The following is a 72089-nucleotide window of genomic DNA, read 5'->3' on the forward strand; positions in this document are numbered from 1 at the left end:
TGAAAGCAAAGGTTCACATACTTTTGCCACTCACAGATATGTAATATTGGCTCATTTTCCTCAATAAATAAATGACCAAATATAATATTTTTGTCTCATTTGTTTAACTGGGTTCTCTTTATCTACTTTTAGGACTTGTCTGAAAATCTGATGATGTTTTAGGTCATATTTATTCAGAAATATAGAAAATTCTAAAGGGTTCACAAACTTTCAAGCACCACTGTATAAGAATAATTCATAGTGCTGGTTACCGAGATCATACTAATTCACTATTCTTAAATTCAAAATGTTTAAAATTCAGGGATATTATAGAATATAAAACTGCCTTAATAATGTACAAAGTAAGGAATTATAAAGTACCAAGGAATATCCAAACAATGTTCTCGGATAGAGAGGGGCAGTGGCGTGCACAGACTTTTTGAAGGGCAGGGGCAGAAAGAAAAAAAAGGGCACATATAGCGCGTCCTCACCACTGTAGAGGGCACTTTAGACACGTTTTATATGTTATACAAATGGCACATTATATAGCCTTAAAACAGACTAACTAGACAGACTACTCCGGTTAGTTTGCTTTTAGGATCAGCATCCATGAGAACCGTGTGGATTTCAACATTGGACTGTGAAGAACACACAGCGACATGGATATATGAAGGAAATAAATCCCTAGGGCAGGGGTGGGCAATTATTTTTTTCCATGGGGCCACATGAGAAACAGAAAATTTTATGGAGGGCCGGACCAAAAGGCTGAACTAAATTCTGCATAATATTAATTGTATTTCTTTATATAAAGCAATAAATAACATTGTTTTTACAAGCTGCTAAGACTGGTAAGAGTATGGAAGAAACAAGGTTGCCTTACAAAAAATGTCATTTATTCAATCAAATTTCCCAAAACAATGGTTAACAAAATGTGAACGTTTGTACCTTTTTTTTCAGTCACATTCACTCCAAAACACAATAAAGACATCACAATATTGTCTTTCTACTCCAAATATCAAGCAAGATACATCATATTATAATAATGATGCCCACATTTGTAGTCTAATCACCTCATTTGGTGTTTTTCAGTTTTTTATTTGTTCAGTGAGAGAAATCTAGTCTCTGTTGGTCTTTAACGAGTGCATCAGAGTCAGGTTGAATGTCTGAGGTGGAGATGCGAAGCACAGCTGACAGATGATCATCAGTCGATTCGGTGTAGGTATCAGATCTACAGATCGGCTCGGGCTCCGGCGCCTGCTGGTGACGTCACACTGTGTGATTGGCTGGACCGTTTGAAGGATGACGTACAAGTTTGTGGTTGGTCTGGACAAATTACGGAAGTAGTTATCACGGGATTAGGTTTCGTGGGATTTCATGTCATGTTCATGTCGCGCGCATTGCGTTTTTGTTGAACACAACTTCAAAATAAAAGCAATGCACATTCAGTCCATGCATGAGGTAAAATTAGAAAATACGTTTATTTTGTAATTTCTAATTAACCTTACGCGGGCCGGTCAGAATGAACCAAAGGGCCGGATGCGGCCCGCGGGCCGTAAAATGCCCAGGTCTGCCCTAGGGGGTCTGGGGGTCTTCCCCCAGAACATTTTCAATTAAGTAGATGACATTTCCTGTATTCTAGTGCATTTTAACACTATATTAGCACCAGATAATCCAAACTGGTTCTGTGAGATATAGTTCTGGCTCAATATAGATCAACAAAGGGCCCAACATAAAAGTCATTGCAACAGTAATGTGTCATAGTATTTCTTGGTCCTAATAGTCTTCTGGAGTTTAATGTATTTTCTTCACCCAAGAGAGCTCTGTGACAAAATCACACAGGGAACAATACACATTTAAACTATTTATTTGACAACTCAAAAGAAACAAACTATGATGAATGACGATGACTAGGCTCAAGTCTTTGTGCCCATATGTGGCAAGTGGAACTACAGTAAAATTCTTCATTTGGCCATCTGTTTGTATATGTCAATGACCTTGTTCTGGTCAATTGGGATGTCTCTTTCAGTGGAGAGTAGCATTAGGTCAGACTTAGCTGATCATCAAATCAAATCAAGTTTATTTGTATAGCGCTTTTAACAATAAACATTGTCGCAAAGCAGCTTTACAGAATTTGAACGACTTAAAACATGAGCTAATTTTATCCCTAATCTATCCCCAATGAGCAAGCCTGTGGCGACGGTGGCAAGGAAAAACTCCCTCAGATGACATGAGGAAGAAACCTCGAGAGGAACCAGACTCAAAAGGGAACCCATCCTCATTTGGGCAACAACAGACAGCATGACTATAATATTAACAGTTTTAACAGGTCATCACACTGGTCTCTCTCTCCCTCTCAAGGCTCCCAAGGGGGCACTTTAGCACGTGTTTTGGCTCCTGAGAGGGCACTTGAGGGCAGTTTAGTACGCGTTTTGGCTCCCAAGGGGGCACTTGAGGGCACTCTAGCACACGTTTTGGCTCCCAAGGGGGAACTTTAGCATGTGTTTTGGCTCCCAAGAGGACACTTGAGAGCAGTTTAGTACGCGTTTTGGCTCCCAAGGGGGCACTTTAGCACGTGTTTTGGCTCCCGAGAGGACACTTGAGGGCAGTTTAGCACACGTTTCGGCTCCCAAGAGGGCACTCTAGCACGCATTTTGGCTCCCAAGGGGGCACTTTAGTGCGTGTTTTGGCTCCCGAGAGGACACTTGAGGGCAGTTTAGCACGCGTTTTGGCTCCTGAGAGGGCACTTTTGCATTTGTTTTTCAACAATTGGGCCACAAGTAGATGCCATTTCCTGTATTCTAGTGCATTTTAGTATGCGTTTTGGCTCCCAAGGGAGACACTTGAGGGCAGTTTAGCACACGTTTTGGCTCCCAAGGGGGCACTTTAGCACATGTTCTGGCTCCCAAGAGGACACTTGAGGGCAGTTTAGCACACGTTTTGGCTCCCAAGAGGGCAACCCCCCCCCCCCCCCCCCCCCAAAAAAAAAAAAAAAAAAAAACGTTAAAAATGTTCAGTATCTCTATTTGTGGAGTAAAGCTGTGGAACAGTTTGAATATGGAGCTCATGAAATGTACAACTATAAACCAGTTCAAAAAAAGTTATAAGGAACAGATCTTTATGAGGTATAGGGAGGAGGAATTACAATAATATTCTATTGATAATATAAGTGTATATATGTGGGTATGGGTACATACGGATATATATATTATATAATGAGTATTTTTGTGTAACATATATATATGCATAATTGTATATAATATATAAGCATAATATGCATAATTATGATATGGGTGTCTGTGTACGTATGGATGTGTATAGTTATAGGTATGTGTATATGTATGTACTGTATATATGTATTGTATGTGTATATATGCATAACAAGTATCTGTATATATGATTTGATTTGGTCAATATTATACCATGTTGGTATGTCTTGGCATGTTGGTATGTTTTCTTTTTTTGTTGATTTTGATTTCTTTTGTATATATAGTTTATTATGGTGGAAAGTGACGTTTGATTAGCGGTGGTATAGAGGGTTAGGATTTGATAAGTTATTTACTTCTTCCTAATCCTTTCCGAACATTATGTTACTGCCTTGTGGCTACGCTATTCTGTTTGTTTATGACGATGTTTTGATGATTGCATTTTTTATTTTAATTTTATTTTTTTGTTTGTTTTTTATATCTTCTTTACTGTTCGGAATAAAGCAACCAATCAATCAATCAAAACCGTTCCTTCACACAACACTTTAAAGATGTTTAGGGACTGAAGACACCAAGTGATGAAGTGTTTCAGGTGTTATTTTGTTCCATTCTTCCTGCAAACAGGTCTTCATGTATGTAACAGTACGGGATCGTCACTGTCATATTTTTTATTTCTAAATCCTCCACACATTCTCTGTTGGGGACAGAGAGGACACACCCTCTTCTTCCATAGCCACACCTTTGTAATGTGTGCAGAATGTGGTTTTGTGTTGTCTTGTTGAACTCTCCCTAGAAATGATGTCATCTTGAAGGCAGCATATGTTGCTCCAAAATCTCAATGTACTTTGCATTAATGCTCCATCACAGAAGTGTAAGTTACCTTTGCCAAGGGCACTGACACAACCGCATACCATGACACACCCTGGCTTTTGGACTTGTGAACACATTGTGTCCATTCCTTCCAAAAAAGACCTGGATACTGATTCATCTGACCACAATACACATTTCCACTGTGTGATGGTCCATCCCAGATGCCTCCGAGACCAGAAAAGTCAACGGTGCTTCTGGACACAGTTAACATAAGGCTTCCTTTTTGCACAGTAAAGTTTTAACTGGTATTTGTGGATGTAACTGTGTATTGTAGCTTGATAAAGGTTTGCCAAAGTAATCCCGAGCCCATGTGGTTCTATCAGCTATTGATGAATGATGGTTCTTGATGCAGTGCCATCTGAGGGATCGGAGATCACAAGTGTTCAGCTTAGGCTTGAGCCCTTGACCTTTACACACTGAAATTCCTCTGGATTCCTTGAATCATTGAATGATATTATACACCATAGAGGGTGAAATATCCAAATCCCTTCCTATCTTCCTTTGAGGAACATTGTTTTTCAACTTTTCAATCATTTTCTCATGCATTTGTTGACAAACTGGAGATCCTTGGACCAACTTTGCTCCTCGAGACTAGGTCTTTCCCGGATACTAATTTTGTCCCAAATCATGATTGCAGTCACCTGTTGACATCACCTGTTTCAAATCACATCATCAATTAATTGTTTAACCTCATTACTAGCCCTAACAAGTGTTGCCAGGCAAAACAAACTTCACCCGGCAGCACTTATTTAATACCTATATATTGATAATGGTAATATTTCTCAGTCATCAGCTGTCAGGTTAGAGTCCTATGAAAATCCATGACCTTGAGTTTGACATTTCAAAGTCATTCAAGGTCAAAGGTCATGGCGGCAACTGAAAGCCCATATGGGACTTCTTATATGTTGATAATGGTAAACATCTGGCTATCATGAACCATTTTAAAGTTATAGCCCTTTGAAAACCCATAATCTTCAGTTTGACCTTTCAGGGTCACTCAAGGTCAAAGATCATGGTGCCAAATGAAAGCCCATATGGCACTTCCTATAAGTTGATAATGGTAAATATCTGTCTACCATCGACCGTTTTCAAGTTACAGCCCTCTGAAAATTCTTGACCTTGAGTTTGACCTTTCAGGGTCACTCAAGGTCAAAGATCATGGTGCCAAATGAAAGGCCATATGGGAGTTCCTGGAGGCTCATAATAGTAAACATCTGTATATCGGCAACCATTTTTGAGTTATAATGGAAAATATGTTCTTTTGACAGAAAGGTTGACCTTTCCAGTGACCTTGACCTTCACCTTGACCCGATTAGCCCCAAAATTTAATCAGGTAATCTACAGACCATTGCCCACCTACGGTACGCTGAAAATTCGAAGTCAATTGGTGCAACCGTCTAGACGCTAGATTGTTAACAGACAAACAAACGAACAGCACTGATCACAATACCTCACCCCGCTTACTCCGTCGCGGGCGAGGTAAATATAAAAAAATTCAAAGTAAATTTAGAAATTGCTGTTTTCTTTTTGTATTTGGATTTTTCCATACCATTCAAACCTTTTCTGATTTGGCGTTGTATCAGGGGAATAAAACACTTCTGTACATGTTGTTGTAAGAAAATGAACGCCAATGGTGTTGTATTCCTAAGGCATAGAAAATCATACTCCTTTTACATGTTCTTTTATCTCTCAGGATGATCCAGGTGTGTTTACGGTCCGTCCTCTGTGCATTGTGGAAAGAGGAAACAGTAGTGTGACCGGAACATACGGATGCTGACATGCGGAACAAGAAAAATCTCTCTACATGTGTTTCTCATTGGTCTCTCTCTCTCTCACACACACAAAGCTAATGAGTTTCAAGTGAAAGTACCAGTTCGCCTCATAAAATGTGCTGTATGAAAAGGACGTGGATTTTTTCCTGAAAGCTTCCTGGGAGTTAAGCCATTAAGCTATAAATATTGATGGCAGTCTGACAGAACTGCTTTAATAGTCCGGTCACAGCTACATTCTCAGCTGAGTTTGCGGTGTCTGATGTTGCAGTCTGCCATGATCGAGCCACTGGTTTACAGAAGTCAGCAATAACTGCGTTAATGTGGAGGGTCTGTGCTTTCGGCCATTTTTATTCGTCTCAGTAATAGAACTAAACGGCGACATGGCAGCGTAGTGGTTAGCACTGTCGCCTCACAGCAAGAAGGTTCTGGGTTTGAGCCCAATGGCCAATGGGGGGGCCCTTCTGTGTGGAGTTTGCATGTTCTCCCCATGTCTGTGTGCGTTTACTCTGGTTTCCCCCACAGTCCAAAGACATGCAGTTAGGTTAACTGGCTACTCTAAATTGTCCATAGGTGTGAATGGTTGTTTCTCAAGCCCAGAAATGGGAGGGTTGTGGCAGGAAGGGCATCCGGTGTAAAACTATGCTCCAATTAATATGACATGTGAATCAAGAGGGCCCACAGGGACCCTGACCTCCATCCATCCATCCATTATCTGTAGCCACTTATCCTGTTCTACAGGGTCACAGGCAAGCTAGAGCCTATCCCAGCTGACTACGGGCGAAAGGCGGGGTACACCCTGGACAAGTCGCCAGGTCATCACAGGGCTGACACATAGACACAGACAACCATTCACACTCACATTCACACCTACGGTCAATTTAGAGTCACCAGTTAACCTAACCTGCATGTCTTTGGACTGTGGGGGAAACCGGAGCACCCGGAGGAAACCCACGCGGACACGGGGAGAACATGCAAACTCCACACAGAAAGGCCCTCGCCGGCCACGGGGCTCGAACCCGGACCTTCTTGCTGTGAGGCGACAGCGCTAACCACTACACCACCGTGCCGCCCTTGGGCCCTGACCTGATGATCGGTAATCGAACTAAAAACAAACAAACAAACAAACACAAATGTTTAGCTGATTTCAGTTGATTCAAAATCTGATTTTTTTGTCCAAAGGCTCCATTTTCTGAAATTTGTGATTGTCGATAAATAATTTGGTCGAGATCAGCCAATACACATACGACTCGTGCTTTTAGCTCGCTTTCGGTGTGGCTTTGAACCGTACTCTGAAATGATTACAGACAGGGCAAGATGATGATTATTGTTCACAAAAATGTCACCGATTACTCTGAAGCTGTTATACTTTTTTGAGTGACTTATTTTTGAGTAAAAGTACCACAAAACCTTTTCTTTTGAGTAATTAGTTTTTAAGCATACTGCATCTTTATAATTCTTTGTGCTTGTTATCACATGGGGAAGCCATGTCCTAATGATCTGAGAAGCAGCTTTGGGACCAAAAGGTTGCTGGTTTGATTCCCTGGGCCAGCAGGAATGGCTGAAGTGCCCTTGAGCAAGGCACCTAACCCCCAACTGCTCCCCAGGCTGCTCTGGGTATGTTGTATGTCACTCTGGATAAGACCGTCTGCTAAACACCTGTAATGTAATTGTTAAAGTGCATATCCTGGACCAAATTCATTTTGTTTTTTTTTATATGAAAGTATGTCCCTTTACACACTCATCCAGAAGGGTAATTTTGCACAAGGCCATCTGTCTACAGCAGAAAAAAATAAAATAACAAAACGCGTCTGGAAAAATCCCAACGGAATCTGGAGCCAGATTCGTGACGTCACCCGCAGAAGCGCCAGCAGGCTGCGCGAGCTTGCACGGTTTCAGTGCACAGCCTGTGTAGACCAAGTTTAGCAGCTAACGATTTTACATTGAAATATGGAATTGTCACCTGAGCGCAATGTTACTTCACCTTTGGATGAAGAATGTAATGTTGCTACACCCTCCTATGATACATCTGTTAACCATTTTAATAATTACGTGATAACGTTTAAGAAATTTGCAGAAAACCACCAGGTCGTTTTCTCATAAACAAACCAGCGCTGACGTAGGATTCAGAAGGAGGCGTCCCGCAGATGACGTCACGAAAATCAATGTTTCCCGGGAAATCCAAATGCCAAGTTTTTTCAGAGGCGGACCAATTCGCCTCAAATGGCTTGATTTCAACTGAATTTTTCTGGTATTGCACAAGGTAAAAAAAATTGCACAAAATGCTAAATGTGACAGATATTTGACCAAAGTTTAATATAAAATAGGAGAATTACATTGATCTTGCTCCTGAATTTACCCGTGATATGCACTTTAAGCAACTTAAACTTATTATTATCTTAAACATTGGCAGATAACGGCGGCACGGTAGTGTGGTGGTTAGCACTGTCTCCTCACAGCAAGAAGGTCCGGGTTCGAGCCCCGTGGCTGGCGAGGGCCTTTCTGTGCGGAGTTTGCATGTTCTCCCCGTGTCCGCGTGGGTTTCCTCCGGGTGCTCCGGTTTCCCCCACAGTCCAAAGACATGCAGGTTAGGTTAACTGGTGACTCTAAATTGACTGTAGGTGTGAATGTGAGTGTGAATGGTTGTCTGTGTCTATGTGTCAGCCCTGTGATGACCTGGCGACTTGTCCAGGGTGTACCCCGCCTTTCGCCCGTAGTCAGCTGGGATAGGCTCCAGCTTGCCTGCAACCCTGTAGTACGGGATAAAGCAGCTAGCGATAATGAGATGAGATGAGATTGTCAGATAACACTTTAACCGATAATTCACCCAGAGGAGCAGACCATAACCCATAGCCAAAGGCCCATTGAATCTTTCTCCACTTCTGTTTCAAGCACCTTCTTTAATATCCTGGCTGTGCCTAACAAAGTTGTCTTCTGCAGAAGCGCTTCATCGATTTTCAATTCCAACTTTTCCAGCCATTTTCAAGGGCCTTCATCACTGAGCCGAAAGCCCCAATCACTACTGGGACTACAACAACGTCCCTTATTTCCCATAGTCTCGAGATTTCTCAGCGCAGATCTTGATACCTTTCAACCTTTTCAAGTTCTTTTTCGTGTATCCAGTGATCACCAGGGTAAGCTAGATCTACAACATCACATTTATTTTCTAGTTTATTTACAAGCCCTATGTCTGGTCATCTAGCTTCTATCATGTTATCGCACCGGAGATTCATATCCCACTGTATCTTTGCACATTCATTCACCATACAGCCCTCTGGCATATGTTCATACCATCCATGGGAACACTTGAGGTTGTATTTCTTGCTTGCATTCATTCATTCATAAATAAATAAATAGATTGATAGATAGCTGTGCAAAATTGCGCTAATCACACCCTAATGTTAAAAAACATTTCAAATGTCATCATTAATTCATTTTCTTAAGTGTTTTAACGTCCTTACCGATCAATGGGTTCAAATGAATCCCTATTTAAACAGTTTAGTGACAGTCATTTACTATTACAGGAATAGTACAAGGGTGAGTACAATGAACACATTATTTTTTAATTGCCTTGTTTATTTATTGCAATTGTGTGTCACAAAAATGCATAATTTTTCGACATAATCTTCCTTTCATTCAGTATTGAGGTTTTTCACCCACGTGACCAAGTCATGTGAGGCTGCCATTTTGGACGGCACGGCTCGAATCAGTTTGAATGCGAGGAAGGCGACAAACGAAAAACATAAAAGAAAAAGGAGCGAGATGCAGAAAACACCTTCACTATCCAGCGAGGTAGGGCATTTACAGGGCGAGCAGAGGGAGAGGTATTTGCAAAAATTGAGGTTAGCAGGCTTAGAGAACGACGTTTACCTGCTTCCACCAGGATTGTTCACTGACGTACGGAAGTACACGAAGCCCTCGTCTTTACCTGACTTCGGCCCACATGATCTGTATACCTATGTCGTTAAAAACCCATCGCCATACACAGGTATTGATCTGAAAGCGTTTGGATGCCTACAAATATTTTGTGTCAGGCTGGGTAACATGCCTACATCAGCGGGTCGTCCCTGGAGCCGGTGGTCGCCATCTTATTACAGCTAAGGTTTGTTCACATTTTCATTTACTTTCGGTCCTCAGGATAAACAAAATGTTATTAAATGTCATTGAAATAACTTCTTAGTCTGTTGAGACATGGCCCATTATAAATTTGCTGTTACCAGGCAATGACCAAGAACTGTATTATTAGGGTCGGTGTCTGTGTTGTAGCAGTGTACTAACAACTAGCTGTTAGCACTAGCTAATGTCAACATCATCATAGCTGGTATGTTACTGTAGCAATGTTTACGTTCAGTCATTTGGATGACTGTTAAAACCTTTCAGTCTCAAGTTTTTCCTTTACTGTATTTACTAGTTTACTGTAATTATGATCCGGCAGCTATTTACACCGGATCCAGTGTAAATAGCTGCCGGAGCGCGCTCCGGCTTGCTCCCCCTCAAATTAAGCAGCGCGCTCCGGCTTGCTCCCGGAGTGCTCCGGCCGAGGTTCCGGAGCGCGCTCCGGCAGCTATTTACACTGGATCCGGTGTAAATAGCTGCCGGATCATAATTACAGTAAACTAGTAAATACAGTAAAGGAAAAACTTGAGACTGAAAGGTTTTAACAGTCATCCAAATGACTGAACGTAAACATTGCTACAGTAACATACCAGCTATGATGTTGTTGACATTAGCTAGCTTGACCTTCAAAATGGCGGACACCGGGGCGTCATGTGACCCTGTGACGTCAGGTGAAAAACCTCAATTCCAGCCCTTATCTATCCAGGACAGAAATTCTTTTTCCCGTCACGCTTTTATGGTCTTTGTTTGTCTCAACCTCACCAAACTAACTTTAATTGTAAAGCTAAAATATTTGATTTGTTAATCAGGTGAATCTTTAATCCCTCATCAGACTCATTTTTTTTTCTTCCTGATCACGTAAAAAAACACCACAGATAGTCTGGTTTCTGAGGAACGTGACTCTCACATGGTGGAAAACATACAAAGTTGACACTGGAGACATCATCATCTCCTCCCTTGTCCAGCACTGTTGCCAGGTTGGGGTCCATGTGGAGCATAATGATCCACGTGTCATTTTAATTGGAGCATAGTTTTACGCCAAATGCCCTTCCTGCCACAACCCTTACATTTCTGGGGCTTGGGAAACAACCATTCATTCACACCTACGGTCAATTTAGAGTCTAGTGGTTAGCGTGTCCACCTCTCGATCGCGAGTTCTACTCACGGTCTGGTCATATCACATAAAAATGGTGCCTACTGTCATCTGGTAAGGCACGCTGCAATACACATGTGAGTGGGGAGTCAAACTCTCGCGGTTACCAGAGGACACGCCCCCCACTGTAACCCTAGCTATGTAATATAGGCGAGAGGCAGAGGGCTACGAAACGGAGATCGGCACTGCCAAACGCGCCATGAATGGTGCAGGAAGGACTTTGAATTAGCCTAACCTGCATGTCTTTGTACTGTGGGGGAAACCGGAGCACCTGGAGGAAACCCACACAGACACGGTGAGAACATGCAAACGCCACACAGAAAAACCACTGGGCTCGAACCCAGAACCTTCTTGCTGTGAGGTGACAGTGCTAACCACTACACCAAAGTAGACACTGGAGACTCATTCATTCATTCATTCATTATCTCTAGCCGCTTTATCCTTCTACAGGGTCGCAGGCAAGCTGGAGCCTATCCCAGCTGACTACGGGCGAAAGGCGGGGTACACCCTGGACAAGTCGCCAGGTCATCACAGGGCTGACACATAGACACAGACAACCATTCACACTCACATTCACACCTACGCTCAATTTAGAGTCACCAGTTAACCTAACCTGCATGTCTTTGGACTGTGGGGGAAACCGGAGCACCCGGAGGAAACCCACGCGGACACGGGGAGAACATGCAAACTCCACACAGAAAGGCCCTCGCCGGCCCCGGGGCTCGAACCCAGGACCTTCTTGCTGTGAGGCGACAGCGCTAACCACTACACCACCGTGCCGCCCCACTGGAGACTCCTTCCATAAATATGAAAATTGCCCTTGCATGCATAAACAAACAAATTATTGCCATACACATACACTTTTTCCTTCTTTAAATAACAACTATTAGTCTCAGGTTAGTGTACGTGAGCTGTTACGATATGAATGATCGGAATATTTAAATAAGAATGAAAGATCTCAAACTGTCAGTCAGTGATTTAAAAAACTAAACATTACAGAATTTATGTGTTTATTAAGCATGCTCTTAAGAGAACTGTGAAATAACCAGAGAATAAAATATAGCCGATTTATTCACTTCGACACATTCAACGATACAGTATTTATTAAACACACAGTAAGAACACAAAGTTTAATAAATTAATAAAACGTTTCAAGTGTACAAAGGGAAAGAAAAAAAAATCAATGTAAAACCCGTGGCACAGCACAATAAGTAGACACACAATACATCAGCATTAAAATATAAAAATATTCATCAACACCAGCAGCTAATGTTAAAATGGAATCCTTTAAAAGTTTCGAGGAAGGTGGGTTTTTTTTTTTTGTGAAACCTACTGAGATCCAACAAGCAGCAATATGACGGTTCATCCTGGGTAAACAATTCAACATAAAACACAATACGCCACTATTGCACGAGAGGGGAAAAAAAAAAAAAGAACAAACTCCTGAGAAGGGAGCATTCACTATTTCAATTCTAGTTATGTGCTCACATTGTTTGGTTCAGTACAATGATGTGCAATGATGTCTGTTTCAGGCAGGAATTGCTTAAGACAGCTAACAGTATTGTATTTGCCATGAAAGTCAGTGCCATAAGGGATATTAGTAAACTTTTAACCTGTTAAACTGCCTTGGTTAGTGGAAAAAAATCAAGGCTATACATAAAATGTAAATTAAAGCAAACAAAAAATATTTCATTTCGACCAGACAAAGCCAACAAGAAAAAATGTTGAGCTCCCAAAAGCATCACAGCACCAAGATCATTGATAAATAGTTGAGCGATCATCACACTGAACTAACTCAAACTCTCTCTCTGATCAGATGATCTTAACTTGAGCATGCTTTTGGGAAACTGGGCCCTGATCCACGGTAACCGAACCTCCATGCATTCCTTACAGATACAGATATAACCACTGCATTTAAAATGACTCAACTTCTTAAAAAAAACATTAAAATAATTAAGACAAAACACTTTTAAAAAATAAATATTGTAATAAATAAAACTCAAATCCTCCACACATGGACTTTCTCAGCCACCACACACCAGTTGGCGTGATCCAAGTAGGTCTGCAAGATATGAAGTTCCTTGACATGTTCCTCGATCAGCTGCATCAGTTCCCCCTCCCTGAAGACGTGGTAATAGCGCAGACACGACTTGTTCAGCTTGTCTTTACTCCACTCCTCCTGCTGCTGCAGAGACACTGCGCTTTCCTGTCCAATATCTCCTCCATCGTCCTCTCCGAGACACTCGCTACCCTGTCGAGGCACCAAATCCGGTAACGGTACTGACGAACAGTCCTGCACCAGTGCGACTGAAACCTCCTCGTTCCCGTTACTGCACTCAGGTTTCTGCATCTGCTCATGAGGCTCTGAGACGAACACGTCCTCTTCTAGGCTGTTCCTGGAGGACGGGTTGGTGAAAAAGCTGGACACTTGTCTGATCAAGGCTTGTCCTCTTGTGCTTCTTACTGGAGTTCTCGCCTCAGGTTCGTCAGTGGGGCTGCAGAAAGCACTGAGCTCTCTGGAGGAAGAGCGAGACACGGTCAGGCTGCTTAAATCCAGGACGGAGTCCAGAGATCTGGAGAAAAACCAGAGCTTCTGCTTCCTCTGCTGTGCAGGGCTCCCGGGATCTTCTTCATCCGCCTTTGACGATGTGCTTCTTGAGTTCCTGTGCATGTCGTCGGACTCTGGGGTATCGCTCACGCTCTGGGATCCACTGCCACGCTGCCTGGGTCTGAGATGTCCTCTTGAGGCAGAGGATAAAGGAGGGTTGGGGTTCCAGGGCACGAAGATGTCCTGCTTCTCAAACTTGCGTCTTTTCTGCTCCATGGCCCACACATAGATCATGACACGACCGCCAACTCGTAACGTGCGTGCCATTTCTTTTAGCGCCCGGATGCGCCGCTCTTTGGTCGAGATGTGGTGGATGACTGGAATGGGGGAGAAAAAAAAAGGCTTCAATAATGAAAACATATTTGCAGATAAACACTTACCACTTTTGTATTTTTCAAAATGGGTTATAATAATTTCTCAAGGATACGGTCATAATACTGTAGAGCACAAGGGCAAGTCTGAACAAGCTGAAGAGATTCACAACTCAGATGGGACGAACTGTTCACGATACAATCATAGCTGGGATACTCCACAAAGCGGAGTACTACTCTGAAGTAGATCAAGATGCCCCGATTTGTCACATATACGTTACATTTGGTGGAAACCCAACACATTAAGAACACCAGAACTACAGTGAAGCATGGTGGTGGGAGCATCATGCTGAGCTCATGATTCATCCTTGACTTCATGATTGTTTTCTCGATTAATGCCGTGTTTACTCGGTCCCTGACTTTTGGTGGACAGCCTCCTCGAGACAGAGTCACAGTCGTGCCATATTCTTCCCGATATCTAATCATGGATTTAATGATAAGCTTAGGACACATTTATACAGTGTCTTGCAAAAGTATTCACCTCCCCCCCCCCTTGGTGTTTGTCCCGTTTTGTCACATGACAAGCTGGAATTAAAATGGATTTTTGGAGGTTAGCACCATTTAATTTACACAACATGCCGACCACTTTAAAGGTGCAAATTGTTTTATTGTGTGACAAACAATAATTAAGATGAAAAAATAGAAATCTGGAGTGTGCATAAGTATTCACCCCCCCAAAGTCAATACTTTGTAGAGTCACAATTACAGCTGCAAGTCTCTTGGGGTATGTCTCTATTAGCTTAGCACATCTAGCCACTGGGATTTTTGCCCATTCCTCAAGGCAAAACTGCTCCAACTCCTTCAAGTTAGATGGGTTGTGTTGGTGTACAGCAATCGCCAAGTTATGCCACAGATTCTCAATTGGATTGAGGTGTGGGCTTTGTCTTGGCCATTCCAAGACATTTAAATGTTTCCCTTTAAACCATTCCAGTGTAACTTTAGCAGTATGTTTAGGGTCATTGTCCTGCTGAAACGTGAACCTTCGTCCCAGTCTCACTCAAACAGGTTTTCCTCCAGAATTGTCCAGTATTTAGTGCCATCCATCTTTCCATCAGTCCTGATCAGCTTTCATGTCCATGCAGATGAAAAACATCCCCACAGCATGACGTTGCCACCAGCATGCTTCACTGTCAGAATGGTGTTCTCAGGGTGTTGTTTGCGCGCAACACATGGCATTTCCCATGATGGCCAAAAAGATCAATTTTAGTCTCATTTGACCAGAGAGTCTTCTTCCATGTGTTTGGGGAGTCTGCCACATGCTGTTGGGCAAACTCCAAACATGTTTTCTTAAGCAATGGCTTTTTTTTTCTGGCCACTCTTCCATAAAGTCCCACTCTGTGGAGTGAATGGCTTAAAGTGGTCCTATGGACAGATACTCCCATCTCCGCTGTGGATCTTTGCAGCTCCTTCAGTGTTATCTTTTGGTGTCTTTGTTGCATCTCTGCTTAAAGCCCTCCTTGCCCGGTCTGTGAATTTTGGTGGGCGGGGCCTTTTCATGTCAGGTTTGTAGTGGTGCCATATTCTTTCAGCTTTGCTATAATGGAATTAATGTTGCTCCATGGGATATTCAAAGTTTGGAATTTGTTTTATAACCCAATCCTGATCTATACTTCTCCACAACTTTGTCTCTGACCTGTTTGGAGGCTCCTTGGTTTTCATGTTGCTTGCTTAGTAATGTTGCAGAGTCAGGGTCCTTCCAGAACAGGTTGATTTCTACAGACATCATGTGACCGATCATGTGACACTTTGCATACGATCATGTGACAAAAGTATTCACCCCCCTTGGTGTTTGTCCCGTTTTGTCGCATGACAAGCTGGAATTAAAATGGATTTTTGGAGGTTAGCACCATTTGATGTACACATCATGTCTACCACTTTAAAGGTGCAAATTGTTTTATTGTGTGACAAACAATAATCTCATCTCATCTCATTATCTCTAGCCGCTTTATCCTTCTACAGGGTCGCAGGCAAGCTGGAGCCTATCCCAGCTGACTACGGGCGAAAGGCGGGGTACACCCTGGACAAGTCGCCAGGTCACAAACAATAATTAAGATGAAAAAATAGAAATCTGGAGTGTGCATAAGTATTCACCCCCAAAGTCAATACTTTGTAGAGTCACCTTTTGCTGCAATTACAGCTGCAAGTCTCTTGGGGTATGTCTGTATTAGCTTAGCACATCTAGCCACTGGGATTTTTGCTCATTCCTCAAGGCAAAACTGCTCCAACTCCTTCAAGTTAGATGGGTTGTGTTGGTGTACAGCAATCGCCAAGTTATGCCACAGATTCTCAATTGGATTGAGGTCTGGGCTTTGTCTAGGCTATTCCAAGACATTTAAATGTTTCCCTTTAAACCACTCCAGTGTAACTTTAGCAGTATGTTTAGGGTCATTGTCCTGCTGAAACGTGAACCTTCGTCCCAGTCTCACTCAAACAGGTTTTCCTCCAGAATTGCCCTGTATTTAGTGCCATCCATCCTTCCTTCAGTCCTAAAAAAGCTTTCCTGTCCCTGAAGATGAAAAATTATCCCCACAGCATGATGCTGCCACCACCATGCTTCACTGTAGGAATGGTGTTCTCAGGGTGATGGGAAGTGTTGGGTTTGCACCACACATGGTGTTTCCCATGATGGCCAAAAATATCAATTTTCGTCTCATCTAACCAGAGAATCTTCTTCCATGCGTTTAGGGAGTTTGCCACATGCTGTTGGGCAAACTCCAAACGTGTTTTCTTTTTTTTTTCCCCTTTAAGCAATGGCTTTTTTTTCTGGCCACTCGAACAGTGCCGATTGTTTCTGCACAGCACTGTACACGGACACACACACAGTTTAGCCTTGTTTTTATGCAGCCAAAGCTGAGCCATTAATTGCTCTTAAATTCTCACTTGTTCTGATATCATATGAATTACAAATATTTACATTCTTTTGATTACAAATGAAATTGAACTGAGTGCACTATAATGAAATATGCAATACAATTGTACAACGTACCGTCTTCTCCAAGCTACTTAAAACTCGCCTCTGATGAAAAGACAGAGGACACAATGACTTTTGTGCACACCAGCATGAGCAAAATGACCCTCTGCACTCATGAACGTCGCATTAATCACCTCCCTGAGGATGACCAAGGGTTGCCAGGTGACCCACACAATGAAAATGTTTTGTATCCAAGTAACAGAGCTTGTTTTGTACACACACCCTGCTTTAATAAAGCTTTATGTCATGTGCTGGGGTAATAATATTACAATTAATAACAGGGAAGGCGAGCAGATGGTGGGAGGGCTGTGTGGGATAAAATATACACTCAGGAAGTTTCATGAAAGTGAACAGCGAATATCTGGACAGATGCTGACACAGCGCTAGTTTAGTTAATGCTTTGCTTTTTACTATAAAATATATATATAGCGCTCACACGAAGAAGCTTGTGATTTTGTGAATATTAGGGATTGGAAAAAAATCGTAGTCCAAAGAATGAACCAAGTATGGTCCATAGTACAAAACATTCATTCATTAGCTGATTAAACCAATGAATTAGCTAATTACTAAGACATAAATTAAGATAAATATGTAACAGTACATGCTTCCATCAAGAAAAGTATAAATATACATGTCCAAATGTAAAAAGCAAGCTAAATCTGAGGAACTGTTTAAACCAGAGATTGTAATGACTACAAAGAGTTGTGCTAAAATGATAAATTTTACTATTTCTTGAACTTGGAAAGGCCAGTTTTTATTTTAAATCAGAATTATGATGATTAAAATGTTGAAAATTAATTAGTGACCTTTGGCATGCCTCAAACCATATGAAAAGTTGACACTTCAGGTTAATATCTTTTTTCTTCAATTTTATTTTAAAACCATACTCTTACTCATCCAAACTGCAACAAATACTTCACAAGATCAGACAGAAATAGCACAGCAGTGTTCATAAATGCCTGTGAGTCACCGTTTCCTGTTTTGTACTGGTGCCTGAAAGTAAAGTACCTACGCACCAGAGAGTCAAGTTTATTAAAGGCATGGAAACCTGTGCTTTTTGTTTCTACTTTGCTAATGTGAATAACTATATTTTTTAAAATCCTATTTCAATTTCAGAGATAATGCTCAGGGTAATCAGCTGAGTATAAACAGGTGAAAAAAATAGAACAAGTGGTGTTTAAAAGTCTTAACCACAAAAGTGTATTCTTTCATCATCTGATCACATATATGCAAGATGCAAAGTTTTTGGGCTTATTTCATGATGCTTAGAACACAAAACTAATCATAGATGTTTTAAAAAGGTCATAAAAATGTCACCCGAGTTATACATTATAAAATTGGACCCACACACTAATCTGGTGTGAAAGCCGAACCACAAACCCCAATCCACAATCTGTAACCCCAACCCTACAACCAAATCTGCAATCGAATGTTACCATCTGAAATCCCATCCCCAACCCAAAAGTCCAAATTCGATACACAACAGTCCAAAAACCCAACTACAAATTCCAGTCTGAAAGTCCGAACAACTCTCCCAAACTCCAGTGCAAACCTTGTTTTAATTAGTACACTCAACACAAATGACAATATGTTGTGGTTCTTCAAATACACTAATGACAAAACACTGATTTGAGTCAAGTCTTGAAACACCAGGCTTCAATCTGAAACACCAATCCTACCTACCCTCTAGTCTAAAACCCTAACCTACCTCCCAGTCTGAAATCTAAATCCAACCCCCCAACCACAAACCCCAGTGTGAAGTCCCAAACCGCAGTTCATAACCCCAAACCCCAGTCCAAAACCTTGTTTAAATAAGTATATTCAATACAGTGTTATGGCATAGCCTTAACTTGCCTATAACATAAGACAAAGCCACCATAATCAACAAAGAAAACAAGAGTTGTAAAGCTATAACCCCAAAACTTACTTTTATTAAGGAATAAAATGACTCCAAAAACAAAGAAAAGACTGAAACAGACTGGTCAGCAAGTCAAAGAACATGGCGAAAAGGGGAGGTCTGGGCCCCCCTGTAATAGGAGGCCGGACCCAGGGTCCTCTCCACCAAACAAAGGCAACTAAGAAAATGAATGAGAACAACAACAACGTGAAAAACAAGAGCTGCCAGCCTGATACACAGACCAAAAAGAAACAAACATTCAACTAGCATGAAACAAAATTAGCAAAAGAATCCCAAGATGTGCAAGCATCTTGTGCATATGGCCTGAGGATGGGGTCAAGTCAAAATTGAGAGAGAGAAAAACAAAGAGGCAGCTTTATATATCAGGGCAGATGCGCTGCATTGGCAATCAAGCAGGGAACCTCCACCCACAGCAAGCCACTCCTCCCACCATGGACAGCTCCTCCTCTCAACAGAAAAGGCAAGGCCCATAACAACAGAAAGACAGTATGATTATCCAACACATTGACAATCTAACACAAAGCCACAATCTTAGAACACCAAACTGAAAATTCCAGTCAAAAATACCAAATCCCAGTGTGACACCCTAAACCCCAGTCTGAAAATTCCAGTCAAAAACAAATTCCAGTGACACCCCAAATCTGTCTGAAACACCAAACCCTAGTCTGAAAATTCCAGTCAAACCCCAAACCCCAGTCTGAAAATTCCAGTCAAAACCCCAAAATCGCAGTCTGAAACCCCAAACCCCAGTCTGAAAATTCCAGTCAAAACCCCAAAATCGCAGTCTGAAACCCCAAACCCTAGTCTGAAAATTCCAGTCAAAAATCCCCAAATCCCAGTGTGACGCCCCAAACCTGTCTGAAATGCCAAACCCTAGTCTGAAAATTCCAGTCAAAAACCCCAGTCTGAAAATTCCAGTCAAAACCCCCAAATCGCAGTCTGAAACCCCAAACCCTAGTCTGAAAATTCCAGTCAAAAATCACCAAATCCCAGTGTGACACCCCAAACCTGTCTGAAATGCCAAACCCTAGTCTGAAAATTCCAGTCAAACCCTAGTCTGAAAATTCCAGTCAAAACCCCCAAATCGCAGTCTGAAACCCCAAACCCTAGTCTGAAAATTCCAGTCAAAAATCACCAAATCCCAGTGTGACGCCCCAAACCTGTCTGAAATGCCAAACCCTAGTCTGAAAATTCCAGTCAAAAACTCCAAACCCCAGGGTGAAACCCCAAACCCCAGTCTGAAAATCCCAGTCAGTCAAAAACACCAAACCCCAGTGTGACACCCCAAACCTGTCTGAAACCCCAAACCCTCATCTGAAAATTCCAGTCAAAAGCCCCAAACCCCAATGTGAAACCCCAAACCCTCATCTGAAAATTCCAGTCAAAAACAAACCCCAGTGCGACACCCCAAACCTGTCTAAAACCCCAAACCCTCATCTGAAAATTCCCATCAAAAACCCCAATCCCCAGTGTGAAACCCCAAACCCTAGTCTAAAAATTCCAGTCAAAAACCCCACATGCTAGTCACAATCCCAAAATCCCAAACCCCACTCTGAAAGCCCAAACTGCATTTGGAAAAAAAAAAACCCGAAATCCCCTCAGTTACCCCAATCCCAAATGCTGCTCTGAAACCAAAATCCCAAACCCCACTCTCGAATCCTAACCTCAAACCAGTCTGAAACCCCGATTCTTTCCTACAGTCAGAAACCCCAACTCCACCCCTAGCTTGAAACCCTAAGTATGCCCCATCCTAAACTCCAACCACATCCCCCAGTCAGAAATATGGACGCTGGCACTGTTAGTTTCGAGTGCCATACCAAATCCTGGAAGATATTTGAACAACCACAGAACACTGTGAACCTGGCAGGAACATGAATGTGGTGTGGACTACCTGCAATGGAGAGCATGGCATCAAAGCAGCCGTCTCTGTAAGGTAACCGCAGGCCGTCACACAGCTGAACCTCGTGACCTTGACTCCAGGCCGAATCCACCAATGGACGGCACACATCACAGCCCATCTTAAAGATGCTCTCGTTGATGTGCAGGTACTTTCCGTTGCCACATCCTGTCAAATTGGAAAACGTGAGACAACAGCTATACAAGGATGAGAAGCAATACAAAAACACACACACAAAAAAAAATTCCATTTTACTCTTAAAGGCTTACTCTTTTAAATAACTTGTCTAGTTTATTTAGTCAGGGAGGTCACATCCTGATCATTCTGTTTATGCTCATTAGGTTTCATGAGCTAACAAACTGTATTTCATTTCCAGAAATGTCAAAGCGTAGGAGAATCTTGAGCTCATTATGTTAACAGCAGGATATTTTTCAAACCGAATGAGACAACACTTAAAAGCCTTTAGCTTTGAATATGCTGTCCTCTAGACAAGCTCATGATCTGAAAAGGCGCATAAATGTCATCGTTCTTTAATGAAAAAAAAGAAAAGAAAAGAAACCACTTCTTCACTACTTAACTTGCGTAAACAATCCAGGTGCACAGAAGGTCACGGCAAGGACATATTAAACCCAGAAAAGCTAGAATGTTCATCTTTGCTGGTAATAAGACATAATACGGTGTCCTTACCCACATCAGCGACGATGCTGCCTGGCTCCTGCTCCAACAGGAACTGCTTGACTCTTGGCCAAGCCTTGTAGCGACTGTCATTAAAGAACGGCGCAATCCTCTCATACACGCTGTGAACATGGTCTCTCTCCAGCTGGCTGGCAGCCTCGTCCATGCTGCTCACAAATTAGCCAAGCACAGCATCCTCAGCGCTCTGAGAAGGAGAGCGAGGGAGAGAGCGTGGAGAGAGAGAGAGAGAGAGAGAGAGAGAGAGAGAGAGAAAGAAACAGTTCCTGATCTATCCCTGTGAGAAGTGCGACAGGATGCCTTCTTGACAAACAGCCTTTTCACAGCACCATCAGTTTGGCTGCAAATTCAGCATGACAAAATCTTAAAGTGCCAGGAGACATGGACGAGCAGTAAAAACAGCAAATCTGATAAATTATTACACACAGGACACTTTTTTGATGGAATAAAAACATGTATTCTCTTCCCTTCCAGCAGGTTTCGTTCATCTGGTTTGACAGCATGCAATATTGTTAGCATTCTCCATTGACGTGTATTATGTCAATGGAGAATGAGCGTTGAATATGGTTTACGATACTGCATGGTTGCCAAGACAACATGTCGCACGTCACGGATGTAAAACTTCCGAGCGACTGTGACAATTTGTAAACAAACATGGTCACTAGGTTTGCATCGTTAAATACGGAAGATTTTGAGAGAATTTTGAAAGAATTTTCGGGCGTTGAATACCCGAAAGGAATGTGTATGTGTAATAATCTCGTCTTTGACTTGTTCAATATCATGCTAGCTGAATGGAATACATCTGATATACCACTCAACGCCAACCAATATTATTTAAATAAACCCAGCTCTTACACATCTGACACATCCAACACCTGTCCAGGTGGGTGTGGTCTAATATTCTAATGAGCATGCTTGATAGAGAAATGTCAATCCAAGACCATCAATTGTACAAAACATGGATGGTGTGGCTCCACTGCCTCCCATTCTATAGAAATGAAGCCAAAATTACTCCACCATGTTGTCAAATTTGGAGTCAGAGTCTGCACTGGAGGGACAAGAATCAAAGTCAGGTCCACCTACTCATTTGGTAGGTCCCGCCCACTGAGTGTGTTGGAAGAATGTCTTCATTGTGGAAAAAAAAACCCCAAACATTTAAATAAAAAAATCAATGTTGGTTGCTCAGAGCTTTTAACAATAGACATCATCACAAAGCAATTTGCAGAAATACATCAATTCCATACATTTATAGATTTATTTCTAATGAGCAAACCAGGTGACAATGGCAAGGAAAAACTCCCTGAGACCTCATGAAGAAGAAACCTTGAGAGACTCAAAAGGGAACCCATCCTCATCTGGGTGATAGGTTAATCTTACATCTATCTAGAAAGCTTAAAAATAGTTTCAGCTGGAGACATTTCATTAATTAAGATGCGTCTCGGAAGGACATTAAATGGAAATTCACTGACATTGATGTGACTAATGCGGAATGCTCCAGTAGTGCAGATAACAACTTATTATTTTGGACACATGGCTGTAAACTAACTAGCCTTCTTATAAAAGCCATCCTAATGTTATTGGTAGTTTTGTGTGTGTGTGTGTGTGTGTGTGTGTGTGTGTGTGTGTGTGTGTGTGTGTGTGTGTGTGTGTTTGTTTTCACTGATGAACAAACAGCTTTTACGCAAATTTCGATAGTCTGGATGTTAATAATGAAATAATATAGCAATCAAGGTAGCTTAAGGCTAGGTAGCTAGCGCGATTAGACTAGCCTTTTCCTATTAAACCTCTCAATGTTTCAAACGTTTTTAATCGAAATAGCTAGCAGTTTGTATTAGTGTACGTGTCCAGAAAAGTTCAAATAAGTCGGTATATGATGGTAAATCCTATGGTGAAGTTTGCAGATCTCTTCCAGCCTCAGTTCTCAATCACTTCATTCCCGAGTGTAGATTAGATTAGATTAGATAAAACTTTATTGATCCCTTTGGGAGGGTTCCCTCAGGGAAATTAAGGTTCCAGCAGCATCATTACAGATAAACAGAGAAAAGAAATAGAGAAGACTTCGAGATAAATTAAAATAAATTAAGTATTTACATGTACAAATATATAAAAATAATAAGATATGGGGAAGAGAGGAAGGGGGGAAAAAAGGTGAGGGGGCGGTAGGAGAGATATTGCACTTTATATTGCACATTGTCTGGTATTGCTTATTGTTAGGCTAGGCTACTGCTCCTTCCCGTCCTCTGTCCTCCTGTTACCCCTCCTCCCCCCCAGAGAGGAGTTGTACAGTCTGATGGCGTGAGGGACAAAGGAGTTTTTAAGTCTGTTCGTCCTGCACTTGGGAAGGAACATTCTGTCACTGTACAGACTCCTCTGGTTGCTGATGACGGTGTGCAGAGGGTGACTGGCATTGTTCATGATGTTCAATAGTTTGTCCATAGACCTCTTCTCTGCCACCGTCACCAGAGAGTCCAGCTTCATGCCGACCACAGAGCCGGCCCACCTAATCAGTTTGTCCAGCCTGGATGTGTCCTTCTTGGATGTGCTGCTCCCCCCCCCAGCACACCACGGTGTAAAACAGGACACTGGCAACCACAGACTGATAGAACATCCACAGGAGTTTCCTGCAGGTGTTAAAGGACCGCAGCCTCCTAAGGAAGTATAGCCTGCTCTGTCCCTTCCTGTATAAGTGTTTGGTGTTGCAAGTTCAGTCCAGCTTGCTGTCCAGCCACAGCCCGAGGTACCTGTAGGAATCCACAGCCTCCACCTCGACTCCCTCAATCAGAACTGGTTGTGACCTTGGTCTGGCCCTCCCAAAGTCAATGTCCAGCTCCTTGGTCTTCGAAGTATTGAGCTGCAGATGGTTCCTGTTGCACCACACAGCAAAGTCCCTCACCAGGCTCCTGTACTCCTCCTCTCTGTCGTCACTGATACACCCAACGATGGCTGTGTCATCGGCAAACTTCTGAATGTGACACAGCTCCGAGTTGTAGCAGAAGTCCGCGGTGTACAGGGTGAAGAGAAGAGGGGCCAGCACCGTGCCCTGGGGTGCTCCAGTGTTGCTAACCACAGTGTCAGATGTGATGTCCTTCAGCCTGACGTACTGCGGCCTGTCAGTGAGGTAGCTGGAGATCCAGGTGACCAGGCAGGGGTCCACTCGCATCCTGTTCAGTTTGTCCTGAAGCAATAGGGGCTGGATGGTGTTGAAGGCACTCGAGAAGTCCAAGAAGAGGATCCTCACTGTCCCATTTCCCTTATCCAGATGCGAGTGGGCTCGGTGTAGCAGGTAGAGGATGGCGTCTTCCACACCGACACCTGCCCGGTACGCAAACTGCAGACAGTCCTGGTCATGTTGTACCTGGGGCCTGAGGAGGCTGAGGAAGAGCCGTTCCAACATCTTCATCAGATGTGAAGTGAGTGCCACCGGTCGGAAGTCGTTCAGCTCGCTGGGCCGATTCTTTTTGGGAACTGGAACGATACATGGTGTCTTCCAGAGGGTGGGCACTCTCCCCAGCTGCAGGCTAAGGTTGAAGATGCGAAAATAGCCATGCTTTCTTACAATATAGTCAGAAATGTCGACAAGCATTAGCGACTGGCGGTTTTCTCTGCCTACACAGATGGTCTGCGCCGGCTACTCGATCCCAGAAAAGAGAACAAACAAACAAAAAAAAACCCTTACCTTTCAATGTTCAAGTGATTTATATCGTCTCCGCTGCCCGTAATTTGCTGCAAATCCAATTATTCCACCACAAAATTGTCTTCCATTCAGGTCTAACATGACCATATTTGTTGATTGATTCTTGCGCTCTGATTGGCTGAGCTGGACCACGTGACCACGCTGCAGCATACGTAGTTATGTTACAGAGCCAGGCAGTGTACTACAGAGCACACAGACATCTGGAGGGAAACTTCATACATATTTTGCAAGTATTTCACAGGGAAAGGGTTAGTAATTTATTCGCTGAGGGTGCACCAGAAGGCATGTAAATTTCAAAATTTTCTGGGTTTTTTTTTTGCCTCCACACACCCCTAGCATTAGTGTGCTTTTGGCGCACCACGGCAGCTTTGTCGCTGCAAATTCCAGAGCCACTTACTAATTTTTCTTTAGCCGGCTACTTCAGATTTTCTAGAGAACCCTGATCGTAGAATAATGTTTTTTAAAAGCTAACATGCACATATCAGCATAGGGAATACTCATTGCTCAAATTAGACACTGTAGATGGAAAGACCGTTTAGACGAGAAAAGTGTCATGAAAAAAAAGCTATTTTGCCACTGAAACACATGAGGATGGGTGGGGCTAAAAACTACCACTGCCAGCCAGAAGGGGTGCTACATCTGTAGCGGCTTCACTTTTTAGAGATAAAGGATATGCTGGCCATGTTTTCTACCATCAACGTCAAAGACTCCTAACTTGCCGTGCCACTTAAACACTACAGTGCAAGTTGGAAAATTAGGATCTGTTCCAACTCACCCAAATCTAGAGTTAACACCAACTTGCTAGGTTAGATTTACCTCGCGAGGTGGGCTTTGGTTAACCAGTTCACCCAGCATTCAGAGACTTTTCAAGTGTGAATGCAAAATTAGGATAACAACAGTGTAGGACGGACAAGACACAACAATCATAGTAACAACTGTGTGATTGATGAGACTGAAGCTTAAAATGTATGATATTCAGCCCGGTTTTGTTTTCACCGACATCGTATGATTTCACGTTGTTGGTGGCTCAGTGGGTCAAGGCTCTGGGTTACTGATCGTAGGGTTGGGGGTTCGAGTGACTGCTGAGTCAGGCAGTGTAAAAATGGATTGATGTAAAATTTACTTGCAAGCCATGATCTAATCAAAGAAGCAACTTTGGGAACAAAAGGTCGCTGGTTTGATTCCCTGGACCAGCAGGAATGGCTGAAGTGGCCTTGAGCAAGACACCTAACTCCTGGATATGTTGTATGTTGTTCTGGATAAGTGCGTCTGCTAAATGCCTGTAATGTAACGTTTACTTGGAATTAGCTCCGCCCCTTTATGTTAAAAGGCAAACAAACAATTTTGAACGCAATCCTGGACTTCAGTTTCAGGAGAATTAACAGTCAAAAAGAATGAAGATTTAGGAATCAATGATGTTTTCTTTACAGTCTTTACAGAGGGTTTTTTTTGGCATACGTACGGTATGCTTTTAGCGAACGATGGTCAGGATTTTCTAAAAAGAAAGTTATTTGATGCTGCTGCTGTTTGACACTCAGATTAAAGTCTGTCTAGAAATGCTTTGGGAAATCTTGCTCAGACACACTGCCCACGGCTCACAGACGGGCTGATAAACCTGTACACAAAGCTGCTCACAAGGTTGCAATCCATCCACGCTGTGTACACACACACTTTATACACGGTTTCTGACAGGTAAAAACAATCAATTTTAAATGCTGTGACAGCACTGAGTTTTTGTCAGTCATTGTGGCTTATTGTTTGCAACGTTAATCAAATTTTATCTTCCTGGCCACGTTTGGTTAAAAAAAAAAAAAAAAAGACTTCTAGCTGTTGCTTATTAGACTAGACTAACGTTTTTATACCACAGAACTCTTAAATGTCTCAATGTTTACTCACCAGAGTGTGATGAGACTTTTCCATAACAGCAACCTGGACAACTCTGAGAAGTTTGCGGTTTCTTGTTAGCAAGCTGCATTTTAATTTTTTATTTTTTGTCTTAATTTTAAGAAAAGCTGGTGGAAGAATGACCATTTCTAACTGTGATAACACAAGTGATAACACGAACTAACCTGTCTCCACATCATTAAATGCCAACAGATGAAATATAAATAGATTCAAGCAACTAAAGATACATTTTACAGTTTATTAGCTCATCCGGCCGACAGGTGATGAGTTTATGCCATCGTGTTGTCCGGCGTCGTCCACATTTCACAAAAAAATCACTTCTTCTGTCTCAATTCTTCACGGATTTTTATTCTTTTTGGCAGGAAGGTAAGCTTCTACTCAAATTTGCATAATTGCAATTAATAATGAAGATATGGAGTAATTAATCAATCCCTAACGGGCATTTCCCACACAAATCGCTTCTCTCTCTCAATTCTTCACTTACTTTGATTCTTTCTGGCAAATAGGTCAGTATTCCTAGGGTGGATATCGCTTCTATATATAGCTTGTATATACAGTAGAGGACTTGCAACCATGTGATCAAAATGTGCAACGTCATGAGCGTCCGCCATGACGGTGGATATACAAAGCAACTTGGACGGCAGCCGCTGAAAGCGTGTCTGTAAACAATGCTGAATTTTCTCAGAATTACCACGATTTGAATGCTCGAGTGAAGATTCAATACAAAGAGAAGATAGATATATGTGTGGTTTTGACCCATCTCATCTCATCTCATCTCATCTCATTATCTCTAGCCGCTTTATCCTTCTACAGGGTCGCAGGCAAGCTGGAGCCTATCCCAGCTGACTATAGGCGAAAGGCGGGGTACACCCTGGACAAGTCGCCAGGTCATCACTGGGCTGGTTTTGACCCATATTATTTAAAAAGGTCAGACTTTTCTGAAGATAAGACGCTTCTACGGACCATCGAGTCCCCAGATATCGCCTTCTATCTGGTTTGGCTGCTGAAGAATCAAGTCCGACCTTGGATGAAACATAGCCCATGTTCTGAGTGGGTGCCCAGTCTGGATTGTTTCTACCGTATAATTTTGCTGGCGCTCCTAGAAGCGAAATGGTAATACACGTGTTAAAATTATAACAATGACCGAGTGAACCACGACAAGAGAACACTCATTTTATAGCAAAATTCTACCAACACGAAATAAAATTCTTCCATGATATTATCGAGAGAGCTTTTGAATCTCACCTGAGATAAAATGATTACTGCAAACACGAGCTGTTTTGGTTTTCGCCTCTGTTAGATCAGCCCTGCTGATGTTGTTCAGCCGTGCTCGTCTCCTCTCCGTACTAAGCCTCAGAGTTTCCTCGCCCTCTTTCCGAATCACGGACGCAATTCTAAAAAAAATAAATATCGGGACGTGCCACGGTCACAAGTACTGTTGCCACCACAACCATATACAGCACAAAGATATAGCATCATTAAAAGAACGCTTAAAGCAGTAGAAAAATAGAGAGAGTGATTGTTTTGCATGGAATGTCGCTCGATGCTGCATTTTTATCTCCACCAACATGGCCGACATCCGGGTTTCTATTTTGCTTTGACGTCACTTGCAAGTCAAGGATAGCGTATGCAGCTTGAAACATTTATTGCACACTTTAGGCCCACTTTACACGGGGACGGTCTGAAACAAAAACGCAAAAGTCCGTTTTCGTTCTCATTTTTTTCCGCGTCTACACGACCGTTTTCAAGGAGGAAATCTGCGTCTATACGGTGACGCATAAATAAATGTGTGGAATTCAATTGGATGTGCATGCCAGGCGGCTAGGTGGTGCTGTGAAAGACCTCCGCTATGTCTGCACGCATGCGCAACGTCTTCCGTCTTGTCTGATCTGCACCGCGAAAACTTTGACTACTCTGGCTATGGTAAGTAAGAAAGTAAGTAAAAAAGTAAGCGCATACTATACCCGCCTCTGTTCATTAACGGTATATGTGCAGATTCGGTATAGATGTTCGAAGGACTCCTGGACGTTTATTAAAGCTGCCAGAGCAGCTTGAAGGTCCGTTGGATCGATGTAATCAGACATGCTCTTACTTTTTTACTTATTTTCTTACTTCCCGGGCTGGCATGTACAGTATATGACATATGTATGACGTAAACGCGTACCCGACGTGAGCAGATCCGAGCAGAGTTTCGCGTATTGGGTAGTTTAGACGGATATGCAACGGGGGCTGTTTTTAACTTATCCACTCTGGAAGGCATTTTCAATTTTTCAGCCTCGGAAATGCCGTCCCCGTGTAGACGAAAGGCACTTCCGATAAAATATTTAGTCGTTTTTACCCGACAGCGTCCTCGTGTAAACGGGCCCTTAGATCATTCTTTCTGGACTAAACAGGGCTGGAATGAGCTATGCTGTCGCTGACGGTCTCGTTAAATTAATGTGAAGTGAGACAAAATCCATTACTTTCAAATGAAGCACAATTAGATCACTTCAAATAGGAGCACTGATTTACAATTTATTCATAAGTGCTTCTCTTTGAGGCAATCTCATCTGTGTATTTCACTTTCCTGTCTCCTGCGAGTACTGCACCGTATCTCTGGCTGTTACCCTAATCGTAGAACATTTACTGATGATTTAATGTCAGTGCTAACTAGTTCTTGTGTAGAAGTTGTTCAGCACTTCTTGTACCTGACTTTTGCGCTGCTTGTACATCACTCTGGATAAGAGCATCTGCTAAATGCCATGTAATGTCATGTAGATAAAAATGCGATGCGAGAGGACATTCTTGAATGAATAGAAATGGCAAAGTGCTGTAGTATAAGAGGAATAAAACACGTTGGGAGGCACTGTTACAGGAGCATCGACTTTGGTATGCTAACAATAATTTGGCTTTATCTTGGACTACATCACATCACCCAGTTATTGATTATTTTCCTATGAAACCTCTCAAATGTTTTACTCCTTATACGGTATAATGCTTTTATAAGGGTCTGCATGGTGCATTTTCTTTACCAACTTGCTGAGGCTTGCACGTGCCGGAGTTGCTCAGGACGTTCCAACACGAGGTGAAGACATAACTTCATTACCGTACAGAGGTGAACGAAGTACAGTCAAATTTTTACTTAAGTTAAAGTACTGAAGTATTTGCTTTTAAAAATACTTAAGTACATTTTCGTTCAACACACTGTTGTATTATTGCTATAACGATTACAAAACCGAATGCCTCTGAAGCAACCACTGGATTTTCGGACTAGTTTGTAGAACCTGTAGAGCTGAAGCTCCACCTGACATGCTAGCAAACTCTTTTCAAACTCGAAATCATATTGGGTAGCTAACGTTACTAGAAAAGAAAGATTACTACATTCCGTTTATTTGGCAAGATTATGCTAAAGTTAACATCATTAATGCTAGTGTAACTCCGTTTTTACATGCTAACTAACAGCGTCCAAGTTAACTAGCTATGTATAACGTTAGCCGTGGACAAGGCTACGGCGACTTCGTGAACAAATCCATAGAAAGTAATTTGACGAACCAGACTGCACAGCTATTGCGACGTTATCGCTAGCTCTAAAAGCACAGACAACTTCACTGCAAGCTTTCTCTTGGAATAAAACGTTTATATACCTCAATATGCTTCTGCAGGTCGGACGGTGAGTTTTTGAAGGCTGGGATGTGGTTCGTTTTAGGCAAACAAAACAAATATTTAAAACGAAACGAATCTTTAATCCTTTCAGAAAACTGAAACATGGGTTCATGGGCCTTGACGGCGTACATTCTCCAGAAAAACCGCCTCCTTCCATTCTGCCATCAACTGATCGTGTTCAAATAATGCTGCTGAGAAATCATTGAACTTGATTTTATCCAGTCTACGGACGTGACGTGAGCCTAGTGATTACTGATTGGTTTTTTCGCAGGTGACACTGAGACAGCCTATCACGTTTTATCAAAGAAAACGAAAAACACCCACTATCAAAGCTGCTTCATAGTAACGAGGACCTTGATCGAAATCTAGTGGAGTGAAAAGTACGATATTTGTCTTTCAAATGTAGTGAAGTTAAAGTCATAAGTTTCCAAAAAAAATGACTCCAGTAAAGTACAAATACTCAAAAAGCACACTTAAGTACAGTACTCAAGTAAATGTACTTCGTTACTGTATGAGTATTTCTCCATGTTTATGCGCAAACAAAAAAGATCTGTTCGAATCGGATTCAAAAACTGATCAGATTTTTTCTTCATACTGCTCTTTAAAAACAACCCTTTAGACAAAAAAAAAAAATCATCATCAGACTTGCAGCAAATGACGTGAATGAAGACAAAGTCTCTACACAGTGTTCTTTTGCCATGTTGCTCACACCCACTCTGTCCTTGGTGAGGTACAGCAGGGTCTTTTACAAAAAAACACTCCTCTTCACAGCGGCACATCAATTACCTCAGCGACTCGGACAACAACAACATGCTTCAGAAATAGCACAGAGTGCCTTCTCTAATTATCCCACTCCCTCACACACACCTCTTCAGAAGAGCCACCTCATCCTCCTGCTTGGCTCAAATCAGTTTAACCCTTACAACCCGAGCCCTGTCAGCCCTGTGACGACCTGGCTACTTGTCCAGGGTGTACCCCGCCTTTCGCCAGTAGTCAGCTGGGATAGGCTCCAGCTTGCCTGCTACCCTTTAGAACAGGATAAAACAGCTAGAGATAATGAGATGAGATGAGATGAGATGAACCCGAGCCCTTTTACCTCGCGCCTTACATTGTAGTTGCTCCAGAAATTCATCTGGTCTTCGTCTTAGGCTAATGTTATTTGAAATTAAAATACAAAAATTTTTAAGCATTTTTATAAATAAAAAAATAAAAACACTTTACTGTCTCTTGTATTTAGTGTACTTTGGAAAAACATTTTCGATATCCTTTCTTTTAGAAAAAATTGTCAAAGTAGAGACAGTATAAGATGAGGGAGTACAAATTTATTGATGAAACATCGTCTGGCTTAGTAGTGTCATTATAATACACTGCCTGCATAAAAAAGTCACTGTTTGGATTTAAATATGCAAATATGTAAGAGCCTTTGATTGGATAAGTGGATTAGTGCAGTGATGAATGCGTTTCGGCTGGCAACAGTTGGTTTAACCCTAACTGATGCAGTGAGTAGCTTCTCATTTCTTAAAGGAGGACTGAAGGCAAATTTATCATCATCAAAATTCTATTTATTTCATTTTATTAAATATACGAATGCATTTTTGATCACTATTTTGTCACTGCGATAGCAAGTTATGAGTGTTTGAAATATGCTCTGTAATACATCAGTCCATATGTCAAAGCAACGGCTGTAAACGAGATTCGTTGAGACCTGTGCGAGACATTGTAGGACAGAAGTAAAACATACAGCGGAAATCAAAGCGACCAACATCTGCCAACATTTCATGTTCAGTCGGCTGCTGGGTTTTCAAAACAATAAATACATGCGTGTGTTTTTGTGATAAATCCATATTATACTGAGCGTATTTCCCACATTAATCAATACAAAGTACCTGCAGCTTTCAGTTTTTTAAATCAAGGCTGAATACTTTCTTCTTTGCCGCTGCCTTTTATTAAATCAAATTTGAGACTTTTGATTTGATTTCTTTCAGCGCGACCGCAATGCATGATGGGATATATTGCTTTGGTTAGTGACCATCGTTGTATACTACTTTTCGTGATGCATTCTGGGATACTTTGAGTGCACTATATAGGGTGTAAATAATCCTCACTAAGGTTTCGGACAGCACTACAAAATGGCGTCCCCACTATATAGTGCCCTGTATAGTGAGTAGGGAGCAATTTCGGACACAGGGGTTGTCAAAAGACGCGTGTGCTCTCTTTCGAATGCTGACGTAATCAAGCCGGAAGTTTTGTTTGTTTTGATAGCAATCAGGAAAGTTTGAAAAAAAGTAGGCAGTAATCGTCATTTAAACTCGTTTTTGTGCAATATTTCGTTTGGAAAACAGTTTTCAAAATGGCGGCACTGACACCTGGCTGACACTTTCACGTTTCGAAGTCTCGCAAAGATCGCATGAATAAGCAACGCCTGCCGTGGACCAAACAAACTATCCCGTGCTCATGGAAAAGATGTTACTGTTTCAGAAGGTCAAATGACTGGTCCGGATAAAGCAAAGAAAACAACTAAGTAGTTGCTGAAATGACTGGAATTGGGTTAAAAGCTGTCCAAGGCATTGTTAAAACATGGAAGGACAGCAATGAACCATCAACTTCACAGAAGAAATGTGGTCGGAATAAAATCCTGACAGACCCTGATCAGAGATCACTGAAACTCTTGAAGTTGAATTGTCAAAAAAATAAATCGACAGTAGAGCTCACAGCTATGTTAGTCAAAGTAAGAGCATTTCCATGCTCACAACGCATCAAGAACTCGCAGGATTGGGACTAAACAGCTGAGTGGCCAGAAAAAAAACAAACACTTGTTCGTGAGACTAATCAGAAGAAAAGACTTCAATTTGCTAGGGAGCATAAAGATTGGACTCTGGAGCAATGGAAAAAGGTCATGCGATCTGATGAGTCCGGACTGACCCTATTTCTGAGTGATGGGCGTGTCAGGGTAAGAAGGGAAGCTCATGTGATGATCTGGGGTTGATTTGGTTGGTCAGGTCGAGGCTCAGCAACGTTATGGGGCAATAAAATGAAGTCCAATGGTGTTTAAAAAAAAAAAACTTCTTGACTTGACTTGGTGTAAAAAAAAAAAAAATGGAAATGACGATTTACCCCATTTTTTTTTTTTATATTTTTGCACAATTAGAGTTCATTTGTTTTTATTTATTTTTTCATCTTCCTTTCCATCCTGCCACTTTTGCAGTTTTTATCTTCATTTGTCACAATTCTTGTTTTTAGCACTATTAATGCACATTCACATGTACGAAGCACATTTATAGCTATGTTTTTATGGTTACATTTTTATCTGTATACCGTATAGTCGGCTTGTTCTTGGGATCTTTTTTTTTTCAATTCTATTTTAATGTTGTACAGTGTGCCTTTTTCTTTTCGGATGTCTGATAACTTGCTGGGCGGCATGGTGGTGTAGTGGTTAGCGCTGTCGCCTCACAGCAAGAAGGTCCTGGGTTCGAGCCCCGGGGCCGGCGAGGGCCTTTCTGTGCGGAGTTTGCATGTTCTCCCCGTGTCCGTGTGGGTTTCCTCCGGGTGCTCCGGTTTCCCCCACAGTCCAAAGACATGCAGGTTAGGTTAACTGGTGACTCTAAATTGACCGTAGGTGTGAATGTGAGTGTGAATGGTTGTTTGTGTCTATGTGTCAGCCCTGTGATGACCTGGCGACTTGTCCAGGGTGTACCCCGCCTTTCGCCCGTAGTCAGCTGGGATAGGCTCCAGCTTGCCTGCGACCCTGTAGAAGGATAAAGCGGCTAGAGATAATGAGATGAGATAAGATGAGATGAGATAACTTGCTGCTGCAACATTTCCCAGCTTGGGATCAATAAAGCAAAATCAATCAAGTCTATTACAACTGCTTGAATGCATAGATACTCAACAAATAAGAATAACCAACTGATAAAAAGTACGACATGTCAGTCATTAACGAACAAAAAAATTGCAATTGTATAAAATACCTGACGTGACGTGCTATTACAGGAAAATAGTCAAATTCAGGGATGGAACAGTAACTCTGATGTACTGTATGTACACCCCCCAATCTCATCATTGGTTAATTTCCAATCACATCCCCTAGATACTGTGAAGTCTAGGTTGGTGTTAGGAAGGCCATTCAGCCGTAAAACTGTGCTTCAATTTAAGTCATGGCAGTTTGTCGCGATGTTGTTTGTAAGAACGGGACCCCAAGCAATGGGGGTGTCGTTAACGGTAGGGTGGGTGTCAGGCATCGTCATCCCATGACCACATCAAAGATTTCGTATTGCAACGTTGAACGTAGGAACCATGAGAGCTAGAGGTGGAGAAGTTGTTGAGACTATTTCTCATCTGAAGATCGAGCTTTGTTGTTTGCAGGAAATTAGATGGAGAGATGGATCAGCTCGCATGATAAGTGGTGAAGATAGTAGGTACAAGTTCAAGAAACCAGGGCAGTATTTATAACATCGGTGTGAGAGGCCACCAGTAAGTGCTGGGCCCTGAAGAAGGCTGACTTTTGTAGATTGCAAAGGAATGAGCGATCAATGGTCAGGTCGATTAAAGGAGTGAGAGGAGACAATGATGTCCCAACCTCTTGCCTGCTTGAATGGCTTGAAACTGTGGACCTGAAGATAGCCATTTCAGGCAGACGTCTAAGATGGTTTGCAGCAATTTGTGGATTGCCAAGGTGACCAGCCTTAGCGTGGAGGGACAGGTGCCTAGGGGCAGGCCACGGAAAACCTGGGCGGAGGTCATCCGGAGTGACATTCATGAATATAAGCTGGAGGCCTCAGACACACTGGATAGATAGGGATGGAAAAGAAAAACCAAAAAATTGCCATGCAACGTCGTACCTGTCTTCTAGTGGAGAAACCGACATAAAACCGGATGGATGGATGGATGGATGGATGGATGGATGGATGGATAAACAGCACAGCCACAAGAGTATCATTTCCTACTTCCTGCTGTCTGTAGATTAAGACAAAATGATATTATAGAATGTACCTGGTGCACTACGTGTACAATTCAGCTCCAGAAAAGCTGTTTGAACTCAACACTCCTAGTCTATTCACAAAAATAAAAGTATCGGCACCCTTTCATGTTCGCTCAGCATCATTACAACTTGAGCAAACGGTCTCATGTCTTTGACTCGCAAACGGTGACAGAGTTTAAATCCTGCAAATCTCAAACTCATCTCTGCACCCTGCTTTATCTCTCCACCTCCTGTTCTCCTTCACAGGTTCATGTTGATAAGCACGTCGTGGTGTTATCTTTATGTGGCAGCCTTGGGCTTGGGAAATAAAGCAGCATATTTATTATAAGCAGTCATAAAACCCCCTGCAGGCTGGCTATTGCTCTTATAACCCTGACATCTTGGAAAGGAAACCAATCCTCGACAGTCAGGATCAGGGATGGATAGAAAAGAGAACACAATCTTTCAGCGTTCATCCTTCGTGCTGTCCCTGCCTCTTCAACGAGCAAGCAAAACCATGAGCTCATCCATCAGACACGATGATACAATTACTCCAGGACTGTCACCTGGATTTGAGACGCATGTCATGCAGATCAGATTTGCACATCTCTGAGACAGCGCAGGTCGCGTGGGTGGCAGCGTCAGACCCTACAGTCGTCCCTCATTACAGCCAGTATTTTCACACAAGACCAGGTCTGCAAACGCCAGCGAGTTCCACAATAAATGAAACCAATATTTAAAGCAGTGCATCATCAGACGTCTCATTATCTTCGCACAGATATTAAACTTTTTGCTCTCGTGTTTGCAGCTGAAGGATCAAGGCTCCAAGTGAGCGGAGAGACTTAATTAAACCCACACACTGATATTCTCTCAGGGAAATGTACCTGCGTTCGAAAAGAAGCCTCAAACAGAATGATGGATAATTATTAGGAACCACCAAATGTAATTAAGGATCATTTTCTTTTGCCAGAATGCATGCAGCAAAAGCAATCAGTGTATTATATTATATTAGGAACAAAGCACTTGGAGGCATGCAGTTATAAAATAAAATAAAATAGTAATACAGTGGTGTGATGTGGCCGGACACGAAGTAGAGTTAATGCTACCACCTTGAAGTAGATGATTTTACTACAACAGCACATCCTGAAGTGTTTTATTCCTTAAACTTCAGCAAGGATTACAATTATATATATATATATATATGATGCTACCACCACCATGCTTAACACTTGATAGTGTTCCTCTGTAACGCTGGTCACTGTGGCCAAACAACTCAATCTTTGTCTCATCTGACCAGCACTTTCCTCCAGAAGGCTTTTTCTTTGGTCACCACAGAGTCCTGACCTCAACCCCATTGAAAGTCTTTGTGATGTTCTAGAGAAGACATTACAGACTGATTCGACTCTCGTGTTTTCAAGACAAGATGTCAGCAAAAAATTAATTCAACTCTGGACAGAAATGTTGTGACGTTGCATCACGTTGTGGAAACAGTGCCACAGTGAATGTGTGCTGTAATCAAAGCTAAAGGCAGTCCAACGAAATACTAGAGTATGACTTTTTTTTTCCGCCAGACAAGTGCTTTAAAGCTTGTCAACCAGTTATTTGCAGCTTCACTCCTGTTAACGCTGCTGTTATAGAAAATTAATCAACACCTGACCATCTGACCAGTCAGAATCGCAAATATACAACTGTCCTGTTAAGTTTAACAGTTATTCCACGAAATCAAATCGTACATGAGCTGACAGCGGCTAGAAGCCATGTACGACGAGATTGAGTGGAATAACTGTTTTATTCTGTCTACATTCACTGGATTTTGAGAAACTGAGCATTTTTATTTTTTGCAAATTTGATAAAAACTTTATACAAAACGTCCGACAAAATCATTTCCGCTTCAAATGTGAAATTTGTGAAAAATATGATAATTCTTGAAAAATGAAAAAAAAAACCCCCGATGTGTTCTTACCATCAAATACTTTCAGTCCATATTTTGTTGCTTTTTTGTATTTTTGGGGGTTTTGTTTTCAAGTAGAGTTTTTATTTTGTCCTCGGTTGGTCCAGCAACACACTCTGCCATTTTCTTCTTCTTTAGGTTTTTTTTTTTTTTTGGCGGTTGGCAAACCAACTTAAAGGTGCGTTACCGCCACCTACTGGGCCCGAATGTGGAACAGGAGCTATTGTGGGGTAGCCTGGGAAATCCCATGCTGCTTTGTACAATCGTTCCGATATGAAAAGACAGCATGGAAACTATGGTCTAAAGGCTCGCCTGAGTTAGGGAGCCAATCAGAGAGTGGGGAGGGGTGGAAAGACGGTGACGCGTACTACTCGACAAACGGAGGCTTGTAGTTTATTTGGGACTGTTTACGGATCACATTTAACATGGCGGCGAGCGATACGAACCAAACTTTCGATCAAGCTTTAGACACTGTTCTGAATAGTTTAGAGCGAAAGTTTGTTTTAAAACGGCAGTAATCGTTCGGTGCCATTGTTTTCCTATTTTTGTTTTGCCTTCTCTTTCCTTCTCTTCTTCGTCGCTCTAACTACATCACCGGGTACAACTGCCATGATTGGCCATGGGCCATGATTGGCCATACGCCAAATGATAGACATTCGCAACGTCCAATAAACGGCCGTTGACAATCGTAAACCACACCTCCCCTACGAGAAATTCAATAGGTGGATTCCAGACTATATTTCACTTGTGATATGGTCTGGTGTTAACCAGACTAATTGTGGGGGGAAAAAAAACCCCAATCTATATTATTTTAGCTATTTATGTTTCTTTTAAATACTTGATCAAGTGATATATCTGACTTGATGCGCTCTGCCATTTTGTTTTTCTCCACTCATGGTATATGAGCTGATATCCTAGTAGTAGAGTAGCCAATCAGAGCATGCGATTGCTCATATCCAGTGAATGTGGATAGAATAATCAATGCTATACACTTCTTTACCTCTCAGTAATTTTAACATTATGGCTGATCGGTGTACTGTATATAGGGTACGTAATCAGTATGACAAATCTGACATCTAAGAAAAAGCCCTTAAAAAATAAAAACGAACCAAAAGTGTGAACGTCTTGATCAGATCCCTTTTGTATCAGATGTGCAATCACTTATTGTACCCTCTGCTTCCACGAATTCAGATGACATACAGTTTAGGAAACAAGAAAAAGCCTTTGTCACATGCACACTCAAGCACAGTGAAATTCGTTCTCTGTGAACACACACAAGTGAGTAATGAGCGCGCACACACATACAGCGCCCAGAAAGCAGTTTGGGGGGGGGGGGGGGGGGTGTTAGGTGCCTTGCTCAAGGGCACTTCAGCCCAAGGTCACCCCATGTTAATCTAACCACGTGTCTTTGGACTGTGGGGGAAACCGGAGCACCCGGAGGAAACCCACGCAGATATGGGGAGAACTCCACACAGAAAGGCCCCCGTCGGCCACTGGGCTTGAACCCAGAACCTTCTTGCTGTGAGGCAACAGATCGATAGATTTAAGAACTCACATTTTAATAAACCCCTTCGCAGTAAACGTCATTCATACGTAAGCGGAAATTGCGCGCGCAGCCTGGATCCAAAAAAGACTCAGAAATGCCTAGTTGTTGTGTTGTCGGGTGTCAGAATCGTAGCAGTGATGGGGTTAAAATGTACAGAATTCCAGCAGGATCTCACCCATTCCAAAAAAATCGCCGACGTCTATGACTACAAGCCATCAAACGTGTAGACTGGGATGAAAGCACTATCAAAATGCGCGGGTTTGCAGCGCCCACTTCATCACAGGTAAGTTCAGGCTATTTATTAAATCTTTCTTTTTTATTCTTTCTAGTCTTCGTTTATTGATGTAGCAAAATATTTTGGTAACGTTTGTCTGATTAGCTGGGTCATAGTTACACAATGTAATGAATATTGTTAGCATGTTAACTTAGCTTTGCATGCAGTTTTGTTTGTAGGAGAGGTCTCGCTTGACTCAAGCAGTCCAGATTTTGTGCCATCATTATTTGTGTATGCCGAAAATCACAATTTTAAAGCAAGGATGGAAAGGTAAAATTGTGTGCCCTCGCTCTAAATGCCAACTTACGTTGACTGCTCTACCCTAGCTCCCGCCCCGTTCAGCTTCATTTCTGCTCTCTGCCTCTCGCTTTTTACGCAGCTCTGATTTCTCTTAGCTGCACTCTTTACACTATCATTCCTTTCATGCCATTCCCTCCTGCAAATTGCTGTTTAGTGTTGGTATTTGCTGTTGTAGCTAAAGCCACACTGCCATCACATCACTGGCATAATTTGATTAAAACAAAATGAATATGAATGTCCCATTGTTAATCGAGTTGTACATGCCCGCACATAACAATCCTATGCGTCTAAAGACTTGTAGGCACGAAGTTTTCCGTGGGTGTACACTGAAGTCTTGTCAATAAGGTACGAGTATATATCTGGCCATTGTATACCAGGGAACTTACTAACATCGTCCGTCCACTCTTTAATTAAATGCGGATCCGGTAGGCGATGTCCACTTGTTAGAGTTAACTTATTTATGTAGCATTCTCGATCATGTAACGACAATTGTTTTGCATAATCTGACAGCTCATAATGCCGGTCTATGGGCAGCGCCATTGTTTCTGGGTCCAGGCTGCGCGCGCATCCTGGCAACGGTCGGTTTGTTTACAAACATGTGAAGGGGTCACCTCACCCGGGACGGAGTCCACCAGGGGGCGAGGTATTGTTTTCGGTCGGGTTTCTTTCATACATTTGTTTTGCTTGGCAACACTTGTTTGTTCTGTAAACGATGTTACAGGAAAACAGCTGGACCAATCTTCATGAAACTTTCAGGATAGATGGGCACTGGTCTCAGAACCTCCAACATTTTGGGGGTCATCCGGTCAAAGTCAAGGTCACTGTGACCAAAAAGGTTAAAAAATAAATAAATAAATAAATAAAAAAGCTCTGAGCTCAGACTGCAAGAGTGCTGCTTCAGAAAGACTCCTCCCACAAAAACGCTGATTGGATCACTACCTGCCTCATTTGCATACACTGCTGTCATTGGATGGTTTCTTGGTTTGTTTACATACACAAAGGAAGGGGTTTTGACCACGCCCACTTTTAAACCCCATTGATTAAAAACTTGCCCGCTCTGTTGATTTATTACTATAAATATAAATTATAAATAAATGGACTAGACTCAAGAAAATCGCTTTCAGACATGTTTATGCTTATTACAGAGGGAAAGTGCGGTCCACTGAGCTTCCACTGTCTGTACTTTATATTATTCTACTCTTACAGTTTTCAAAACTGAAACCTCCGAACCGAGGCTGACATACACACACTGTCGCCATGACCCAAACTCTTATTACCCGGAAATTAAAATGCTTTCTGCAAGAACCTTGAATCATAAGAAGAAAAACACATACACATGTTTTGCTTGGCAACACTTGTTTGTTTGTTTATGATATTATGACAAAACAGCTGGACCAATCTTCATGAAACTTTCAGGATAGACGGGCATTGGTCTCAAATAGAACCTCCAACATTTTGAGGGTCATACAGTCAAGGTCACCAAAAAGGTCAAAATAGTTTTTTTCGTGATATCTTCCTTCATATTAATTCAGATGTGTTCTGATTGGCTGAGAGCAGTTCGGTGTGCAAATGAGAATCAGAACCATGTTGATTGGCCAAGTATGTTCACACACAAGGTCAAATCAAGGTCACAAAAAGGTCAAAAATGTTTTCATGATATCTTCCTTCATATTCATTCAGACGTGTTCTGATTGGCTGAGAGCAGTACAGTGTGCAAATGAGAATCAGAACCATGTTTATTGGCCAAGTATGTTGACACACAAGGTCAAAGTTACCAAAAAGGTCAAAACTGTTTTTTCGTGATATCTTCCTTCATCTTCATTCAGATGTGTTATCATTGGCTGAGAGCAGTTCGGTGTGCAAATGAGAATCAGAACCATGTTGATTGGCCAAGTATGTTCACACACAAGATCAAATCAAGGTCAAAAAAGGTCAAAATCTTTTTTTTCCGCAATATCTTCCTTCATATTCATTCAGATGTGTTCTGATTGGCTGAGAGTGGTACAGTGTGTTCTGATTGGCTGAGAGCAGTATGGTGTGTAAATGAGAATCAGAACCATGTTTATTGGCCAAGTATGTTCACACACAAGGTCAAAATCATTTTTTCGTGAGATCTTCTTTCATGTTCACCATAAGTGCTACTGGGTGAGGTTTGTTTTGCCTGACAACACTTGTTAAATATGAATTAGTATATGCAATCATATGGGGCCAAGTAAAATTAAGGATTAATTTCATGAGTGATCGCAAAACTTTGAAATCACGAGGGAAATTGATCCTTAATTTTACGAGGAACCTTACGATTACTTGTTTATAATACTTAGGGCCAAGGGGGCGGCACGGTGGTGTAGTGGTTAGCGCTGTCGCCTCACAGCAAGAAGGTCCGGGTTTGAGCCCCGTGGCTGGCGAGGGCCTTTCTGTGCGGAGTTTGCATGTTCTCCCCGTGTCCGCGTGGGTTTCCTCTGGGTGCTCCGGTTTCCCCCACAGTCCAAAGACATGCAGGTTAGGTTAACTGGTGACTCTAAACTGACCGTAGGTGTGAATGTGAGTGTGAATGGTTGTCTGTGTCTATGTGTCAGCCCTGTGATGACCTGGCGACTTGTCCAGGGTGTACCCCGCCTTTCGCCCGTAGTCAGCTGGGACAGGCTCCAGCTTGCCTGCGACCCTGTAGAACAGGATAAAGCGGCTAGAGATAATGAGATGAGAGATGACTTAGGGCCAAATTCATACTTCGGAAGCCATTCAAGTTCACAACATTTGTCATTCACGTTTTCTGAACCAGTCAGGGTGCAAGACCATCTTGCATGTTTGGATCAGTTTCTAAAGCGTCTTTCATCATGACACGGCGACACGACACGAAGATTTTGAAGTTTATCATCTCATCTCATTATCTGTAGCCACTTTATCCTGTTCTACAGGGTCGCAGGCAAGCTGGAGCCTATCCCAGCTGACTACGGGTGAAAGGCGGGGTACACCCTGGACAAGTCGCCAGGTCATCACAGGGCTGACACATAGACACAGACAACCATTCACACTCACATTCACACCTACGGTCAATTTAGAGTCACCAGTTAACCTAACCTGCATGTCTTTGGACTGTGGGGGAAACCGGAGCACCCGGAGGAAACCCACGCGGAGAACATGCAAACTCCGCACAGAAAGGCCCTCGCCAGCCACGGGGCTCGAACCTGGACCTTCTTGCTGTGAGGCGACAGCGCTAACCACTACACCACCGTACCGCCCGAGGTTTATCATTTCTTCGTCAAATATAGCGAACCGCAGCATTGCTGAGTCAGCCATTTTGTTGACAAAATTTGCTAATTTTTGTAACCGTGACCAAGCAACAAACTAGCCAATAGCATTTCAGAAATACAGCCCTGTGTTAAGGAAAAAAGCCCTCCTTGATTGACCAATCAGAATTGAGTAATTTGGCCCTCTGTATTATAAGCTGTTTAATTACCAGTGTACAGAATTTGCTTAGCATTTTTTTTATTCTTGGTGTCCATGTGTTAATTATTGTATTTTTTTGTCTTCCGCTTTATTATGTAAAATAATGTCTTATTGAATTAAAGACCATTGATTGACCATTGGACAAGACTGTCACTTCAGAGTGGGAACAGTAACACTGCTTCATCACACCAGCCTGCTGTTGATTATTTTCCTCGAACAGCTATCCAAGAGGACAGGAGATGCAAACCTGTGCACTAATATCTCTCTATCTTTCCTTTGTTTTACCTTGCAGAATAGTGCACTGTGGAGTGTACAAGGTGTAATTTCAGACATGCAAAGTGGCCTTTACAGGTAAAACATCACAAACCAATCACACTGCTCTGTCTGCAGTCTGCATTTCTGTTTATAAAGAAAAAGACATTTTCAAGGCAGATTAATGCATCCATCATGAGCAGGAAGTCTGATGTGGAAAGTTCACCTGTTCACTGGGGATTCACGTTTTGACGTCACACACATAAGAGAAAGAGACAGAGACTCACAGCCACATCTTCACCCCACGGTGATGAGTTCAAGCCCCTCTGCTCCACTCAGTGACAGAATAAACCGCAGCCACAACCGACACGTTAATGTTTCCCTATCCGTCTCCCACAAGCCCCGCCCACTGCACTCCGATTGGCCAGAAAACCGAGCAACGAAAATTGCTTTAAAAAACAAAAAATAAAATAAATATAATGAAATAATGCACAAATGTCGATTTTTAAATTTTTTTATCGTAAAATCCAACAAATAATCGCTTTAAAAGCACCGTTCAGGCCTGGTCTTTCTTTCAGCTCTTTCTCTCAGGCGCTTCCGCTGTTTTTGTCCTGTTGCCACGGCGATGTGAACGACGTCTAAACTGGCCAATCAGTTAAACGAGAACCAGTCCATCATAGCACAGAAGGCGGGACATAGCTTTAACCAATCCTAGTGCCTCAGAGGCGGGACTTGTTACAATCCAAGCGGAATAAAAATATGAACACAGCTCGCTCGCGGCGTCATGTTTCTCTGCTTGTGATTGGACACTTGAAGTCACGTGACAGCAAAAAAAAAACAACACACACAAGGATCAGGCTCAGCAACAAGTAGACTGGTACCGAAATCCAGAATTGTGACACCCAAAGGCATTTTTGAGACAAAGTCGGCAGTCAGTCTTATTTTGTCAATTTGGGTGTGCCGAATTCAAATCTGCAATATGCCGAGCTCTATCTGACCTCTGTTGACCTCTAGAGGTCATTGAACTTTGGGCCTGTAAACGTCTCAGCTGAACCCAGTTTCTCAGCTTTCTAAGGAATGAAATGTACTAAAATGATTAATGAAGTTAGCAAATGGCCTTGTTTGTTAAATGTTTGGGTGCTGAATTCATTTTTCATTTGTAAAACGACATATGACCTCTGATAACCTCAAGGTCATTAAACTTGGCCTATGGAGCACTTGCATGTGACGTCACAGCCGATCCAAATTGTGACAGACGCCATCTTGTCGGTCAAACGCCATATTCCGCCTTCTACTTCTACCTTTTCTTCTGGAAAACCCTACTATATACAATTCTACTACAACGGCTGCGGCTACAAGCTCTCCCTACCTGTGCACGTTTTTTATGTTTTTTGTGTGTATTTTTGCGTGTTGTTCGTCTGTACCGGACTTCAATATCCACTACAACCGTATGGACTTACTGGACATTGGTTTCCAGCAGAAAATGACAGTTTGTAGCGATTTCCATCGCATGCACAACATTCCGGACGAGATAGCGAGACCAGCGGGGTCTCCGTGGATTGTTAATGGAAGCAAAGCGAAGGAGGCAGCGCCGGGAGCGGAAGCAAAAGCGAGGCTGCAGAGCCGGCCTGTTGACTAAGCTCAGAAAACAGCCACTCAAATCTCCACTGCTAAGCCTCTACCTCTCCAACGCCAGATCCATGTAAACAAGACGGACGATTTGGAATTACAGCTGGAATTACCTTATTCTAGTCTATAATCGGCTGGTCAGTGCTATACTCAATATTTAAGTGACTTACCCGTCCAATGAGGATTCTTGTTTACAAGATGCCACATCTGAGTCGCTGACGAATCCTGAATTTCTGTAAAGATAACTGTCCAGAGATTTATAAGCACGCAGTGCTTCACCACTGAACAGGGAGGGAAAGTTAATGAGGTAATTATACACGTCTGGGTATTCCGCTGGCAGTTCAAAATCCGGTCATGAAAACTCCGTCTGGTAAGCCATAAGGGTCACTAATCTGTACATCATTTATTTTAGACATACATCTAGTTATCTGTTCATTAGAAAAATGAGCCGTGTAGTCCGTCGGTTGAAATTGATCCATTCTGTACACGAGTGCAGCAGTATTCAGCGGTGTTTTTGACCGACAAGATGGCGGTTGTGTACTTTCCGGTCACGTGACTGCAAGATCTCCATAGGCCTATGCATTTAACGGCATTTTTAAACTGACTTTACTCCCCCAAAAAGAATATGAACAGACAAAAAACAAATAGAAAGGAACAAATACAACATTAAATGCCAGTCCATGTACATGTGACTTACTTTTCACAATGAGAATGCCTAGGCGATCACCTTACATAACATTGCATTACATTTAGCGGTTATTGTTTATACAAAGCTACTGAAAAAAGGACAGATTCAGCAGCATACAAAATGTGGGGGCATACAGGGTATACAGGTTAATCAGGGTTAGTATATATGAGAGTTTTTTTTCCTTGTTGTTTGTTTTTTGTTTTGTTTTAAACGGGGTAAAGCCTTTACAAAAAACAAACAACAAAGAAAAAAACTCTCATATATACTAACCCTGATTAACCTGTATACCCTGTACGCCCCCACATTTTGTATGCTGCTGAATCGGTCCTTTTTTCAGTAGCTTTGTATAAACAATAACCGCTAAATGTAATGCAATGTTATGTAAGGTGATCGCCGAGGCATTCTCATTGTGAAAAGTAAGTCACATGTACATGGACTGGCATTTAATGTTGTATTTGTTCCTTTCTATTTGTTTTTTGTCTGTTCATATTCTTTTTGGGGGAGTAAAGTCAGTTTATAAATGCCGTTAAATGCATAGGCCTATAGGCCAAGTTTAATGACCTTGAGGTTATCAGAGGTCATATGTCGTTTTACAAAAGAAAAATGAATTCAGCACCCAAACATTTAACAAACAAGGCCATTTGCTAACTTCATTAATCATTTTAGTACATTTCATTCCTTAGAAAGCTGAGAAACTGGGTTCAGCTGAGACGTTCACAGGCCCAAAGTTCAATGACCTCTAGAGGTCAACAGAGGTCAGATAGAGCTCGGCATATTGCAGATTTGAATTCGGCACACCCAAATTGACAAAATAAGACTGTTTGCCGACTTTGTCTCAAAAATGCCTTTAACTCCTTAAATAAGCACTTTTTTGAATTTTGGTACCAGTCTAAAGGGCCCTTACTGATCTAGGGCTCAATGCAAAAAAACATGTACTTTGTGAATATTTACAGTATTATTAATAATACACAACACTTATGACACTATTATTTGCATTCCCAATTCTGATTGGTCAGAAGGTGTGTTTATTATGATTATTATTATTATTTTTTTATCACAGCAGCTCTGACAAGAGTGCAACTGCAAAAAAAAAAAAAAAAAAAAAAAGAGTCTCAGGCTCGGGGAACAAACTGGCAGGGATTTGTTTGGGAGACATTCGACAAGAATGTAACTGTTTACATGGTGATAGCAAGCATTAATGGAAGGAGTCTCCAGTGTCAGTGCTTTGGAATGGGAAAAGCCATCGACTAATGGTTCGAGAAGCACTTTTGGGATTAAAAGGGCACTGGTTTGATTCCCTGCACCAGCAGGAATGGCTGAAGTGCCCTTGAGCAAGGCACCTAACCCCTAACTGCTCCCCAGGCTGCTCCGGGTATGTTGTACGTCACCCTGGATATGAGCGTCTGCTAAACACCTGTAATGTAATGGTCAGAAGCCTTCAGTAACATGACAAACTGTATTTTTGTCTTATTAATCTTAAGAAGAAACCTTTGTCACATGCACACTTCAAGCACAGTGAAATTCATCCTCTGCATTTAACCCATCTGAAGCAGTGAACACACGCGCACACACCCAGAGCAGTGGGCAGCCACACCAGAGTGCCCGGGGAGCGGTCAGGGGTTCGGTACCTTGCCCAAGGGCACCTCAGCTCAAGGCCGCCCCACATCAACCTAACTGCATGTCTTTGGACTGTGGGGGAAACCGGAGCACCCGGAGGAAACCCATGCAGACACAGGGAGAACATGCAAACCCCACACAGAAAGGCCCTTGCCGGCCGCTGGGTTCAAACCCGGAACCTTCTCACTGTGAGGCGACCGTGCTAACCACTACACCACCGTGCCGGAGACAGAAGAGGAAAAAAGAGAGAGCACAAGCATGAGTCTGGTGAGGGGACAACTACAGGGTGTCTCAAAAAAATGTACACTCACTTTGAATGACGAGAAAACCTTTATTTATGAACATAGAGTGAAGTGGAATAGCTTCGAATACAGAAGACAAATGTAATTGAAGAATCATGTTCGCAAATGTTCAAATTGATGACCATTATTGTCCAGACAATGCTGATAACGTGCACCAAGGGATTGGCAAACGTCACGAAACAGGTCATTAGGAATATCGCGACATTGTCTTTCAATTTCCAATTTCAATGCATCAATTGTTCTTGGTTTGGTGCGATAATTTCCTGCCATGCTGTGATTAATTAATTACACCTGCAACACAAAAAAGGCAGCATGTTAGGGACAGTTAAAGTGTGAGTACATTTTTTTGAGACACCCTGTATTTATAGCTGCTAGAACACAAGTGATAACAGGAACTAGTTTTGTCAACGTTCCACAACATTAAAAGTAACCATAAAATGATAGTGTGTTGTAAAATAAGCCATTCCCAGGTAGTAACAGTAACTCATCTTTACATCTGCCCATTGTTGATTATTTTCCTATAAAACAGCCTCATATAGGTGTTTTAATTTTTGACAAACATACTTAAATCACTCTTCACTTAGTCTAGTGCAACCTGGCTGTAATTATCCCTGAGAAAAGGATTGAGCACATTTAAATAGAAAGGTAACCGGGGGAAAAAAAAAAGGTAACTAGGTGTAAAATACACTATACAGCCAAAAACAACATGTGGACACCGAACCCTCACGGTCATGTGCGTTCCTTCCCCAAACCGTTACCACAAAGTTGGAAGCCCACATCTGGATGCTTAGAACATCTTTGTATGCTGTAGCTTTATCAATTCCCTTCACTGGAACAAAGAGACCCCAGCCCGTTTCAACAAGACAACGCTCCTGCACATAAAGCACGCTCTATGAAGACATGGTGTGTTAAGGCTGGAGTGGAAGAACCCTGACTGAACACCTTTGGGATGAACTAGAGCACTGACTGCACCTCAGACCTGATCACTTACCCAACATCAGCGCCTGGTCTTACGAATGCTCTTGTAGCTGAATGAACACAAACCCGCACAACCACACCCCAAAATCGAGTGGAAAGCCTTCGCAGAAGAGCAAAGGTAAGAATAACAGCAAAGGACGACTAAATCTGGAATGAGATGTTCACCAGGCACATACAGGTGTCATGATCAGGGATCCACAAACTCTTGGCTGTATTCAGCGGCCAGTTTATTAAGAACACCCATCCATATCCACCTGCTGTTTTTTTTTTTGCAGTTATGTAATCAACCAATCCCTCGAGAGCAGCACAATGCATCAAATCATGCAGATAGAAATCAAGAGCTTCAGAATGGGAAAAATTGCAATCTCAGTGTGTGACTTACTTTCACTGCGGTATGGGTGTTAGTTTGAGTCAGATGAAATACAGGTTTGAGTATTTCAGAATTTGCTGATGATCTGGGGTTTTCACACACAACAGTGCGAAAAACAAAAAACATTGAGTGACCGGTGACCTTTATTTAAGAGTGGTCAGAGGAAAATGGCCAGATTGCTTCGAGCTTTTTTTTTTTTGCCAGGAAAGATATCATAACTCATAGCAACTCTTTACAACCGTGTTGAGCAGAAAAGCAGCTCAGCATGCAACAGCAGAACAAAAGATCATATTGGGTTCCACTCCTGCAGCCAAGAACAGGAATCTTAGAATCAAGAACACGCTCCTGTTAAAGTGGCCGGTGTGCGTTTTGTGTTTTTATAGTCAGCAGGGCAGGAATCCATTTGATCCTTTTGACAAACGAGGAGCTCGAGTTGAATATTAAAAACATACCATCCACTTATTTTCCTTTTCACTAAAATAAACAACGCACTCAGGCCTCACAGGATTTTTTTTTTTTTTAAGCAACAGTAAATTAAATGACTCATTTTTTCCCCCATTTCAACACCACCATAAATATCCCCAGGGGAACATTGACACTTTCTTATTTGCATCATGAACAAACAAAACAAGGAAATGTGTGACTCATGAATCAGTAAAGAAGCCAAATTATTTAAACAGAATATTTTATTGGGTCAGCAGACTGAAAAAGTGGGCGATTTTAATCAGCACGGGTTCCGCAACGCACAGCTAATATTAAAACCAATTGCTTTGTACCATACTTTTCTTTTTTTTCTAAACACTGCTAAAAACAAATACTGGGCAGGAAAAGTTTACAAATACGTGATATTTATCATCATCATTATTATCATCATACCAGTGTGTGTTTCTTTTTAATCTTTTTTTTTTTTTTCCTGCAGAGGCACATTTGCACATCCACAACAATATGCACACAAGAATTACACAAATGACAAGGGGTTAAAAAGGGAAAGAGAGTCAAGTGACAGACAAAAAAAAAAAAAGCAAACAAGAAAAAAAAATCATCCCTCATGTTGCTCGGTACAGAACGATACACAAAACACACTGGACAGATACAGTACTGCTAAAGTTGCTTTTCCTTTAATACTTGAACGAATTCAGCCGATGCAACGTCTTTGAAGATTAAGAGCTATACAGTTTCCCTAAAGTGGAGGGGCTTTCAGGATCAGGGGGCAACAGAACAAAGACTATTTACAGTTTGTGTACGTGCGTGTGTGTGTGTGTGTTTAAGCCAAGATTTTTCCACATGAAACAATGCAAAACAAACCACGAGTCATGGTGGAGCGACGCAGCAAAAGCTTACGGCAGAAAAGACAGCAAAATACAGCTGAAGCAGATGCATGGCTCCAAAAAAAAAAAAAAGTCCAAACGCTCCATAAAACCTCCCTCGGATGTCTTCCAGGGCTTTTCAAAAGCTCTGCCATGATGGATCTCTTTGAAGGGAGAAGGTCAGCTCCGTCACCTCCCTCATCTCCTCTCTCGCCTTCCAGCCTTCCGTCGCACCTACACGCAGCACAACAAGCACCGAGCTCACCAGCCGTTCCACACGTACACAGGGTCACAGCATTTCTCTTACGTTCAAATCAAACACATTATTTGCCATCAGAATTCTCACTTTGGTAAACTTTCTATACTAAAAAAAAACAAAAACAAACAATGAGTAAGAATAATAAGAGTGTCATATTTCTAGATCCTCTCTAAAGGCTTTATATATTTCAAGCTGCTGCTTCATAACTACTATTTCATGTTTTGGGAAGAAACGATTGCAGCAAATTTCCTTCTCCAACCCTGGCTTTCATTTGCGTGAAACGTGTTCACGCTGTTAATTTCTGTTGCTGTAATGAAGAGATAAAGGAATAAATACATTTCAGCCAAAAATGATTCAACATTTCCTTCATTACTTCAAATACTTCCAAGTTTATATTTCTTTTTTCTTTAATACAGCTTTCAAGCCTTGATAGAAACACGGGCTGGAAAACTTCAGCATCCACATAATACGATTTCTAAGGCAATAATAACTTGATCAGAAATTTGATGTTCCTGCTGAATCTGAGACGATACGACACGATTTTGAGTCATAAGCCAATGCTTTGGTATTTGATGATACCACTAATTCTGCGATGGGATGGTACAATTCGATATTTGCCGACAGCACAGAATCTGCTTCGCTATGATTCGATTCTTAAGACAAATGATTCATATTGAACAATACCACTGAATCAGCCAAGATATCACATGATTCAATATTGAACAATGCCAGTGAATCAGGTATAAAACTACGATTCAATTTATAAGACAATGATTCGATATTTGATATCACAAGCTGCTATGATGATTTGATTCTTAAGACAATGATTAAATATTGAATAATACCACTCAATCAGCCAAGATACCATATGACTCAGTAATTAAGGTATTGATTCAATACTGAACACCATCGAATTAGCTACGATACTATATGATTCGATTCTTAAGACAATGATTCATATTGAACAATACCACTGAATCAGCTAAGATACCATATGATTCAGTAATTAAGGTACTGATTCAATATTGAACAATACCACTGAATTGGGTATGAAACGCCAGGATTTGATTCTTAAGACAATGACTCGATATCACAATCTGCTACACTACGATTCAATTCTTAAGACAATGATTCATATTGAACAATACCACTGAATCAGCTAAGATACAATATGGTTCAGTAAGTAAGGTACTGATTCAATATTAAATACCACTAAATCAGCTATGATACTATAGGATTCAGTTCTAAAAACAACGATTCAATACATAGTCTGCTACACTATCATTCAATTCTTAAGACAACGATTCAATAGATCACAATGTGCTATGATTCAATTCGAACAATACCACTGAATCAGCTAAGATACCACATGATTCAGTCATTAAGGTACTGATTCAATACTGAACACCACCACTGATTCAGGTATGAAACTTCATGATTTGATTCTTTAGACAACAATTCAATATTGAACAATACCACTGAATCAGCTACACTACCATATGATTCAGTAATTAAGGTACTGATTCAATACTGAACAATACCACTGAATTGGGTATGAAACTCCATGATTCGATTCTTAAGACGGTTCAATACATCACAATCCGCAACACTATGATTTGATTCTTAAGACAATGATTCATATTGAACAATACCACTGAATCAGCTACAATACCAAATGATTCAGTAATTTTGGTCCTGATTCAATATTGAACACCGCCACTGAATCAGGTTATGAAACTCCATGATTCAATTCTTTAGACAACGATTCAATATCATCACAACCTGCTACACTATGATTTGATTCTTAAGACAATGATTCATACTGAACAATACCACTGAATCAGCGAAAATACCACATGATTCAGTAATTCAGATATTGATTCAATCCTGAACACCACCACTGAATCGGGTACGGAACTCCATGATTCAGTTCTAAAAAGACAATGATTAGATATATCACAATCTGCTCCACTATGATTCGATTCTTAAGATAATGATTCATATTGAACAATACCACTGAATCAGCTGATACCATATGATTCAGTAATTAAGGCATTGATTTAATATTGAACAATACTACTGAATCAGCTACGATACTGCATGATTCAATTTTTCAGACGATTCAATATTTGACCATCACTAAATCAGCTACAAAACCAAACCATATGATCCAATTATTCAGCAAGTGATTCAATATCTGACAGTACAACTGAATCTGCTGTGATTTGATTCCATATGAATCATTTCTACAACAGTGATTCACAACTTGATGATAGCACTGACTAAAAATACGATTCTTAAGGCAACAATTCAAAAATGCCAAAACCACTTAATCAGTTCCAAAACCATACCAGATAATTTGATTCTTCAGCCAGCGATTTGATATTTGAGAATATCACAGAATCTGCTACAATACGATTCGAGTCTTAATACAATGAATCATATTGAATAATATCGCTGAATCAGCCAAGATACCATATGATTCAGTAATTAAGGTACTGATTCATACTGAACAATACCACTGAATCAGGTATGATATGATTCAATTCGTCGCACAATGACTCGATATTTGACTCACTGAATCTGCTACAAAACCATACCCTGTGATCCAAATCATTCAAGAAGTGATTCGATATTTGACAGTACAACTGAATCAGTTGTGATTCTATTCCATATGAATCATTTCTTAAAACGGTGATTGATAATAGAACTGACTGACTGAATACGATTCTTAAGGCAACGATTCAAAATGCCAAAACCACTGAATCAGCTACAAAACCATACCAGATAATTTGATTCTTAAATCAAGTGATTTGATATTTGACAATACGATACGATTCTTAAGGCAACGATCCGATATCTGATGATAATCAACTACGATACATGTTAATGTTTGATGATATTACTGGATCTGATACAATATACGATACAGTATCCTCCAATCAACCAACTTTGATCAGAATCTGGAGTCGAATTACCGTTAATTCGTGAATGTTGTCGAGAAGCACTACTTTCTAAGGATCAGCGTTATGGGCAAATCCCCTTGGTAGTCTATTTACATCAGTTTAAAAATATTTAATATTTCACACACCTCTCGTCTGTCCTTTTCAGTAATAATCAATCAATAAGGCGAGGCTGAGGATTGTTGTCTCGAATCGATTCGATTGTTGAGTTTTAAATCATATCGATCCTAATCGTCTGATGGCTCGACCCTGGATCGTGTGTCAGTTACGCTATCTTTAGGAGAAGAGGCTGGTTTTCAGCCCGGTGGTTTACTTTAGGTGACGATTCCTGTGACTGCTCATCTTCTGCCTCCTCATCACTGTGCTGCGACGTCTCCATCTCCTCCTCAGACTCATCCTCCTGGCTGACTGCTGCTGCTGCTCGGGATCTTCCACCTCTGGAACATGGAGTTTTCATTAATTAAAACAAAACAATAATTAGTAATAATCCATCATGTCTCTCAAGCAGTGTAGAGATTGAAGTTAATTAAAATCACATAACTGAATGTATTCATGACGCTACGGAATTAAATACCTCTTTACGACGACATTCTCTCACACACCAGCCGGTGCTCAGGGCAGGTCACGTGCCAAAATCTCAGACAGTAAATCTGTCTCACTCACCCATATAACCCGTTCTTCAATTACTCTAAATCAGTTTTAATATTAGAACTAATGTACATTGGTGAAATCAATTTTACAGACCAGACAACGGTGATATTTAAATTAGCCGTTCAGTCAGTCAATCATTTCAGGTGACATTTAAATTAGTTATTTAATTGCCTTATTAACTGCAAGAGAAAGTCAGGTGAGGGAACGATTCACAGCTGCAATCTCGTGCAAGTGACAGAAGGGACTAACTTGCTGCACAAACGTTTCACAAGATTAAATGTAACGAAAACAACTCGTCAGCAAATCACTGTGGTATAAAACGTGGAGTCGAATCGACTTCACAGTGACAACACGAACACCGCTTTGTATCCGGCTGCGTTATCCGACCCCATCGCTGATTATTTTCCTTGAGTATAAATATGCAGGTGATGACAGAAAATCACACGTGCTGATTGGTCGAAAAATTCGGACTATTTCTCGATAATCACCTCGAGTGACTCGGCAAAACGGCAGCCGATCGCTTGGTCACTGTAAGGGAGGAAGAATTACAAATGATGAAAGAAAATGCTGTTTCTAAAAGCACGAAAGATGCTACGAAGTTTGGTCTAAAACTATTCAAAGGTAAAGTGGAATTGTGATGTATTTTATCCATTTCAAAACAAAGTATTTTATGCGACTCGGCGTAGATAAGTGACAAGTCTGTGCCGCGACTTTATTACATTTCCATGGCACTTTTGAAGACTGAAATAAATTCTTTAATGCTTTTTAATTTTTTTTTTAAATCATCACCTGTGTATTTATACTAAAACAATTTTCTGCCTCAGGCTCAGTGAACATCGGTGATTATTCTATCGACATTCACTGGATATGAGCAATCACGCGCTGGTGATTGGCTACTCGACTACTAGGCTATCAGGTCATATACCGTGAGGAGAGAAAAACAAAAATGGTGGAGCGTGTTGCTGAACCAACCGAGGACGAAATAAAAATTACTTAACCCCCCCCCCAAAAAAAAAAAATCAAGTAAAAGAAACAAATAGCTAGAAGATAGTCGTCCGCCCCCAAAAAATATCTACGGTTCCATGCTCCAGCCCAGTCGGTGGCGGTAATGCACCTTTAAGTTGGTTTGCCAACCATCAAAAAACCCTAAAGACGACAATGCCACCAAAAAAAAACCACCCAAAAAAAAAAAGCAAACTATGGAAGTATCTTTAAAAAAAAAAAAAATTCAAGAATTATGATTATTAATTGCATTTTTCACAAATTGCTCCTATTATTTCGTTGGTTTGTTTACATTATAAGCGGAAATTATTTTGTTGGACGTTTTGTATAAAGGTTTTATTGATCGAATTTGCAAAAAATAAAAATGCTCCATTTCTCAAAATCCAGTGAATGTGGATAGAATAAAACCGTTATTCCACTCAATCTCGTCGTATACGGCTTATAGCTACACGCCTCGTTGGCTATTAGCTCATGTACGACTTGATTTCGTGGAATAGCTGTTCTTTATTATATGGCACGAGCTACTTCCGGTAAAATCGTGTGCTCTGATTGGTTTCTTGTCAGGCCGAATTTTCCTGTAATGCCCCTGGGTGATTACGGACTTTCTTTCTGAGGAACCAGCTTCCAATGTTGCACCAAAAAAAAAAGCCACCAAGTTATTCGAGAAATGAGCAACAAGGAGTGTTCAGAAAGCGCTAACCAGAAATTCAGTTTTGAAACCGCGAGCCGTCTATTCTGCATGCATGACTCAACCATGTTACAAAAAAAACCAAACCAAAACAAAAAAAAAACGAGCAAGCAAGGTTAATAAGGAGTTAATAATAACAACCTTGACTTCAACTCGGCTATTATTCACCGATATTCGCTTCACTTTCGGAGAATCATTATTAAATCTAAAACAATTCAATACAAATTGTATTCGTCAACAAATGACTGTGGGCTAAGAACTGCAGCCTGATCAACTTCAGAGTGGCAACATGAACTCTGCCTTGCATCCGGTCACATGATACCACCCCATCACTGATTATTTTCCTTTCACAGGACGTCCCTGATTGTTTTATTCTTTACTCATCACCAAAAAACACAAGAAGAAGAAGGAAAAAACCAAACAAACAAACAAACAAACAAACAAACAAAAAACCTCATTTTAGGGCTCAAGAATTGCTGGAAATCAAAACCCATTAAAAATAAAACTCACATTGTGCTGGGTTAAGTACTTGGCTCGACCTAATTTGCATAATTCACTGTCTAAATGGCATTTTAGATGAACTGCCGGATGACCGTTTATGGTTATGCAAGAAGTCGTTTCATCACTGATCATGAAGTCATGATGAAGAGGAGTCGAGGTGAGCGATATGATGAAAATATATCATATCGTGATACGTAAAGACATTTCTATGATGCGCGATATCAGAGGCAGTGCTGCATGTCCTTAAAAACCTGTGAAGAAATGACTTGCTGAGGCTTTTTATTTTACTCCGGCAAAAATAGAAGGATTTTTAAAAATCGTAAATCTTTATCCTGGATATAAAAACGATCTTTGTTGTGCGTGAACTAAATTGACAATATTTAGAATTATATGGTCACAACCAGGGCAGGAATTTCACGAGAGCCACGGCCCTCGTGCCCTCTCAATTTGGCCTTGTGCCCTTGGAAAAAAACATCTGCCGTAAGGCCACAGTGGCCTTGATGCCCTGCGGTTTTGTAGTCTGCCTCATGACTGCCAATCGGCTTTAACATCACCTGCGTCTATTGAGAAAAAAATACGTCTTTTGATGACATTCTGGATTCTTATTGGGCAACTCATCAGTGGTGGATCGGACTCGAGCCTGGCATGAACCACTCCGACGCGCTATAATGACGCCAATCTATCACCAGCCAACCAGGAGACTTCATCAAACACATCCCCCGCCCACTTGTGTCCGCGTCTGAGACCAGGGTTTCCCCAGGTTTGACCACCATAAATTTAAGACTTTTTTAAGACCTTTTTAAGACCACTTAAATGAGAATTAAGACCTACAGTGGTGCTTGAAAGTTTGTGAACCCTTTAAAATTTTCTATATTTCTGCATAAATATGACCTAAAACATCATCAGATTTTCACACAAGTCCTAAAAGTAGATAAAGAGAACCCAGTTAAACAAATGAGACAAAAATATTATACTTGGTCATTTATTTATTGAGGAAAATGATCCAATATTACATATCTGTGAGTGGCAAAAGTATGTGAACCTTTGCTTTCAGTATCTGGTGTGACCCCCTTATGCAGCAATAACTGCAACTAAATGTTTGCGGTAACTGTTGATCAGTCCTGCACACCGGCTTGGAGGAATTTTAGCCCATTCCTCCGTACAGAACAGCTTCAACTCTGGGATGGTGGTGGGTTTCCTCACATGAACTGCTCGCTTCAGGTCCTTCCACAACATTTCCATTGGATTAAGGTCAGGACTTTGACTTGGCCATTCCAAAACATTCACTTTATTCTTCTTTAACCATTCTTTGGTAAACAACTTGTGTGCTTAGGGTCGTTGTCTTGCTGCATGACCCACCTTCTCTTGAGATTCAGTTCATGGACAGATGTCCTGACATTTTCCTTTAGAATTCGCTGGTGTAATTCAGAATTCATTGTTCCATCAATGATGGCAAGCCGTCCTGGCCCAGATGCAGCAAAACAGGCCCAAACCATGATACTACCACCACCATGTTTCACAGATGGGATAAGGTTCTTATGCTGTAATGCAGTGGTTTCCTTTTTGCAAACATAACGCTTCTCATTTAAACCAAAAAGTTCTATTTTGGTCTCATCCGTCCACAAAACATTTTTCCAATAGGCTTCTGGCTTGTCCACGTGATCTTTAGCAAACTGCAGATGAGCAGCAATGTTCTTTTTGGAGAGCAGTGGCTTTCTCCTTGCAACCCTGCCATGCACACCATTGTTGTTCAGTGTTCTCCTGATGGTGGACTCATGAACATTAACATTAGCCAATGTGAGAGAGGCCTTCAGTTGCTTAGAAGTTACCCTGGGGTCCTCTGTGACCTCGCCAACTATTACACGCCTTTCTCTTGGAGTGATCTTTGTTGGTCGACCACTCCTGGGGAGGGTAACAATGGTCTTGACTTTCCTCCATTTGTACACATTCTGTCTGACTGTGGATTGGTGGAGTCCAAACTCTTTAGAGATGGTTTTGTAACCTTTTCCAGCCTGATGAGCATCAACAATGCTTTTTCTGAGGTCCTCAGAAATCTCCTTTGTTCATGCCGTGATACACTTCCACAAACGTGTTGTGAAGATCAGACTTTGATAGATCCCTGTTCTTTAAATAAAACAGGGTGCCCACTCACACCTGATTGTCATCCCATTGACTGAAAACACCTGACTCTAATTACACCTTCAAATTAACTGCTAATCCTAGAGCTTCACATACTTTTGCCACTCACAGATATGTAATATTGGATCATTTTCCTCAATAAATAAATGACCAAGTATAATATTTTTGTCTCATTTGTTTAACTGGGTTCTCTTTATCTACTTTTAGGACTTGTGTGAAAATCTGATGTTTTAGGTCATATTTATGCAGAAATATAGAAAATTCTAAAGAGTTCACAAACTTTCAAGCACCACTGTACATCGCACCCATTATGCAGTCGTAGAACACCAGATCAAATTCCCAATAATGACAAATGTTTCAAGTAAAAATACTTTTATTATAAAAGTTATATACTTAAAAGTCATTATGTGCATTGCTTGTCAAATCTTCACATTCAAGACAAGCAAGACCGAATTTTGTTCTGTAAGACGTTTTGTTTTTTCCACAGGAGAATGTTGTTGCGACTTCCGAGTCTGGGAACACAGCCTTAAAGAGTTCGCTTATGCCCTCATTCGAGCTGTACGAGTGGTATTCCGTAATTGTTTTTAAAATCCAGAGCACCTCTGCCCGAAGTGTCGGGGTTCCACCGACACCCATCATGCCACTGCTCGGCCCTTGTGTTGTTGCTAGCCTTGCTGATGTCTGGCTTGGCTGATGCTGCTGATGTTCGACAGTGGTGCTAGCGCCAACTCCAGGTGCATTCGGAGATTGAACCGTGCAGAACTGAGCGATGGGCTGGTGGCGGTGGAGGGCAGATGCAATGTGCTTTGAGCTCTTCATGTGAGACTCTAAAGCAAAATGACCTATAGTGAACAACTTGAAGGTCTTTCGACAAACACAGCATCTTGCTTCAACGTCGCTTCCAGGAACCTCCCTCACCCAATCACGATATCTTTCATCTGAAAGCCACTGATGATTAAAACGACACTTCCCCATGCTGTGATTCGCGGAGTCTCCTCTCCACCACGGACTCCGACGATTGCGCCAGCGCGAAAATGTATCAATATTGTTTCTTTCTTTGCGCATACTCCAAGAAATTCACTGATGTTACACAAAACCCACGGTTTCACATTGTAGAATAGTATGAGTAAATTTAAGACCTTTGTTTAAAAAATTAAGACTTGGGCAAAGCAATTTAAGACTTTTTAAGGCCTTAATTTTGGAATATTAAATTTAAGACTTTAAGACTTAAGACCCCGCGGCTACCATGGAGACGTTGAATTTTCACAGAAGGAGGGAAGAAGTTGACCGAGGTAAGACTGTGATAAATTAACAAACGAATAAGATAGGAATTTCAACATATAGGGCTTAAATTTGTTACCGTTAAATAAGCATTGCTTGTACAGTAACGTTATGTCGTTACAACGTTGACCCACTTTTAACGTGCCGAGTACCGACTGTAGCCGCTAACGAATGCTAATTAGCTTGCTGTCAAGTTTTTCCTTTGTCGAGCTTTAAGCGTAAGGTCATGGATGCTCCTACTGCTTGTTCCTGCCGTAATATGACGCGTGATTTGTGCTGTCTGTTCATAGCCACTTTTTTAATCTATGCAGTTAGCATTGTTTTGTTACTAGTATTGTATGTTTCTTTTTGCTGTTTAACCGAAGTGTAACTGCTGCCATCTTGACGAGATCACCATCGCAAGAGATTTTCTCATTGTTTTTGGCGTCATTACAACATTAACATTTACTTTTATTCATTTTCATATACATTCTAGTATATGCAGGGTGCGATTTGTCAAAAAACCAGAAGGGGGGATGGGTTTTTTTAAATCATGAAACGTCACAAAACTAAGGTAACAATAGGCTAACAGCTCAATAACATCCGATGATATCAAATGAATAACACTGTGGCAGCGGGGGCGTGGTCAAGCATCGGTCTGTGACAGGAGGGCGGAGTCAGGGAAGTGGCAGAATCACTACACCTGTCGTTAATTCATGCGTTTGTGTGTCTTCCCAGTGACCGCGCCCTATTTAAGGAGAGAGCGAGAGCAGAGGGAGCTCTCTCCACAACTAGACGACTGATGTGTGTGCGTGTGTGAGAGTGCAGATAGAAGCTGAAAAGCTGAATAAAAGCGAGTTGTGTGAAATCAGTTCTGTCCTTCTGTCACAGACCGATGCTTGACCACGCCCCCGCTGCCACAAACACTAAATAAAAACGAACCAGAGATAGTAAATTCATCTTCCTATCTCTCTGACTAAATACACGAACACTAACACACAACAAAGTTTGCATTGCTTGTCGCGTTGCTGTGATGTTTCTCTCCCTCCGGATTAAATGGACAGTGACTCGAAAATCACTAAAATACATGAATACTAAATGAACAGTTTGCTCTGATGGCGCAGTTCATGTGGCCTTTTCTGCTTTCCCGTCGATGCGCTATCCGCCGCGTTTCGCCCTTCTTTAATCCACATTTCTGCGAATTTCTCAGCAGGGAAGGAACACACGTCTGGCCCATTGACAGCGAGGAAAAGAAGGCTGTCAGTGTGGATACATTCATTCTGTTGCGCTCATCAGTCAGGATGTGATTCATGGCGCTAAATCCACGTTCACACTCTGGATATTGTTATTATCTACAACGTATCTATTTGCTGGGGACGTTCGTGAACATCAAAGCTGCCACTTCGGGTCATTTTGAAAGTGAGTGCAATGTAGACCATAGAAAACTGTCACAACATGCCTGTCATGTCAACTTTTTTTTGGTTTGTTTGTTTTATTGACGGGGTTGTCCCCGAGGATTTTTTTTCAGCAGAGATAAAAACCAGAGGGGGGGATGATCCCCCCCCATCCCCCCCAGCAAATCGCACCCAGAGTATATGTTCCATTTACAGTCAAACATTTTGATGAACTCCAGGCTCAATTTTGATTAATCAAAAATCTGCGTAGTAGTACAGTCCGAAGATGCTCTTGCACATTCGGTGTCAATTGAACAAAAATTATGGGAAGATATAGGTTTAATAAGTTTTACAATTTTTGAAATGAGTGATGGATTGATAAGTTTAGATGTGCTCAGTATTTTCTTATCTTCAGACATAGTGTAGATGTTTCTTTACCTGCTTGATAGTTTCGACCGGGACTCCAATCTTCCTCAGAAGAGTCATTAGTCCTTAAATTAAATTCATTATAGACGTGCACTTAAAATCATTGTTTTATTTTATGGCCTTGGTGCGCTGGCTTTTGGCCTTCATGCCCTCAAAAAACTGACAGCACAAAAGGCCAAGTGGCCTCGCCCCTAAAATGACGAAATTCCAGGCCTGGTCACAACGGTCCAGCCCTAAACAGGTGACGCTGAAATGAGGTGTTGCCTACCCGGCTTTTTTAGCTGCCGTTTGAGATTTAGGAGGTCGTCCTCTTCTTTTCTGTGGCGTGGACTCGACAGAATCGCTGGTGACCTCTGACACTTCCGCTCTGACGAGAATCAAACAAGTACATTTGATCATAAAGCATCTGATCGTTTTACTAAAGTGGTAGAGATGATTCAAGTAAAAGCTGACCTCGGTTTGCGTCCTCGTCTCCCTTTGGGTTTAACTTCCTCCATATTTTCACTGCCTCGATCTTCTTCCTCGTCTTCCTCCTCTGCCTCCTGTTCGTCGTCGTTGTCCTCGTCTGGCGGCGGTGCGGCCTTCCTGCGTCCTCTCCTCCCCTTGCTGGCGGCAGCCTCTTCTTTGGCGGAAGCGGATTTGGGAGGTCGTCCCCGGCGTCCCCTCTTGGGCGGGCTGTTTTGCTCGTCCTCGGTCTCCATGGTGGTGTCGACCATGCCACTGTCCTCCGTCCACTGCTCCTCGGCGTCATCGGTACTGGTGTTGGCTGCTTTCTTGCGGCCGCGTTTGGCTTTCGACTCCGGCGCCTTGTCCTCCTGGCCGGCCGCGGCTCCTCGCTTGCGCCCCCTGGTGGGCTTTTCTCCTTCAGACGGGCTCTTCATGGAGATGTCCTCGTTCTCGCTGTGGTCCATGTCAGCAGAGTCCATTCTGAGACGGAAAGTTTGACATTGTAAAGTTAGAATTTACAAGTCATCGGAGGACAAGAAACACTGGATATGACTTCATGGTTTACATAAAAACAAGCACAATCTGCTGTGAATAACTGGTTTCTTAGCTAATCATTATCATCTTTGCTAATCTCACAATTAACACAAAAACATGGCACAAAACACGCTCACTCAAATGAGACCATCGGGACATGGATTCCCCCCCCATGAGCCGAGAATTAAGCCAAGAAAGGTTCTGATCTCTGCTTCTTTTCAATTTTAATTGATACAATATTATATTATACAGAGATGAAGATTTTACTAAGAAATACACCACTCATATTTTTCATACGAGCTCCATCCGGGACATGGACAACCAAAACCATGACAAATCTCTATAGACCCCTTCGCAGTAAACGTCATTCATACGTAAGCGGAAATTGCGCGCGCAGCCTGGACCCAAAAAAGACTCAGAAATGCCTAGTTGTTGTGTTGTCGGGTGTCAGAATCGTAGCAGTGATGGGGTTAAAATGTTCAGAATTCCAGCAGGATCTCACCCATTCCAAAAAAAAATCGCCGACGTCTATGGCTACAAGCCATCAAACGTGTAGACTGGGATGAAAGCACCATCAAAAATGCGCGGGTTTGCAGCGCCCACTTCATCACAGGTAAGATCAGGCTATTTATTAAATCTTTCTTTTTTATTCTTTCTAGTCTTCGTTTATTGATGTAGCAAAATACTTTGGTAACGTTTGTCTGATTAGCTGGGTCATAGTTACACAATGTAATGAATATTGTTAGCATGTTAACTTAGCTTTGCATGCAATTTTGTTTGTAGGAGAGGTCTCGCTTGACTCAAGCAGTCCAGATTTTGTGCCATCATTATTTGTGTATGCCGAAAATCACAATTTTAAAGCAAGGATGGAAAGGTAAAAGTGTGTGCCCTCACTCTAAATGCCAACTTACGTTGACTGCTCTAACCTAGCTCCCGCCCCGTTCAGTTTCATTTCTGCTCTCTGCCTCTCGCTTTTTACGCAGCTCTGATTTCTCTTAGCTGCACTCTTTACACTATCATTCCTTTCATGCCATTACCTCCTGCAAATTGCTGTTTAGTGTTGGTATTTGCTGTTGTAGCTAAAGCCACATTGCCATCACATCACTGGCATAATTTGATTAAAACAAAATGAATATGAATGTCCCATTGTTAATCGAGTTGTACATGCCCGCATATAACAATCATATGCGTCTAAAGACTTGTAGGCACGAAGTTTTTCGTGGGTGTACACTGAAGTCTTGTCAATAAGGTACGAGTATATATCTGGCCATTGTATACCAGGGAACTTACTAACATCGTCCGTCCACTCTTTAATTAAATGTGGATCCGGTAGGCGATGTCCACTTGTTAGAGTTAACTTATTTATGTAGCATTCTCGATCTTGTAACGACAATTGTTTGGCATAATCTGACAGCTCATAATGCCGGTCTATGGGCAGCGCCATTGTTTCTGGGTCCAGGCTGCGCGCGCATCCTGGCAACGGTCGGTTTGTTTACAAACATGCGAAGGGGTCTATAGGTCATGAGTGAGGAAATCGATTAATTGTTTTGATAAAATTGGGGACTTTTCGTTTCTGAATGTGCCGATACGATAAAAAGAAAATCACACGTTGGCTTGAAGATATGAAGTTTATCTTCTCGTGTTGGATAAACTCGCATTTTTCAAACAAAATACATCGCGGATCTGAGTGACACATTTAAATAATATTGGCTGGTGTTGAGTGGTGTATCAGATATATTGCATTCAGCTAGCATGATACTGAACGAGTCGAAGATGAGTAGCTGAATGGAATATATCGGATATACCATGAAAAAATGCCAGCCAATATTATTATGATACACACACACTCTTCCAGTTTTTCAATGTCTGTTGGTATGTTTTTCTCTTGTAAACAGATAGGATCCATCAGGGCCTTCTAGGCCTTTAGAGAAGGTCCAAACATATCAGCATTCTCTAAGGCCAACGTGAGCTTAACCGCCACCAACACAGGCAGCGCAGCAGTGAAGTCACCTTCCAGCCAGTGTAGCGTTCACCAGTAGTGTTAGCGATTGCTAATAAAGCAGTCAAGCCAGTGCTATCTATCGAGAGCAAATACAACCTAGAAACTAAGATTTCCATCTCCAGACTCTTCTTCCACGTCGCACGCTCGCTACAGAACTTTTCACTCAGACTTAAGTATTCATTTCCCTCTATAATTTACTGAGTTACTTTTAAAATCAACATCAGCAGCTACATAAAACGGAGCGACCTGGCAGCCTGACGGTAATCCCTTACAAAATCCTTTACCCTGTTGCTTTTTTGGTGTCTTGCTAAATTTTGGCTGAGCTCAAGTCCCAGCTCTAATAGTCACGGTTCGGCTCTGCTTGTAAATACGCGTGAAGAATATCTAATCACGTTTTGGTAGGCTTTGGGGTGTTCAACGAGTCTTTAGCTTCAGTTTATTTACTTAATGCTTAATTATAGCATAAGCTAATCCGAGCACTGGATTAGCCTCATCTTTCTCTTTCCCAGCAAACAAAGAAATGCTTGTGCGCACGCGCAGCAGAAAACTCTCTCAGTGGATATTCGCATCAGCTCCGATATTTGACGTCATGTTGTCTTGACAACCATGCAATATCGTAATCCATATTCAATGCTCATTCTCCATTGGGCAGAGTGACGTGATACACATGGGATAAGCGATATGCTAACATTATTGCATGCTATCGAACCAAATGAATGAGATCTGCTAGAAGGGAATAGAACATGCTTTTATTCCATTGAAAAAGTGTCCTGTGTATAATGATTCCCGATATTTCACTCTGATGGCGTCACTCCCAGTGTTTTCCTGCTGACTAGACGTGCATTGTTAAAATGGCGACTGAGTTCAAAATTAAACAACTTTTAATTTATGTATTTTTAAAATAAATAAATAAATAAATAATAAACTTCATATATTCGTGCAGTATCCTTGATATAAAATAAGATACTGAATACCACAGTATCATGAATGTCAATAAGTTTAAAAATAATTCTGACCAAATCAACTCTCAGCACCAAGTGTACCTGTAGACTGGATGATAGTTTTTTTTTTTTTGGTTTCTTTTTTTTTTTCAAATATAAAATGTGTTATTTACCAGCTGGGAAGTCCGTATCGTGAAATACCATGACCGAGGTCAGTATTTAAGGCCGAGGTCATGGAATTTCACCATACGGACCAACCTTAAGCTGGTAAATAATATATTTATCCTTTTCTTTACCAAATTCTAACAGAAAATGAGAGCGCCCAAAAGGGAAAACCGAGGCGAGCCGCCATTTTGAATCCTCATTCACGGCTGTAATGCAAATTGCTTCCTCCTCGGTATACAAGCACACTTCCATGGCAGGAAAAAAACAAAAACAAAAAAAACCTACATTTTGCCACCTATGTAGTCCCCTATTTATACAAAAATTGAGTCATTCAGGATTCAGCCATGTTTTTGCTCGGCGTTAGCAAGTGAGAGGTTTTTAGCTTTCTCCTGAAATGTTTTCTTTTATTTCTTCTTCCTCAGGGTAGTAAAGCTCGCTTTCGCTGTGAACACCGTCGTTATCGCTATCCATGATGTAAAATTAATGCTATTCTCCTGAGAAATGCTGGCAAAAATTTATAAGATTTTTGATAATCTTATAAATAAATCTTATAAAAAAAAAAAAAGATAAACGTTGACAAAAAATGCTACAATGTTTGCTGTTGTCGTGAACGAGCGAGTCGCCAGAGGTCCATAACCGGGGTCCATAACCGGGGACCGTAACCGGGGTCCGTAACGTAGGATACGGACCCGCTTGCCAGCCGATCAGAGCGCAGGATTTGATGGAAACCGCACTGCGAAAAAAATAAATAATTTTTTTTCTCCTTCCTTCTCTGTACTCATTTTTACAAACGTTAAAAAGGCATGTGATGAAAAGCCTGGCACATGAAGCCAAGATTGGGTGGTATTTGATATTCATTTAAAGAAAAGCATTCACGTTTTAATCAGCCACATCAGAAAAACATTTCAAAATTGATTTTTTTTTTTTTTAGTACGAAATCCCACAAATTGAATCCGGACCATTATAATTTAAATATATAACATTTATAAAGCAAATTAAGAAAAACAAAAAACACAGAGAGGTACACAAACGCTCTTGATATTCAGCCGTCTCAAAAACAGTAAACTATTGTCTAATTAAAACGCAGCCTGCTCGGCTGATTATCCCCATCTGAGGATGTTAATGAATCGTATTGTCCTGCGCTCACTCGGTTTCACTGAAGAGGTTCTCCGTCTCCGAGCGTCTCCTGCTCCCAAGCTGTTGATGCTGTAATCACTACAGCCTTGTGATGCAAATGTACTTACAGCCCTATTCAGCTCGGTCTGAATCGCACCATTTCACCCGTGTCTGTGTACAAGTGTTTCACAGCTTCTTTTCACTTCTGAGTTTAAACCTGATAAAATATTTTTCCCCCTTTTCCTTTTGGGAAGGCTGTGTGCCATCAGTACGGCTCAGGAGAAAAAGGTTCAGCGAAGGACAAACCGCTAAATCGTAATCACATTACACAGGGATGGACAAATCAGAAGTTCACTCGCGACCCCACCCGGTCATGTGCTGCCCAGTGCAATTAACTCAGCTACCAAGTGGCTAATAATGGAACTGAACTCAAAACCATGAGCCAGTGATGTGCATGAATACTGTACTGTATAGTTCTCGAGTCCATGTAGCTTTAGTCCTATTCCTGCTGATGAAGCAGTGTGTTCGTGCCCTTGGCAAGAGAAATACATCAACCCAATGGAGTGTGTTGTGTTTATTTAATGAAAACTTGTGTTTTGTGTTTAAATATGACACAATATTTTATTTTCCTTCCTTTCTGTGGTCATTAGACAAGTTAAAGAAAAAAAAAAGTGTCTGCTGGGAAACAATAAAAATCTGATCGCATGGATAAATAAAATGTTCTCTCAGGCACCCAGACGAGCGATTTGTTCATCTCTGAGAGTACGAGGTCAGTTCATCGCTCAGGTTTTACTCCCACAACTGCTGGACAAACGAGCACACTGACAGAACGGACACCGGCATTTCTTTAATTCACTCACTCCGAGAGAGAGAGAGAAAAGGGCATGAAAGAAAGAAAGCAAAAGAGTGAGAAGGAAAGAGGGAGTGAGAAGGAAGAGAGAAAGCAACAAAGAAATGGGTGAGAAAGAAAAAACAAGAGTGAGAAAAGGAAGGAAGAAAGTGGGAGTGAGAGATAAAGCAAGAGAGTGAGTGAAGGAAGGAAGGAAGGAAGGAAGGAAGAGGGAGAGAAAGTGAGAGAAGGAAGGGAGAGAAAAAGTGAGACAAGATAGAAAAAGAGGGTGTGAGAGAAGGAAGGAAGGAAGGAAGGAAGGAAGGAAGAGGGAGAGAAAGTGAGAAAAGAAAGAAAAAGAGGGAGTGAGAGAAGGAAAGAAAGCAAGAGTTGAGAGAAGGAAGAAAGGAGAGAAAGAAGTGAGAAAGAAAGGGAGTGAGAAAGAAAGAGTGAGAAGGAAGAGAGAAAGCAAGAAAGAGGGGGTGAGAAAAAGCAAGAGAGTGAGAAAAGGAAAGAGGGAGTGAGAAGGAAGAGAGAAAGCAAGAGGGGGTGAGAAAAAGCAAGAGAGTGAGAAAAGGAAGGAAGGAAGTGGGAGTGAGAAAAAGCAAGAGTGAGTGAAGGAAGGAAGAGGAGGAGAGAGAGAGAAGAAAGAAAAAGAGGGAGTGAGAGAAGGAAGGAAGAGGGAGAGGGTGAGAAAAAGAAGACAGAGGATGTGAGAGAAGGACGGAAGAGGGAGAGAAAGTGAGAAAAGAAAAAGAGGGAGTGAGAAAAGGAAAGAAAGCAAGAGTGAGAGAAGGAAGAAAGAGGGAGAGAAAGACAAAGAAAGAAGAGAGAGAGAAAAGGAGTGACAGAAGGAAGGTGAGGTGTACAGTCGTTTAGAGGATGTTTTGTAAATGAAGTGTCTGCACATTCCTCCTGTGGATGGAAACTTTCGGGACGCTCTGTAAAAGATTTTAATACAAGTTCCTCTAGCGCTGCTTTTTAAAACACTTCAGAGTTCTCGAGAGGTTAAAAACGCTGTCGTCCTCAGACACGCTGATGCAGCACAGCAGAATGTTCTCTCTCACACACACACACACTGACCGGGTCGCGGGTCTCTACACTACCTTCCTTTGCTGCGGCCCGGCGAGCTGGGATTGGAGTTACTGCTGGCGTTGCTGATGGTCTCCATGCGAGAGAGTTTGGTCTGCAGCTTGCCTGTAGCTGATAACGGTTTGTTGACGGCTCCGAGAACATTCGCTGATTTTGGCTGGACATGAGAGAGATGGAGGAAGAAAGGAGAGAGAGAGAGAGAGAGAGAGAGAGAGAGAGAGATATTTTTTATTTCACTGGGACATTTGGTACATGAAAATTAACTGCTTTTTCCATGTCATCAATTCAGCACAAAAGCTTTCAGCTGTGTATTTTGGAACTCTCATATCCACTCACTATACACTTTATTAGGAACACCTGCACATTCATGCAGTTATATAATCAGCCAATCATGTGGTCACAGTGCAATGAAGGGGGAAGAAAGAGAGAAGGGAGGAAGGGAAAAAAAAAGTGCTCTGAGAGCACAACATCCCCCGCTGGCAACTCGGCAAGACCTCTGGTAAAATGAGACTGAACTGAACGAAATTGCAATCTGCGCATTACTGACCTATAACAAAGAAATTCGTCCCAAAATTGTGAGAGCAGCTGATTTCAGAAGGCGAGTCCCCTTCCTGGGACGGACGGACATCGCCACGACATAATCCACCTTCGGGCCTTTCAGCCAGCGGGGGACAAAAATGGTGAGGGAAGGTGATTTCAGAAAGCAAGCGCACCTTGATGAAATCACCAAAGTAGGAGTTTGTTAATAATGAAGGGCATAATTCTGGGAAAATTTGCTCAAATTAAACAAAATTTCAATCTGCGAATAACAGTCATACAACAAAGCCTTTTGCCAAGTTTGATGAAATTCCTCCACAAATTGTGAGAGGAGTTGATTTCAGAAGAACGTCCACCCTCATGAAATTGTCAAAGTTATTTAATCAAGGGTCCAAACTCTGGGAAAATTTTCACAAACGAAATTAAATCGCAATCTGCGTATTACCGTCATACAACACGGCCTTTTACCAAACTTGGAGAAATTCGTCCAAAAATTGCGAGAGGAGTTGATGTCAGAAGATGAGCACACCTTCATGAAATTGTCAAAGTACAAGGTTGTTAATCAAGGGCTGTAACTTTGGGAAAACGTGACCCAGTTTAACGAAATTACAATGTGTGTATTACCGACGTATAACAAAGAATCCTGCCGAGTTTCGTGAAATTCCTCCAAAAATTGAGAGAGGAGTTGATTTCAGAAGCTGAGTACCCTTCCCGGGACGGACAGAAATCGCCATGACATAATCCCCCTTCAGGCCTTTCAGCCCGCGGGGTATTAAATATTTTTTATATATATATCAAATCATGCAGGACACCAGGCAAGAGCTTCAGTGAAATGTTCACATCAAACACCAGAATGAAGAAAAATGGTGATCTCTGTGACTTTAACCGTGGTCTGGGGGTGACATTGCTACCAGATGGACTGGTTTGAGCATTTCAGAAAGTGCTGATCTCCTGAGGTTTTGATTTCTCTCTCTCTCACACACCTCCAGAATTTACACAGAATGGTGCGAAAAACAAAAAACACAGAGTGAGTGACAGTTCTGTGGGTGGAAAAGTGGCCAGATTGGCTCGAGCTGACAGGAAGGATATAGTAACTTGTATAATCACTCTTTTCAACCATGGTGAGCAGAAAAGCATCTCAGCATGCACAGAACATCAAACAGTGATGAAGACCACACTGGGTTCCTCTCCTGTCAGCCAAGAACAGGAATCTGAGGTTATCAGGGGCACAGGATCTAACATACACCGATCTGAACATCACCTCTTCAGTCTGCACATCTGTCAGACCCACTATTCATTTCTCTGACATCACCCCCCCCCACACACACTGTATTGTTTTTCCTCTTTCTATTTTTTCCTTTTATACTTGTTTTGCTGTCAAATTGTGGTTTGTTTTTGACTCGGTGATGTGCAGGTGCACAATATCTTTCCCCTTCTGTCTTTTAAAAAAAAAAGTTGCCCATGTTTACCCCCTCTCATTTTCTTTTCTTCGTCTCCCTCTCTCTTGCTCAAAATCTTTAAAGGGGAACAGAGGGCAATATATAGAGTAAATATAACAATAAACACACATTAACGAACCTTATTCAAGACTTACAAAAGTTTTTTGTTCTAAGGTTGGAAAGTTATAGTGTTTTGAAAGTAGCTCGAGCAAACTATTTCCGCAGTTTGAACAGCCCGCCATGATATTAATTTTATCCAATCAGAATGCACGTTCATTTTCTCTGCGTAACACTCATGACGTATGTATGTGCCCAGTTGTGTTGGCTCATTGAGGTTGGGAATAGCACGTGTGAAATACCTGTTTCTGCCTCTTGCGACGATTTCGCAAGTCCACGGGTGGCGCCTATCTCATTGCAGCAAATAAATTCTGCTGGACTCGTGAGCAACTCCACGTTACATTTTCCGCACGAGCACCACGCCGTGTCACCTGCACGCAGACGCTCTGCCCCACGCTCGCCATGCCCATGGTCAGCATCAGTCTCATCCTCCATTTCATCACCGGAGTTGAGAGTACCTCTCCTAGGTTCAAACTGGTACCCTTCTAAGCCATAGCCTGCTTGCAGTGCGTCTTGCGGGATCTCTTCGTATGATTCGACAGAGCTGTCGCTTTCACTTGATGCGCCCGACGCCATGATTACACGCTTCTCTCCTCTATTTCGGAGAGTTCCGCTAGTGCAGTGGGTAGCGCTGACGTCACGGTCTTTTAAAAATGGCGACTCTTGTGCGGTTTAGTGTATAAAGTATTATATTTACAATTACCAAGATATTTCGTTGTTTTCTAGTATATAAATTTGATAGAATACTTAAGAATACGTTACTTTGTCACATCAGCAACTGTATATATTATATTTGGTACCCCTTTAAAATGTAATATTGTGGACTATTATTATTATTATCCTTAATCAAGTTTATTTTTGTCTCTACAGTTTCTGGCATCCCTGAACAAGCTCTCAAACTGACTGAAAATAATAATAAAAACTAATTCCCAGATTCTGTTCGTTCCCATTTGGGCCAGTTTTTAAAATGTGCAATGTGTGTTTGAAAAAATATTTTTTAATAATTTAAAAAAAAAAAAAAAAAAAGGAAAAGGAGGGGACAATAGAAGATGTACCTTCCCGGGAGTAAAAAATGACTTCATCTCAGGAGGAAGATAATTTTTTGTGTTGCTGAAATTCTGTAAGAACAAGGAAAAAAAAAGTTATTAATTTGTAATATAGCGATCAAGATACCACAGCA

At 41.6% G+C, this 72089-nt stretch overlaps 2 protein-coding genes across 7 annotated transcripts in view; both read right to left on the bottom strand.

Annotated features, from left to right (window-relative positions):
- Positions 1-12247: 12247 nt before the first annotated feature.
- trmt9b (tRNA methyltransferase 9B) lies at positions 12248-44127 on the bottom strand. Of its 5 annotated transcripts, none has more exons than XM_060898190.1 (5): positions 43804-44117; positions 28393-28541; positions 21543-21735; positions 20850-21023; positions 12248-14015 (listed from the first exon to the last, which is right to left on the bottom strand). In XM_060898190.1, exons 3-5 carry the CDS (start codon positions 21694-21696, stop codon positions 13090-13092), a joined length of 1254 nt encoding a protein of 417 aa, XP_060754173.1. In that variant the 5' UTR covers positions 21697-21735; positions 28393-28541; positions 43804-44117; the 3' UTR covers positions 12248-13089. The 5 variants fall into 5 exon arrangements, with proteins under 5 accessions (XP_060754173.1, XP_060754170.1, XP_060754174.1 ...); XM_060898187.1 differs by having other exon boundaries at positions 43743-44117; XM_060898191.1 differs by lacking the exon at positions 28393-28541 and having other exon boundaries at positions 44070-44127.
- Positions 44128-49768: 5641 nt separating this feature from the next.
- Positions 49769-72089, bottom strand: part of pds5b (PDS5 cohesin associated factor B) — a 157270-nt gene continuing 134949 nt past the window's right edge. For both annotated transcript variants that reach the window (XM_060897739.1, XM_060897738.1), the window contains exons 29-34: positions 71965-72027; positions 68831-68973; positions 62144-62617; positions 61959-62057; positions 53943-54066; positions 49769-50641 (exon numbers count right to left, since the gene is read on the bottom strand). In XM_060897739.1, coding sequence (XP_060753722.1) covers positions 50606-50641; positions 53943-54066; positions 61959-62057; positions 62144-62617; positions 68831-68973; positions 71965-72027 — 939 coding nt within the window. In that variant the 3' untranslated portion in view covers positions 49769-50605. The remainder of the gene's footprint in view (positions 50642-53942; positions 54067-61958; positions 62058-62143; positions 62618-68830; positions 68974-71964; positions 72028-72089) is intronic.

This window comes from Neoarius graeffei, chromosome 17 (genome assembly GCF_027579695.1).
Source record: "Neoarius graeffei isolate fNeoGra1 chromosome 17, fNeoGra1.pri, whole genome shotgun sequence".
NCBI classification, from domain to species: domain Eukaryota; kingdom Metazoa; phylum Chordata; class Actinopteri; order Siluriformes; family Ariidae; genus Neoarius; species Neoarius graeffei.

Bases quoted from the DNA above. Each gene is read 5' to 3' on its own strand.
- trmt9b (XM_060898191.1), bottom strand. From the start codon at position 21,696: ATGGACGAGGCTGCCAGCCAGCTGGAGAGAGACCATGTTCACAGCGTG. The intron at 21,024-21,542 runs GTAAGGACACCG...CCAATTTGACAG, and splicing joins CAGCATCGTCGCTGATGTGG to GATGTGGCAACGGAAAGTAC. The intron at 14,016-20,849 runs GTAGTCCACACC...CCCCCATTCCAG, and splicing joins TGCCATGCTCTCCATTGCAG to TCATCCACCACATCTCGACC.